We start from the raw sequence: 72089 nt of genomic DNA, 5'->3' as shown, positions 1-72089 counted from the left end.
CGTTTAATGTACGTTAACGAGGAATTATAAAACTAAATGATTACAGTACCGGTAAATTATATTTCACTTGAAATTTTAGTAAGTCACCATGGAAACAAATTGATCTTATGCATGTGAACATTAAGACATCGCCACGACCTTAAAGAAAACCACACAGTTAATAAAATACAAATGTATAAAAAAAAATGATAACAAACAAAATAATTGCCAACAAATCTATGTAAACGATGTCCTCACCGGAAGCAATCGTGTTGTGCCAAAAGACAAAGAGCTAGATGGATGCGCACATACATTCAAGATGTGAAGAACTGCGGGGAGATCCGCCATAATTTGCTTCCATAAAGCACAATAAATTATAACAAACGAGTGGCGCTGCGAGTAACATTCTTCCTGTGTTCGATATTTTACAAGAACGCTACTTTTTCGAAATGGCCGCCAATATCCGGTCGCTTACATCAACAGCCGATTACTCCGTAAATGAAGGTATAGATCAAACAAAGCTTTTAATGGAAGATAAAGGAGGACTTTCAACTATGTGACAAAGGCCGTAGACGGAGTGAGAGAGTGCTCTTCTTGTGGTGGCGCATTTGTTCTTAATGATATTCTATGATTTTATGCGGAACAAAACATTTTGTTTCCAAAATAAAGTATAAAGAAGTGAAACTTCAGCTGCGGAAGCTGTATTGCACTCTTAATATACATAATGTCGAGGTCTTTTATATAAGGCAAGTGACCAATTCCCAAAACAGTACAAAACAGCACAATGCCAAACAACATACACACATAGTAGAATGAAGCTTACGTCACAGCCTGGGAACGGTCAATGCAAAGCACTGCCCCTTGGGGTTTAAACCGGTTTAAGAGCGCTCAACCTCACACTTGGCCCAGCAATATTCATTATACATATGAGTGTAATATATCATTATAATAATACATGTAATATATCATTATAATAATTCACGTTCACAAAACTTAAAATATTCTATTAAGAATAAACAATGAAAACATACATTACAATAACTAGTTTTAAGTATCAATTATCTTTTACATAACATTATTTTATTTTGTGCATTTTTTTCCAAATTTTCAAAGACGTATCATTCATTGAGTTCAGTGCAATAACAATGCATTTACAATTTTCTCTTTAAGAACTTGTGTATTGCCTCCGACAGACGTATATTTATTTCCTAACATGAAAGGGAGTCATTGAGCAGATTGATGGCAGATACGTTATAATTTCACCATCTAACTCAGAATTATGATTCAGCAGCTGATGTATTACATACAAGCAACACGTGTGTATTTGACATGCTGTTTCGGAAGAACGTGAATTGTCCTCGTTATTTTCACAAGAGTTAATATTTGAAATAGCTATGTTGTGCAATGTTACAATATTTGCACAGAAACACGAGGCCATTAGTGACTTGTTTTCAGAAGGAATAATCATGTGGTAATTTTACTGGCAAACGGTGAAGATATATGAAAAACAGCTATAAACTGTCAATGGTTTGAATTCTGACTACTTTCTATTTTAATCTTCTGTCAGCAAAAACTTTTAAATTTTGAGATAATATGTATTTCATAGAAATGTTCCTTTGAAGATTTTGTATTTGTGTTTCTTGCAATTAAGAATAAACAATGAAAACATACATTACAATAACTAGTTATCTATTATCTTCTACAAAAACATTATTTGATTGTGTGCATTTTTTGTCATGTATTTTGTCATGTAAACAATGTCTTTAAAGGGATCTTTTCACGCTTTGGTAAATTGACAAAATTGAAAAAAGTTGTTTCAGATTCGCAAATTTTCGTTTTAGTTATGATATTTGTGAGGAAACAGTAATACTGAACATTTACCATGGTCTAATATAGCCATTATATGCATCTTTTGACGATTTTAAAACCTAAAAATTATAAAGCGTTGCAACGCGAAACGATTGAATAATTTGGAGAGTTCTGTTTTTGTCGTTAAATTTTGTGAAACTACGAAGATTGCTTATATAAGGTATAAAATACGTCAAGTATGTGTACTCGGCGGAATAGCTCAGTAGGCTAAAGCGTTTTTACTTCAGGACTCTGGCAGGACTCCAGGGGTCACTGGTTCGAAACCTGCTCCGGGCAATGTTCTTTTCCTTTTTTTAATTTTATTCTTGATTTTTTACTGGAGCTTTTACGATCCAATGTTTACAATTATCAATATAAAGCATTTAATGAATAAGTTAAAAAATGCCAAAATCTGTGAAAAGGCCCCTTTAAAGTAAATGTTTTAGACCACAGATGTCGCATTAGGCCGGTAAGAAGTAAGAAAAAGTAAGATATATATCATAAGTAGCATGGTGATGGTTAATATAACCCGATTTTCTCGTGGATTGTTGTTCAGTGCATAGGCCAAAGTAATTTTAAAATACGGGTTTGAGTATTTTGGCACGAGGAAATCGATAGTCATTAATACCATCACCTAAATGCTGGTGTGCGGGAGAGATACCGGGAGCTTTTCTTGTTAACGATTGGTCGGAAAGAGGCAGCTATGGTAAAAGTAGAGAATATGCAATTGAAATTATGCATGCATATACAAACACTGAATATGTTATTAGCATGATATGTTAGCGGCGGAAAATGGAAAATATATCTGAGCATTACTATGCTCCCTTCGAAGAAGAGGAGGTATATTGCTGTGCTGGACGTCGGTCGGTCGGTCTGTCGGTCGGTCGGTCTGTAGGTAGACCAGTTCGTTTTCGATCGATAACTCGTCAACGAATTGACCAATTGGCCTGATACTTCACATGTGCATTGGTCTTTGCCAGTAGATGACCCGTATTGAAATTGGGGTCACTAGGTCAAAGGGCAATGTCTATGCCATAATAAGTGTGAAAATCGTTTTCGTTCAATAACTCATTAACAAATAAACCGATTGGCTTGATGCTTCACATGTGCATTGACCTAAAATAAAATAGTAGATGACCCCTATTGAAAAACTGGTCACAAGGTCAAATGTCAAGGTCACTGTCACAATACGTGTAAAAATCGTTTCCGATCAATAACACGTCAACGAATTGACCGATTTGCTTGATACTTCACATGTGCATTAGCCTTTGCCAGTAGAAGGCCCCTATTGAAATCGGGGTTAGTAGGTCAAAGGTCAAGGTCACTGCCACAACAAGTGCGAAAATCGTTTCCGATCAATAACTGATTAACAAATTGACCGATTGGATTGATACTTCACATGTGCATTGGCCGTGGACAGTAGATGACCCCTATTGAAATTGAGTCACTAGTTTTTTTGCCATGTTGTAGTTGTTGTTGTTGTTTGTTGTTGTTGGGTTTTTTGGGGGGAGGGGGGGGGGGCATATGTTTCCAACCGCGGACCACTTGTTCATATGATAATAATATTATTTGCAAAAAACGTTGTCAAACAAATCCGGCTGTCCATAATTTATATAAATCGCATTAGATTCTTCAGGAACAACACCAAATGTATTGCAAAAAGTAGTCCGTGCATTTGCGCATATTTTATACAGAAAATAGAATTCTTTATATGTGAGGTTATAGAAACCAGCTGGTATTAGTGGTTTATGGAATCCATACTCTATTTTCGTCGTGGTACTACAAAATGCAGGTATGTGCGAATTGCATTTAAATTACTAACCGCGGATTGTAATTACCAAAACATGAATAATTAACAGATCGACCCATATATCTGAATAGATATCTGGCCTTGTTCGACAATTCAGTTTACGGATTGAAGCTTGGCAATTCAAACTGAGTAAAATGAAAATAAAAACGTCGAGTGCGTGCTTTAACTCGAGCGGAATATGTCCATGCCATGGAAACTGTAAAACATTCAGCTTAAAGCCTAATGTATGTTGAAATAAATTCTTTAAAAAAAACTCTATATTTTTACATTTTATTTACTTAGTATTGTGTGTATTGTTCTGTATTGTAACAATCAATTAGTCAGTGGTTTTAATAAAAGACAAGCGAATTTCTCTCCGTGATTCGGGACTTCGATTATTCCTGTATTTAGGTAAACTGGTCAACTTTAAGATACTAAAACTTAAAAAAATATGGAAACATATTGTTAAAATTCTTGGATTTGAAAAGTATGCTATCGAAATAAATCATCTAATGCAATTTATTCTTGTCACCATATCTGGTAAACAAAATCAGCCGAAATTATTTAATGTGGCCATGGTGTAAAACTTGATATGTTTTTTGAAGAGTGAGTCAGGTAATCGGTTGCAGTCAAACATGTTCTATACGCACTAGGAACTTTTAATGATCTCATATTTATAACCGTAAACATATGTGTCATGAATTAATTGCTGCTACTTACACAGACTTTGGAGTATCATTTTACATTATTCGCAGGACATTTGATTCTAGACATTTCTCAATGTTTCAATCTGATAACTTTTGCAGTTAATAGCAGCATGCCATACACTATAGCCGTTAACCTGTAAAAAGCCACGTATCATAATACCGTTGTACCAAGAAAAAAAATCACTGTTATCGTTTTCAATCCGCGCAAATGTAGTAACACCGACACGCAATTCCTATACAAAAAAACTCTGTCGACAAAGAACTGAATAATGTCATGTTATTTCAAAGAAGCACATTAAAAACCACCATTAGATTTTTTTTATTTTATGTCTTTTTTGTGCGAATACAAGATTTTGAGCCAACAAGTTTTACTATAGTTAGTACCTGCCAACAAATGTTCGAAGAATCTCCATGGTAAAGTAGAGTATACGTTTATCGGAACAGTTACAAGCAGAGGGCCGGATAAGATGCGTATTTGCGTAAAATACGCATGAAAAAAAAGACAATACGCATGACTTAAAATAATGTTGGGTAAAAAACTCCTGGCTTAATTCGGATTACGCATCGTGTGCAATTTCAATGCGTATTAGCCGTTTATACATGCATATAATTTCATGTAAACATGACTGATTCTCGTAATTCCACACCGGTAATGTAGAAGTGATATCACTATCTATGTATAGAAAGTGGTTCCCGACCTAATTTACATCTCAGTCAGAACGGTATCATTAAATTTTGGCCAACGATAAAGGCCGATGTTGACACAACGGGCTTCCCGCTGCATTGTTGAGAATATATATACGCTTATGGTGAAAACACTTGACATCACATTCGATAAAACCCGAATCGCCCAACTTCAAGCATATAATGTTTGCTATCAGTTCATTTCTCGTGTGGCACAATGGAAAAACCTTTTTCCTTCAAGCACTTTTTAAATGGCAGGTGAAATACATATAAAATAAACAAGTTTTACGGATGTCACCTGCTTACCATTCAGATAACGTGACTAAGCACATGTTTCAACTGTTAGATATATTAAAATCCGGTTTGCAATCAATGAATCCACTAGAATCATTATGTAATGCGACCAATTGCTGCTTGCTTGTTTTTCATATGACTGTCACGATCTGTGCCGTCCTGACCGGAAGACTCTGTCCCGAAAGCGCTTTTCTTTTTGTGACGTATGCCGCAGCATCTTCATGTGTTTGTGTTTTATTATCATGAAAACAGAGGCTTGCCAAATCAAGACGGAAAAAGAGATTAATGGCTGCTTATTAGCCAATGTGAAAAAAAGAAAAACTGTTAAATAAAAAAAAGTGATTGCTTTATTGTATACAAGACTGCTTGTTTTAGCGAGTTAACACTAATGTACAATTTATTATAAATTCTGATCCTTTGAACATTAATACTCCTTCAAATTATCGGATTTTGATTTTTACTCATCAATTAAAAAATTTATGCGTGAAATACCCCTCGTCTGAAAAAATTATCTGGAGCTCTGGTTACAAGCAAGTTTTTTAGAAATTAATGTATGAGAAAACCACAAAACTGTTTGAAGAGCATCGGAAACGAAATGCGTATGTATCAATTACAGCTTGAAACAACACATACAATCAGAAAAAAATGAACACGGATTGTTGGACCCTCCTGAACTAAATCCGCACATGGCCTTTGCCATTAAAATAAATGCATTACTTTTTCCATCAAATATTTTGTTTGATCCATACCTTCATTTTCGGAGTTATCGGTTGTTGATGTAAGCGACCGGATATCGGCGGCCATTTTAAAAACGTGGCGTTCTTGTTAAATATTGAAGACAGGAAGAATGTTACTTGCAGCACCGCTCTGTTGTAATAACTATTTTATTGTCCTTTATGGAAGCTTATTATGGTGGAATTCCCCGCAGTTCTTCACATCTTAAATAAATTTATGTATCCATTGAGCACTTTGTCGTTTGGTAAAAACAAATGCTACTTCCGGTTAGGGTATCGTTTGCATTGATTTTTTTTGCAAGAGAAGTCTAACGTAATAATTTGTTTACTTCTTATGTACCATTTTATTAACTTTTTGATTTCCTTTCAGACAATAACGATGTCATAAGGTTGAAACGTATAGTTAAATATGTTATTATGGTCCTTGCATTTGTAACTTCAAGGTTATTTTTGGGACATTCTATTGAGTTCCAGATGTAGTACATAACAATGCATTGAGCATACAATTATATTGAATTGTTCAAGCCATTGAACAGTTAATTTGACAATACCCTATTTTGAGGACGAAACGTGCGTGTATACATATACACATTTAATATATTGCTATATATCTATGAAAACCGACTTGAACATGTATGATACCCAGGCCTATTTTCACCTAACAATTCTCAGACTTAAGTCTAAGGATAAAGAAAAATCATTAAAAAAATCACTTCAGGTACGAACTTCTATTATTATTCAAAGAATGCTTTAAATATTTATCCTCTTTTTTCTTCTTCTTTTTTTGTTGTTGTTGTTATATTAATTTGTGCTAAAGCCACTTTGTTAGCTAAGTAAATGATTTGTAAATATGTATAGAACTTTATTCCTATCACACTTGACCAAATGTGCTGTTTTCATTATGTGTTGTTGAAGAAATTTAAATTTTCTGTCTGTCGGTCTGCCTGTCTGTCTGTCTGCCTGACATATTTTTCTTGGTTCTTAGTCTATATGTTAATTTAAACTTATTTGTATTTATTCATTTTGAGTTCTTCTCTAGTTTAAAAAGGCGCTTAAACTTATTGTTTTTTAAAGGTCATTTGTCAATCATATGCAATTTTCTCTTTCAAAAACAAAATTCGATTGTCATAAGGTCGGCATTTATTTCATTTGGTGTGTTCTTTTTAAAAACATAATAAAAGAAAATAAAACGCATGAAATGTTCGTGGATGATGCATTATGATTTAAAGGGAAAATGATCCTAGCGCTCACATTGGATGATCAGAGCTACTCTTTATCAGTAAAAATCGGTCGAGGATGTAAGCGACCGGAAATCAGTGGCCATTTTAAAATCGTTTCGTTCATGTTTAGTTTGGCACCAGGAAGTAGTGGGTTAGCAGCGATGCTTTGTTTATAATGTATGGCATTTAATGACCGCTAATTACTGGGGATTTCCCATGAGGTTCGAGTCATCTTTGAAGTGAACATCAATGTAGCGTTTTGTTCTTGGAAAGAATGAAGAGGCGACTTCCGGTAGATACATGTTCGTCTTCTTGTTGTTTTCCCGCGTGCATGTCACCTAGGATTTATTGTGCTTCTTCGTTAGTATTCTCGATCGCAATATATAAATCTAAAATTACTTACATTTTTTCCCTTTTTATTCTCGTTTAAAGTATTTTGCCATGGAAACCAAAAGTGAAGTTGAAAGCAATAAAATTCATTTCCCAGCAATTTAGTATAATTGACATAATTTAAATTACCATTAGTTTCTCGCAAGTTTTGCAAGATTTTGCAGCTTTTAAGAACAACGCGCACACACATATACTTGTAATTTTTTGCGCGCATTATCCACTTAAAAGAGAGTTTAGACTTCTGAAAGCCTTGCTATATAAATTTGAACGTTTCTTATATTGTATTTTGATGATTCGTACTTCAATGTCTTTGCTGATAAGATCGAGTGTGGTTATATACCTATTGAGTAAATGATTGCAACATAAAACAAGAAAAAAAAACAAGAAAAAACGCACACATGCTTTGAGAATTGTGTATGAAACATTTCTAATTTTAAAAGATATAATTTTTAGTGCGTCTGGGATCGGAATTTTAGAAGATTGTGTTGAGGATCCCAGTAGATTGCAGCCGCTGACGCCTGTGGATGCCATGCGTGTATCGCCTGTGGATGCCATGCGTGTATCGCCTGTGGATGCCATGCGTGTATCGCCTGCGTCAAGAACGTAAATCATGCTCACAAGACTATAAAATGCACATAAAAGGTACTATGGGTAATAATATGATCAAAATCCCTGTAATGAGCACCAGTCTGGACTCGCAGAATCGTTTCATGGAGGCGGCGGCCATGTTGATATCAAGGTTGTCATGGAGGCGGCGGCCATGTTGATATCAAGGTTGTCATGGAGGCGCTGGCCATGTTGATATCAAGGTTGTGGGGTAAGAGTGCAGGCTTCGTGAAAATACATGCGTTAGAATTAATAATTAATTTATAATTAAATATGATGAAATAATAAACTACTTGTATATTTATTGAATATAAACGCATAACACGATTTTTTAATCCAAATTATTTTAGAGGTAACGATGCTTTTTTTAAAGTGCTCTCCCAGTGATGCACTGAATCAAGATTCATTAAAATCGTGTTAAGCAAAAAATTCTCAATACACCTACGAAACAATCAAACAGAAACAGAATTTTCCGCGAATCTTTAAGACAAAGCAACCAAATGAACCATTCGCAAGTTTAATTTAGCCTTTCACATCGCCGTGTGTTCGATGTAACAACGGCCTTTTAGCAGTGCTGACCCGGCATGCAATGCCTCGTAGCGCCTGGAATATTACTTGGCCGCTTGCACGCAAGCCCTAATATGCTTATAATAATTTGCAATAAAGTATCATGACAGTGGATTTCTCCCGAGCTTTCTTGGAACGGTCTTAAACTAACACAAAATTACAACAGAAAGGAATCATTAGAATTTTACGGTGCCCATAATTGGCCTCACAATGCCGCTATTCACGACGACATCTTAGCGGTAAATGGGACTGCGGTCTCCCAGTTTCTATACGCGCCCAGTGGGGTACCTTTCATTTTGGAATGGTTTCATTGAGCGACGAGGGTTTGAACAAATTATTTCATCAAAAATCTGGTTAACTAAAGGGAAAAATATGGAAATAAATTCAGCGTTAAATTGACAAAATTGAGCGTAAAGGGATCCCTGTGAAGTTTTGACAAATGTCACAATATTTGCGCAGCGATCGTAGAGCAAGGACGAAGACAGAACACGTCATTTACGATATATGGCTAGTTAGCAGCCCTAGAAATGATGGCAGTTCAAATCGACGTCATGTGGAGGGGTTAAATGAGTTGTATCAAAATAACTGATGTTAGTTTTAACTAAAAATCCTTAAACAAATGTTTTGTCATAATAGGGAGCTACTTAATTTGTTGTCTTTATTAGTCTGCAAAACAGGATTATTTAATATTTATATATGATATTACAAATGAAAACTTACCTAATCGTTCCCACTTACATCACCACCGAAATCGCCACTTTCACTATTAAAAAAGTTTGTATTTGAGGTTAGTTCTGGCACTAGCAACATACGTTTTATATTTGATTTCAGATTAAAAACGGCTCTTCCTATTTTCGATTACGGGTGAAGATGTGAACAAATACATTTTTTTTCAGGCCCATTCCAGTGAGTTAAAAATAATAGAACGGGCATACATGCCAGGCATTAAACGAAACAGGGGATTCGTGTTTTTGAAAAATGGTTAATAATTTCCCACACATTTTACTTGATATATAAGAATCCAAGATATTGAAATATCATGCTTAACAATGAAACGGAGGATTGCATTAAAATAGCAAAACGTCACAGTTGACTGTAAACTCTTCTAAGATCTGACCTTCCACTGGTACCGTCATTCCAACCGAGCGAAGAGTTCGTGACAAACATGCGAACAGCGGCGTTGATTCAGTCACCTAGTAATGAATAGTTCCAAAATGAGGGCTTCATTGTAGAATCAATTTATTTCTACTATCATTGTCAAACTAATTACATTCGGAGGGATCCGATGTAATCTGATACTGTTTTCTATTTCACCAGGATTGGGGTTCACCTCGGTTTGCAATAAATGATAAAAAAGAGGGCGCCATCTTTGTCACGTGACTTTATTTTCCAAGAAAGTAGAAACCATTTTGGGCCATTATGAATTCAAGACATTAATGGAGACAGTTATGATAAATGAAACAATCGATGTCTGGAATAAATTTAAGGAAATGCTGGTAATGTTTCGTAGGTGTTTATTATGATAGTACCAGCATATAGTGGTAAAGAACATTTACGTACGCATTTAAGACGAACGTATGTTTTATTTTGAAGGAATATGAACATATTCAATGGCGGATACGCGTTTTTCAAACATTTTGCTAACGATCGATAAGTGAAAACGACTTAATAAATCAATAAACGAAATTACACATCTGACTAATTCATTCGTTGTTTTTCAAGACCATGTGTGCATAAATATATCTATTGTATACATGTAATTTCGTAGATCTATTATTGAACACATTTTGCAAATATGTTGTATTATTAAGGTAAGATCGCAGACCGGGGTATTGTGCGTTTTTCAATTTTTATTTTAGTTATTTTAGTTGAGTATTTTATTTTTGTAGAACGATTCTCAAAAATAATTATTGTTGGTAAACATCTCCCAAACTGCAGACATACCGATCTAAAGTAAGGTTCCATTTATTACAATATAATGTTCTCCTATTTTCCGGGGCTTTCTTCGCAAAGTTGTTCTGTTTATATGTTTTGACCTGAATTATAAGAGCAACAGTTATTACCACTGCCAATGACGTTTTTTTCTTCAATTAATTAAGTTTCACTTCGAAACTTTGCGCACAGGCACCAGCGAAACGACATGCATGCATTTTAATGGTGGACATGGGAAAATGCAGTCTTGTCACCTCACGGTCAAAGAAGTACTTGGTGGTCAAATGCTTAAGCCTCCAGTTTCGTGCCCGCTCCGAATAACCTATATACTTAGAAGAATTTTCACGATACTTGGCTCAAATGGGAAGTTCTGAAGCGCCGTCTGTATTTATTCAAAGCTACATGTTCATGAAATCCATCACGCGTAATATGTTAACTTTCGTAGTGGCCAGAGAGTATTTTTTAACTAAGCATACTGACCAAAAGACATTGGTGCCCAACATCAAGTTCTGTGTTTCTATAAAATACACTGATTTACTAATATACACTTGTTAACACACTAACGAATGAACACGATTTCAACATTAAAGCGACTATAAACATTTTGAGTTGCACGTAATCAGCAAAAAAAGAGTTTTGCCTAGAAGCAGGACAGTAAATCCGCTGATGTTGGGCAACTGATACAAAGGACCGATGATTATGCTCTTTTTTATCATTCTACCTCGTTAAATTCGGAGTGAGACACACAAATCAAACGGGATGGACGGAAACGGATTGTCCGCTAAAAATATTCTGATAGAAAATAGCGCAATTTGAAGTCACGCTGCCTCAAGGTCACATTCATATTTTAAGGTAAAATGTTTGAGACTCCACTTGCCGCTCAATATCGCTTATAACCTTTTAACATTTGAAGGATTTTCTAAAATATGGCTCAAAATGTGTATGTCATTAAGACAAGGTCCAAAAGGCACGCGTCAGCAGCATTAAGGTAAAAGTCACACTTTCAAATCAAATGTTTGATCCTCTTTTTTGTATTCGCTGCATAATATGTATGTCTTTATAATGATATTCATGTGACTTGGCTGATTCATTTAGGCCCTGAGACCATGCCCAGACGGAGCGAGACTTTCATGCCAGCTCGAGGTGACATCACACTTATAACTTAACCCTTTGCATGGTGGGAAATGTGTCGTCTGCTAAAATGTCTTCTGCTGAATTAGCATTTTCTTCGATTTTTTTCAAAGAATACTATCAGAATAGCAAACAGTTTGGATCCTGATGAGACGCCACGTTCTGTGGCGTCTCACCTGGATCCAAACTGTTTGCAAAGGCCTCCACAATTCGGTTCCAGCACTGAAAGAGTTAAATGTTTGTTCGTCCATGTTTGTATCCGTTTCGGTCTTCATAATATCCTTATATCATTATAATTGTTCAAACGATTTAAAAAAAGATTTCTTAAATGTGCAGAAGGCATAAGGCAGTCACACCAAAACAATGTCACACATACAATTAAAATGTTTAAGCTGTATTTTCACATCCATTCTATATATCATAAGCCATTTGACAGAATTTTATGAAACTGCATCAAACATTTTCTAAGGTCACATTGTTAGGTCAAAGGAACATGGTGTGCGACACAGCTGTCATTTGGACAACATTGCTATGTTATAGAAGCCACTTAAGCAACAAAACGGGCAAACATCCATATGCGTTTATTTTAGCTTTTTCATCCGCAATTTAGTTCGGAATGACATATATTGGAAATATAACAACATGATCTAGGTGTTGTATAAAACATCGTCTTGCAATTCAATAAGAAGTTACAGAAAGGAACATACATGCACAATAGTTAAATTAATAAACTGTAATTTACCATTAGTAAGAAACTGATGGTAATTAAGTTTGTGTATTGGCATCAGCGTTGAAAGAAAAAAAATCAAGAATAAAGAATGGTCATCAAAGATTAAAATGCAAATAAAAGGTGTTCTTTCTTGTTCCTTTTCACATTTCTGATAATCTTACCATATTTTCTCTTCATATGCAAGTCATTTCTCCTGATTCATTTCTTGAAATTGTATCACTATTTAAAATTTAGCACAAGATATTCACTTAGAACACGAATGGTAGAGCAACAAAAGTCATATGTTTGTGTTTGAACGGAAAATTACTTTTTATTGCAAGATAGTAAGAAAGTAAACATATATTTTGTTTAAAAAATTCGTTATTTGTCTGTCTGAAATAATTTTTCAGTTATTTTAACCCTTTAAATAGGTGGCCAATTAATACAAAAAGATGGCAGCCCTTACGATTTCTAGCTGAAATGTCATGAGCTTGCCAATAATAATTGTGCATGTGAGCAGTGCTCTAGGAATAAAGTGTCTGCAGACACAGACTAATTTGGGACAAAAGTTCCACATTGACTGGATTATCTTTAAAAAAAAATCTTAAAAGCAGGAACCAATAGATCCCTGTTTAAAGCAAACATTCGATAAAAACGTAAAGTGTCTTCCTTGATTACCCAGTGGGGACTGAACAGTCTAATGTGGTACTATACTTCATGCACATACATGAAGTGCAGTTGTCCTAGAGTGGTACTCATATATTTTATGCAAGACCAACATCTTATTCTATAAGCACATACATATAAACAATATTGAAAACATATATAGTTAGTTACATACATGGCCACAAATAAGATAATATTCAACAATATTTTGTTAATTTCAAAATATTAATAACATGGCATTTAGAATATTGCACTTGTATCATAGAAATCTCTTACACACAAAAGATACAGAACAAAACTGATCAACTTTAACAAGTGCCGGCATATTTGTCTACCAATATTGTTATATACAGTATAATATGTATCATTAAATATCAATTAATGAACAAAATCTGATTGTTAACATGGATACAAATAGTCATTGCAAGTAATTACCTATTATACATTGCAGATGACATTGTACATAATTTTTGTGTCTCATTAAAAGGAAGTTATTTGCTTTGTAATTTTTGCCATTGAATAAAATGGCAGTATCACATGATTAAATCTACGGCAAGAGTTCCACTCTATGGATGTTGGCATATTCCTTGTTAGAACATTATCAATTTAACACCAACAACAACAGAACATATTAACAAATGGATTGATTCAAGTAAAAACAAGAACATATGCAGACACGGCCTGAGAAAATTACATGACAAAGCATGTGAAATCCTTTGTTCATTAAAATAATGCCAAATGGATGTCAACAAGAAAATCAACTTTTTGCTGAATAATCTGGACAGTTCAATGTTTTTACAGTGTTTTGTTGAAAAGAGTTGTTTCACCTTATTAGTTTGCAAAATCCTTATTAGAATTCCATGCAGTTCAATATTGCAGGAAGGCATAAGTTTTTAATATCACAACATCAGAATAATTTGGTTTTTGACTGACAAATAAAGATAGTGAGACATTATTTTTATTCTTACATGCTTGTATTTATATCTGTAGGCATATATATCACTGCTCAGCACATACTGTCAAACTGTTCTGAGTGAGTCAAAGAATGGCCACTAAAGGTAGTCATTAATAAAATGTTTGGCATGAACGGATATCTGAGACCATCAAGGATGGCTTTTCGTTTATCATCAATGTTCAGCATGGACTGATAACAGTCTGTCAAAAAATGACAAATTTTGGAGCATGGACCACTAATGTTCATACATTCAATTGCTCAGCATGGACTCATATCAGTCCCTATTCAAATGGCTAATTTTGGAGCATGGACCACTGCTTGTTATGCATATCACTGCTCAGTACGGACTGATAGCAGTTCATCAGGGACTGGCTACCAGTATTTGTGGTGAATGGACCACTGATAATCATACATATCATTTCTACCCATGAAGTGATGCAAGTCCATCAACAAATGGCTAATTTAGGAGCATGGACCACTAATATTCAAACATTAAATTGCTCAGCATGGACTCATATCAGTCCCTATTCAAATGGCTAAATTTCGAGTGTGGCCCACTGGTAGGTGTACATATCATTGATTAGAGCATTGACTGATGAATTTGTCCATCACAAAATGGCTACTTTTGCAGCATGGATTGTTCAACATGGACTGATGTATTGGTCCATCACAAAATGGCTACTTTTGCAGTATGGATTGTTCAACATGGACTGATGAATTTGTCCATCACAAAATGGCTACTTTTGCATTATACAAATGTACATTGTTTAACATGGACTGATGAATTTGTCCATCATAAAATGGATCCTTTTGCAGCATGGATTGCTCAGCATGGACTGATGTATTGGTCCATCATAAAATAGCTTGGTTTGCAGCATGGATTGCTCAGCATAGACTAATTTATTGGTCCATCAAAAAATGGCTAATTTTGCAGCATGCATTGCTCAGCATGGACTGATGTATTGGTCCATCATAAAATAGCTTGGTTTGCAGCATGGATTGCTCAGCATAGACTAATTTATTGGTCCATCACAAAATGGCTTGGTTTGCAGCATGGATTGCTCACCTGAAGGACTGATTTGATTGGTCCATCACAAAATGGCTATTTTTGAGGCATGGATTGCTCAGCATGGACTGATGTATTGGTTTATCACAAAATGGCTTGGTTTGCAGCATGGATTGCTCAGCATAGACTAATTTATTGGTCCATCACAAAATGGCTTGGTTTGCAGCATGGATTGCTCACCTGAAGGACTGATTTGATTGGTCCATCACAAAATGGCTACTTTTGCAGCATGGATTGCTCAGCATGGACTGATGTATTGGTCCATCACAAAATGGCTTGGTTTGCAGCATGGATTGCTCACCTAAAGGACTGATTTGATTGATCCATCACAAAATGGCTAATTTTGCAGCATGGATTGCTCAGCATGGACTGATGTATTGGTCCATCACAAAATGGCTTGGTTTGCAGCATGGATTGCTCACCTGAAGGACTGATTTGATTGGTCCATCACAAAATGGCTAATTTTGCAGCATGCATTGCTCAGCATGGATTGATGTATTGGTCCTTTACAATGTGGCTTGGTTTGCAGCATGGATTGCTCACCATGGACTGATTTGATTGGTCCATCACAAAATGGTTTATTTTGCAGCATGGATGGTCAGCGTGGACATATTGGTCCATCACAAAAAGGCTAGTTTTGCAGCATGGATTTCTCAGCATGGACTGATATATTGGTCCAGCACAAAATGGATAGTTTTGCACCATTGATCCCTCACCATTTACTGATTTGATTGGTCCATCATGGAATGGCTATTTTTGGTGCATGAGAGAGTGTGGACCGCTGGTAGGCGTACATATCATTGCTGGGCACAGACCACGAGTCTTTGTATTCTGGGTATGAGTTGTGTGCAGTGGGAAATTGGTGCATCCACGGTGACTTGACAACTGGAACTGGTATACCACCAACAAGGGGTTGCTTGTCACATGACCTGAGGAGAAATTAATAAATGTCTAAATTGTTGAGCAAAATAGTTACCCATTAGGAGAATCTATTGACAGAAACATTCTTATACTTGTTATGACTTACACAAATCATCGGCATTATGCAACATAGATCAATAATGATGTCTTTTGTTTGTTTGAAAATGTTAATAAAAGATTTTCGGAGAGACATGGAAATACTGGTATATTATGTTTACATTAGCTAAAAGGCAATAATTAACAATAATTTGTATGTATTTTTTTGTACAAATTTAAATGACACTTACTAGAAGACACATTAAAAAGATTTTTTCTCAAAAACAAAAAAGCTTCTGCATACAAGAAAAACTCTCCTTAATAATCAACTCATGCATACCTGTCTGTCAAGCTCTTGTATGAAGCAGCTGAATGTATCACCGAGGTCTGAGCACCTCCAGACATTGTGTTCTCCACCCCTAAATGACTCATGTCTCTTTTATCGTTCAAATGGTTTCTATTGATATCCCGTAATCCCAGCTCAATTCCTAGCTTGGGACTGTTTCCACTTTCCGAGTGTGAGTTACTAATAGGGCTCGGGTTCAAAGACTGGCCTGATTTTAAGCACTGTGCCCATGAAGAACTGTTATGAATCACATTTCCGCGATGTTGCTGCTGCTGATGATGATGCTGATAGTTATTCGTGTTTGGACTGTTCAAGTTTTCGACACTAGAGCAACGATTCTGACCTGAAGCTCGGGGACTAGACATATTTTTAATCACAGAGCTGTGATTCACTGATGGCAGACTGGTACCATTTATGTTCTGCAACACTTCTGGCGAGTTCATTCCCTTATTGGAGTCTTTTACCACATAACTCTGGCAAGAATCTGTTTTAAACAACTGGTTTGAATTTAGGGCCGCTGCAGAACCAGTGCAAGGGTCCAAAGCACCACCATACATTGCAGACGACCGCAAGTCGACTGGTTCCATCCCGCCATTCAAACGTTGACTAAACCAGTCTGATCTATAATCGTAGCCATATTTTTTGTACTCATTATCCAGTCTACTCAAATCGTCATTGTAGTGAACTTTTTTGGCTAAATCCAGACTGTAAGTATCGAGACTGTAGCCTGCGTACTTAGAACCTTGAGACACGAGATCGGCGTAACTGTTGCTATGATACGATAAGGTGTGCTGGTACTGTCGATCCAGATAATATCCATTGGCGTATCCATGTTTTTCAACGTCCAGACGGTATGGGTCCGTTGCTGGATACACAGAACTTCCTAGAGCACTATAACCCGGGGCACGATTATATAATAAATCTGACTCCAACCCAGGTATATTGTTTCCGGGATAATGATACAGAAATTCTGGTTTATATTCACTAGCGTCATACCCATTCAATGCTGGGTAAGCACCATAGATACCGTTTACACCGTCTTTGCCAGGCTTTCTTTTCTTATTATTCTGGAGAAAGTCTCTGACTTGTGTCTTCTGCTTTTTGTTTCGGTTTCCCTTCATTTTGGGTACGAGGTCCTCACTAGGAAAATCGAAGCCTGTGCACATGTCAAGGTCTAGCAGAGGGTAGGGCAGTTTGAACTCGTTGCCACGTTTATGGAACAGATCTTGACCCTCATCCTCCCTGGAATTGATAGAGGGTGTTTGCTTGTTTTAGGTTTGACTACATATTATATCATCAGTGCAAAGCGACACAATAAATATATACACTAGCATTTTTCTTTTTATTAAAAATTCTTAACATATTATTGGGATATATCACAGGACTCATCAGGTTGTGATTGTAAAAATAAAATGATATCTTTCACAGTTTTGAGTTTGGCATCAGTCAGGGTCTGTTTAGTTTATTGCCTCATAAAAATCTGGAACCAAACTCCAGTGCATTACCAATTTTAATTTGATTAAGATTTTTCAATTATTTATTAAATTAACAAAAAATTAGAAATATGCAATAAACACTGCAGATGCCCCCACAAGATATGTTTGGACATGGCCAAATACACAATAGATTTTACAATTGATAAAAAGACAAAGGGCCATAATTCAGGCAAAGCTGGTAACAGTCAAAACTCATTTCTTTAAGACCATTTACACATTAAGGTCATAAAACTGTGAAAGTTTTAGCCAGACCAACACAGTAGTTAACCGTTTCCCACTCAGAAGCAAATTAAAAAAGGCTATGTGCAAACAGCATAAAACTAGAACAGCCTGCAAGTAACTCGCAGTCTGTTCAGGTTTTATGCTGTTTGCTGCTCATCAGTATCTAAATTTGGAGATGAAGCCTTAAAAACTTGAATCTAGTAAGAAAGGTCTTAAATTAAATATAACTTTCTAAGGGACTACAAATGCGTGAAAATACGTATCTAAGTGGTAAAGGGGTAATCAAAGTACAAACAGGCAAGTGCTTTTTTAGGTTTTTGATGAATGCCACCCACTCTGTGTGGGGAAAAAATAAAAGCATTAAATATGTAAGAAGATTTATAAATAAAGTAAGTCACTTTATTACTAAAGCAATTTACAAACTATTATTACACAGTTAAACAATTACAACAATTGTGTATAAACCAGTGTGATATTGTACACAAGAAATGCTAAGTAGATTACATACGTGAGTTGTCGATGCGTTGCTATGACGAAGTCAGGCTTGCTATTCTTGTAGATGACCTTGCAGCTTGACTGCAGCCACAACCACTGGTAGTCCTTCGTCAGCCATCGGTAGGCAATCAGCCCTGCACTGCCAGTCTTGATCACTGGAAATCATACATTGTGGGAAATAAGTTTTTGAAGCCTTTATGACTCATATTAAGTTTAAAACTATTCATTTGAGCTCAATTGCATGCAATGTCTAAGAATTATTTTAATGGACTTGAGTCCATTCCCTGAGTAGAACCAGTACTTGGTGCCTATGGGGGAGATCTCAAGAACACTTGGACTTGAACCGGTGACCTCCCTGTTGCTAGACGAACACCATAAGCATTACTCCATGGCTTATGACTAATATTTGCTTTGGTAATTGTAGAAATTCTTTCTTTTTTTTTGCAATTTACAACTTGTTTTTTTTTATTAATCCTTTCAACTGGCCTTTTCAGATACATGTTGTTAAAAGAGTGAAAATCACAATTTATTGTAACAAACTTATATTAAATTTTTCTAGAATGGAAAAGCATTTAGCCTACAGTAACTTTTTAATACATATGGATTCAAAGAAAGCTGGGAAAAAAATAGCCGTGTCATGCAAAAATGGGTCTTCAGTCATATATAGCAAGTGTAGCTACAGACCAGCGTGGGCAGTCATGTATTCTGGTCAGGAGAAAGCATATCCGCTATATTGTCAAGAAAGGTTTTTCAGTCTCATAAGCGCATAATTTAGCTCCTAACCAGTCTGTGCAAATTCTACGGTGGCCACATATGGCATAAGACACATTTTAGCATGACATGGGTTAAATATAAAAACAAGCTCACATTCCCCGTGCGCTGCAGCGAAGTAGTTGAGATCGTCCGGATGAATGAGGTCATACCCAGACAGCATTGCGAGGTCACGGTCCCCGTAACCAAACATCATGCGGCCCCTAAAAAGATGGATAAAAATCTGTGTTTTAGTTTTTTAAACCGTGATTTTCTGCTTATTTTAATGACACCCACTCAGAATAAAACTATACATGAGCTATACTCTGAAAACGGGACATACTAAATGTCTGCCACAAGCTGTATCATGCTAATATTTAGGGATTGACCTTGAAGTATGATCTTGACCTTTGAGCTCACATCACAGGCCTTGCATGCAAAACATAGTTACTGATCATTAAAAATGTGTATTGATTCATGAATGATGAAAGAGCAGTGTGCAAAAGCTACAGGAGGCACATATTTGAGCATTAACCTTACAGTGTGACCTTGAACTTTGAGCTTGGTTCAAGGGTCTGTTTTTGGCAAAACATTTTAAAATTAATAATTAACTTCTGTCAGGTTAAGCGGCATCATGTCCAAGTCTAGTCACTGTATTATATCATGCACAGATATAAATAATCCAAATAATAACATAAGTTAAAGTGATGAATATTGACAATGTAATTCTCCCAATATTTGCAAAATTTCTAAATGTATGATGCAACCATTTATTGATGGGTGCTTAGAACATCTAACACTTGTACACAAACTAAATACTACAAATAATGTATCAAGTTAAAGATACTGTCAACCAACACTTGAAAGTTAGGCTAAGTGCATATGTAACTGAGTCTTGTGAAAATGTCTCCATTACACACAATAATCATGACTGCACCAAAATGTGGGAATTCATCTGAAATGAGGATCTCTTTTTTTGTATTTCTTAAAATGACAAGGAGTCTTGGATATGTGTATCACAATCTTGTGGTTAATGAATCTCTGCATGCTTCAATTCCCGATTTATCTTTTTTATATCTGCATATACATACAAGTTATTGCATTTAATAAAGAAGTGAAATCGTGCTAGCTTTGTGCTGCAACACAATCTGTCTAGTTTGCATGTCCTTTTATTGCGGAACAACATTAATTTATTTACTTAAACCAGAAACATATTAATTGATTATAGATAATTATTATCTATAGATTCTTTGCCATTTTAAGAACTTGTACTGTTAATTACGCTGAACTTGTACTGTTAATTACGCTGTAAAATTTATTTCAGTGATTTTATGGTACAGGAGATATGAAACGGACATTAAAATACAGGTTCAAACTTTAACCTTAAACTGTGGCCTTGAACTTGTACGCATGACTGAGTCATCTATTCACTTTCTTAATGATCAAGTTTCATGAAAGCTTTTAAAGAGTATACAATTATGGAAAGAATACAAACATGCTCTTGGCATACAGGGGGGACAAAAGAAGGGCATCCCATATACCACGTAGCATAACAAGAGAAGATTAACAAATAAATATACTTTAATTTGAAATTTCATTTAATTCTATTTACCATAGAAACAATTATTGTATTTAAGAAAAATGCCATAGGTAACAGATGCTTAAATATTTCTCCTCACTTTTTTGAATCATTATGTCTCATTTGAACATACGCAGATATATGACAATATGACAACATTTTTTTGTAGCCGCCTGACGCCTTGAGATTGTCGACAAAATCTCAGTCAACAAACCCGCTGAAAGCAAAAAGATCACCATACTGAAAGGAAGCCAGGAAAGATCCTTCGATATTGAAATAAAGATATGATAGGTCAGTTACGATGGACCAGGGTTGAGGTATACAGTGACTAACAAGGGATTGTGTGACACACAGTGGCGCCACATTGACTGCCTGTAAGCAGCCTACTTTGAAAAAATCTGTTTCATTGAGCGTATGTTTATAGGATGGAAGTATCATTCATGAAACTCAATATGCCATGTCAAATTTAGCGTAAAAAACCTGTGTCATGAGTTGGTAGGTGTTTACAATGCATTAAATATATGATGTATTTTATATTGAACATTATTTAGTTGTTTAAAATGTTCATACTCATAGCCTAGCCTGGAAAAAAATATGTTTAATGTTATGACCTTGTTTTTAAAAGAAAACAAATCTACATATTTGATTAGCCTTTTCATTGCAAATACATCTGCATTAAGATTGTTTTAGTTTATATAAATATATAAATGACAAAAAAGCTACTTCATGATGCTGATTTACCTTTCTGATTATCAGACAGTCTTACAAACCGTCCAATGCACACAAACACACAAGACCCATTTTTTCTAAATGTGTTGCAATTTGTGAAATACAATCCAATGAACGTATTTGGCAGGCGGATTGTGCCTTTTAATAGCGAAGTCAGGACCTTTTACCAGCAGTTATAAAAAGTCTAATTTGTCAAATTAAAAACAGATTATGTGCACCCAAAGCGAAAATCCTTATGTTACATGACACCATTAGAAGTGCTGCAGTTAAAAAGGCCTCAGTGTAACTAACAGACAGAATCAATCACAAACTGTCTGCAATTAAAATGCAATAGTGCCTCTTCTGTCGAAGGCTTCCAAAGTGCTAGAAACTGTATTCAAAAGGTCAGTGTGCATGAAATGATTATATGGGTCAGAAGGTAGTAACTTCATCACCGACAGGATTATTTGCAACAAAAATGATGAACAATTCATCAACATGTCAGACAAGTGAAATAATCGACGTTAAAGAATGTGCAACTTTTGTCATTTTACTTAATTTGACAGCAATTATCAACAAGCACAGCATAGAGGTTACTTCAACCAGTCATTAGGACTTAATAGTTTTGGTTGTTTAACATAAAGTTCAAACAATTTTGTAGGCTAAGTTTTGCAATATCATACAATCAAACTGGAGCAGCAAACTGATGTAAATTTGTCTACCATAAAAGCACTGAACCAACAAACGGTTCAGTGTAAAAAAATACAGAAGGCTTCCACAAAAGTGTTGCTTCAAATCATTCGCACACAAAACACCATTTCATCGGTGTGGTCCAAACAGATGATAAAATCGCATGTTACAAGGCATTACGGAACTCCTTTGACATTTTGAATTCACCTATTGTGTGTCACAGCCTAATCTGAACTCAACAATCCATACAGTAAAGGCAAAGTTTTTGTGGAAATTAATGCAATCAGAAATTATTTGCTTCAGGATGAGGATTATTTTTTTCTGACTTTTGCTAAATAACGCATTCAGAGAGATAATGTAAAAGAAAAAATATCTGATGTAAAAAAAGTCAAATCTCCTGAGCTGAATTGCACAGGAAAAATAAATAAAATACATATTTGTCTAACAGAGCATTTCAGATTCCTTGCACGCTTTTGTCACGAACATCAGAAAAATGAAAGTTTATGATATCTCACATGCAACAAAATTACACTGTTAACAGAAGGTTAATTACGAGTGCTGATTATTACCTATAATATTTATGATTGATCTCCCATGTTAAAGCCGAGTAAAGGACGTCTTTTAACTTCTTTGATTTTTATTAAAATAGCAAGTTTTTTTTTACATTAATCATCAATGCATTATTATGTGATAAAATTTAATTTTAAGTGTTTTGTTACAGACTGTGTTTTGTAAAAAAAAATTCTTATAAATAACCGCATAAACAGATCTTGATGAAAACCGATAATTGTGCCAGCTTTTCTCTTACAAGAAAAAATATTTTCTTTATTTGTGACATGGACACAGAATTTATAAGTATGCCATAAACTTAAGATATTACAGTATTTAGTACCAAGAACTCGAGTATAAAACAAGAAAGATTAAAGGAAAATCACAAACTCTCCTCCCTCCAATTCAAACCTTGAGAGTTAATCTGCAACAAGTCCCTTAACCCTTTCCCATTCGGACACAAATTGAAAATGGTAATATGCAACCAGTATTATAAAACCAGAACAGCCTGCCAGTAACTCACAGACTGTTTTGTTTTTTTACTGTTTGCTGCTCATCAGTATCAATGGGATGAAAATATAGCCTGTAAAACTTGAATCATATAAGAAAGGTCCTAATTTAATTTGCTTTTCTAAGGGACTACAAACTTGTTAAAATGCCTTACTGAGTGGTAAAGGGTACAAGCATTAAGTTTCCCTACCTGATGTCTATTGCCAAGGGAGCGAAGTAAAATAACATATAGGATTTAGGGAAATAGCAAACACTTCTCAGACCTGTTTAAACCTTTACCCTTAACTCTTTCAGTGCTGGAACCGAATTTTGAAGGCCTTTGCAAACAGTTTGGATCCTGATGAGACGCCACAGAATGTGGCGTCTCATCAGGATCCAAACTGTTTGCTATGCTGATAGTATTATTTGAATTCTTTTTGAAGAAAATGCTTATTTTAGAAATTTAGCAGACGACATTTAAGCAGACAACAAATTTCCCAGCATGCAAAGTGTTAAACTGCGAAAAAAAAGTTTCCCCACCTGTTGTCCATTGACAAGGGAGCGAAGTCCATCTTGTGCTTTGACTTGAAGGTTAGCTCCCTTGAGGGCAGGTCCATGAGTGAGAGGGGCCCAAAGGGGCAGCAAGTTGCAAACAGGGCCAGCTGAGGCTCATCGCTGTGATTGGGCTGGCCGTGCATGACTCGGATCCAGCCGCTGATTTCCAGGGTCTGAAACCAAGTCATATAAGTCTCGGTCTAAGAAAACATGGAATAATGCATGTGTGTTGAGTATCATCACAGATTAGCCTGTGCAGTCCCCACAAGTGCTAATCAGGGACAACACTTTCAGCTTAATTTGGAGTTTTCCTAAGAAAAGACCATAAAAGCAGAATGTGTTGTACCTGATTAGCCTGTGTGGACTGCACAGGCTAATCTGGGATGACACTTTACACATGTGCATCTACCCCAGTCTTCCCAGAACAAGGTTCATATAGAAATCAGGGGGAAATACATGTATACTAAAACAATCTAAAGTTGATCTTTAAATATTTAAATTATTTTAGTGTCTTAAATCATATCAATTGCATATTATTAATAGGTCATATATAATGCTTCTACTGTGTGATAAAAGAGGAACATGATTGGTTGATCATGTTGTTGAGATAACAGTTATTCAGTTACACTGCAGCAATCAGTCTTAATTTTTATTAACACTTCACACTTTTCAAGTCAGTCTAAACATCTCCAATTTTCAATGTTTTCAATTTAATTAAATTTATTTAATTATTGATTTGTGTTATAGTTTGCTAATGTAATGACAATAATGTATCAAAATCTATTTAAATTATTGACAAAGCAGCTGCCATTTTCTATTAATTTAATGCAGAACTATGGATATTAAACATATGCATTTGTTGTCCATATATATAAAGCCGTCATGCTGATTGAGCAAATCGTGAATTGAATCCTCAGATGACAATTATAGACAAAACTGCTAAAACAGATGTAATAATAATCTCTAAGACAATTTAAGGCAAAGTTTAAATCATCCATTCATATCCACTTACGATGAAGCCAGAGGTGTTGTCAAGGAGACAACGGAAACGAACAGTGAAGGACCGATGTAAGTAGTGGTAGTTCTCTGGCATCATGACCTCATGAAGGGTCAAGGTCGCCTTGTCAGCGGGAAGCATGGAGTTCCAGGTGAGCTGACGCTTGAACTCATCGCGATCCTCTGAGTGTATCAGCTCCATCACGCTCTGGTGGATGATGTCCGACTGCAAAGTACAGGCATAGAGAACATTAGAGCCTGGTCAGACTGCAAAGTACAGGCATAGAGAACATTAGAGCCTGGTCAGACTGCAAAGTACAGGCATAGAGAACATAAGAGCCTGGTCAGACTGCAAAGTACAGGCATAGAGAACATTAGAGCCTGGTCAGACTGCAAAGTACAGGCATAGAGAACATAAGAGCCTGGTCAGACTGCAAAGTACAGGCAGAGAGAACATTAGAGCCTGGTCAGACTGCAAAGTACAGGCATAGAGAACATTAGAGCCTGGTCAGACTGCAAAGTACAGGCATAGAGAACATAAGAGCCTGGTCTGACTGCAAAATACAGGCATAGAGAACATTAGAGCCTGGTCAGACTGCAAAGTACAGGCATAGAGAACATAAGAGCCTGGTCAGACTGCAAAATACAGGCAAAGAGAACATAAGAGCCTGGTCAGACTGCAAAGTACAGGCATAGAGAACATTAGAGCCTGGTCAGACTGCAAAGTACAGGCAAAGAGAACATTAGAGCCTGGTCAGACTGCAAAGTACAGGCATAGAGAACATAAGGTTTTTGGAAAACTCGGTTCATGCTTGTCTGCAGTGTCATTCTAGATTAGCTTAAGCAATCCACATAGTTGTTAAAGAAGATTTGAGATTTAAAAACGCAAGCTTGATCAGAATGTAAGTGTATGAAGCCGGCTTGATGGACAAGTGCAATCTTTAATGCCTCCCACTTAATACTCTATGGGGTATGAAAAAGTATAATAAGTTGTTAATCGATGGAAATTTTTACAGCATATATTGAAGAGCATTACAGAAAAAGTATTTTATCTTAACATGTGAATGAGAGCAATCATAAAAAATGACTCAAACTGAGCATTTCTACATGCTGTTGAACTATATTTCATGCATTACTTAACTTTGTGATGTTGCTATTACAATGAGGAGCAGTAATGTAACTCAAGCACTCTGAATATATGGCTATCTGTATTAGAAATGCAGATTTGTTCTTAAATTGCAAGTTGCATTGCTTGCGTGTCTGGTTCAATTTGCTATCATTTCAAAGGGCAAATATGGAAAGTCAAACAACCCCTCTTGCGCACATGATAGTTTTTAGGTGGCAATTTTTTTGCCAATCTGCATTATCTGTGCTTCAAATTTTTTTTAACAAATGCTTGTTGCATGTTATCTTATGTTAGTGGCTTGAAATGTAATGTTAAAATGCATTCAAGAAATTGGTTTTACAGGAAACATACCCAACAAAAATGTGATGTTATTGCCACGAAAAATTATTATCATGAGTATTGAGTTTCAAAATATATTCAGCTTTAATTCTTCCACACTTAACAATTCTTTTTATGTAAATTTTCTTTTGAAGACTACTACAACTATGCCTTTATTTTAAAATTCTTGTTATTATGCATCGTTCAACATGGTTGTCCGCTAAATTTCACAGTTTACGTCTGCCAAAATGTACCATAAAGTTTAGTTGTTGAATTTCATGTACCGGTATTCCAAAGTATGCAAAAATATTCCATTTAGTTGAGCATTTGAAATTTAACTTGTGTTTTTATGTCTGTGTCCAATCTGTTTAGGATTAAGAAGGAATGAACAATTTAATTCTCAACAATTAAAATCAAATCCATTAAAACTATAAAATGTATGGAATATAATATGTCATCATTTTAAGTATAAGATACTAACTAAAGGTTAAGTTGTTGTTTGGTTTCTCATGACAAGCCAGCCTGTTAATTTTTTTTACATTAAAACAAAATCTGCGTCAATGGTCAAAACTTTAGAAAAATGGGAGGTCAGTAAAATAAATTTATTGCAAATCAAAAGCATTATTTCTAGTGCAATAAAACTTTAGAAACTTTTTCAATACAAGAAAGAGATGTTTTTCTTTCCGTCTTTTTTAATTTTCATTACCAGCTCTATTTTCTATGGCAAGACCCCCAAAACGTATAACCAATAATTTCAGAAGATAAAACCGCTGTAAAATGACAACAGTAAAAGGAAAATTGAATGTTACGGGCCAAATAATAATAGCATTAAAGATTTTTACATGAAATTTGGTCTCCCTTAATCCAATGCTTTTAAGAAAAAACGAAAATGCATTGCATTAAGAGAGTCAAGGGTTAAAGATGGATGGACGCCTTATCATTAAATGCCGGAAAAATTCAGACGGAAAAAATATGGTTCAAGATTATAATGATGAGCTGCATTGAAGAACCAGAGCATAAATAGTCTTATTATTTTTTAATAAAATTGCAGCTGTGTGTATTTGACATTTGTTAAGGAGTCATTTTTTGTTAAATCTGTTTTTGATGTAGTATAAGGCAGCATTCACTATTTTGGTTTTTTGTAGTTTATATTGACAGTGCAAGCCTACTTTACAGAAGGGATAGTAAACAATGAAAAGTTTTGAATTACATATGATCAGTTACATGCAAAAATGATTTTCACATGACCCATGCAGGTCATGTGTATTTATGTATAGCATATTCACATTTAAATGCCCATAGTTAAAATTCAAATGTCCAGTTAAAATGCTGTCATTTTTTTCCAGCCAAATTACAAGAAGTATTGTAATAAAAGGTTATGGATAAATGAAATCAAGCAAATCATGGATTGATATATAAGACATTTCTTGTGACAATATTTGTAAATAACCTTCAAAGAAATGTTAAAATATAATATGAAGAACTAGTCATATAGGCTTTTAAGGAAAAGTAAATAATCGTAATAAATTATAAGTAGGATGTAACCTGATGGAATCCAAGGTACTGTTCGACGGTTCGGGAGGCATAGAACACTTCGCTATCACACGTGACAACAAAAAGAAACCCGTACAGTGCCTGAAATTAACAAAGACAAAAAAATGAAACATTGCAATGAAGGCCCAGCTCTTGATTCCCAATTTGGGCAGCCTTCAGTTGCCAATTGTAAAAATACAGACTACTTTAGCTAATCCAAAAGATATATTTTATTTGGATAAAGATAACCAAAGTCAAATACCTTGGCTAAATACCTTGGCTAAATATTATTTAAAATTTTACCAAAACGTATATTATATATTATATTATTTGGATTTTTTTTTTTCATGTACAACCACTAATAACAAAAAGATACACAAATTGAAGATAACCAAAATGAATTTGCTGGATAAGAGTTATCCAGATTTATACAATTGGCGACTGAAGATTTTGAAGGAGAAACCGTTTCCTTGTTCACTCCAGGATTTACTAAAGAGTGTCGGTATAAACTCAAGGCTTAATATTTAAGTAAGAAAGAAATATATTGTAATGTTTTGTTTTAGCACATCTTATTGCAATATGAAAACAGTCAGGGCCCCCTTCCCACTCAAAAAGCAAAGTGATAATGGATGTGTGCAAACAGCATAAAACCAGAACAGCCTGTGAGTAAATTTGTCGTCTGTTCAGGTTTTATGCTGTTTGCTCCTCATCAGTATGTAAGAGTTGGAAATGAAGCCTTTAAAACTTGAATTTACTAAGAAAGGTCATAAATTAAATTTACCTTTCTAAGGCACTACAAATGTGTCAACATGCGTATTTAAGTGGTATAAAGGGTTAATTTGACTTTCTGAGGTACTACAAATGGGTCAAAGTGTGTGTCTGAGCAGGAAATGTTTCAGAAAGACTGTTTAAAAACCAGTGTTTTTTTCACCATTTTGGGAATGCAGCCGGGTCCCTTTGGATTGGGAAAATTTTGTGGCGTTTTGACTAAAATGGGAAAATTAGTGTTGTTGTTGTTTAGCTAAAAAACGATTCAAAATCGAGAATACAAGAGTTAGTATTTTCAGTATTATATTTAGTAAGGTTGAACTTATATGGATGGAAGGTGACCAAAATATTGAGATTTATTGTTGAAACCTTTGATTGGAAATTTTTAGCTCCCTGATTTGGGAAAAATATATACAATTACCAGACCCGATTTTGAATGAAAATATACACACTAAAAAAAAAACCCTTAAAAAACAACATTTTTTGTAAGAAAACTGAAACTGATCTTCATAGAACCATAGATCACCTACCACAATTCAACTGGATGACTACAGAGTAAGTCAGCTCAATCATGAAAGCTGATTAGCAGTGGTTGGTGAAAAATTACCATGGAAACTATAACAATGGATGACAGGTACACACTGGGATATATTTTGTTACCCTTGTCACCAATGGTTTATGATGACAGGCTACCACTGAAAGCTCTGGGTTTTTATGAAATGGAAACCAATCTAGGTACCCTTATTAACCGGTCAAAATGGCAGGATAGGTACTCGATGTGTCAAAACATTATAAAGTCATCATCGGCAACAGGTTTGGTATCAAATTATTATTTTTCGTAGCGAAAGGATTTAAGTAGGTAACTAAATACATACAGTGGGAGTCAGTTTTTCTTCTCACTCAATGGCCTTACTTGAGTTCAGATGCTTTTCTTACAAGATATCAGTGAGAAATATTATAAGATTTTAATAAAAATATTAATTAGGCTGGATATATTTAAATGAAGAGGACATTCATTCCATAGTTTAGCATTAACATAGACAAAATTATATTCACCTATATATCAAGATATTTTTATTTAATGATTTTTGTTACAATAATATGAGCCCTGCTCTGTGAAAAGGGGGTTTAATGCATGCACTTAAAGGGTCGTCCCACATCAGCCTGCACAGGATAATCAGGGATGACACTTTCTGCCGAAACTGGATTTTTGCTAAGTAGCGACTTTCGTGAAAAGAACAATAGCATAAAGGCGGAAAGTGTCGTCCCTGATTAGCCTGTGGGGACTGCACAGTCTAATCTGGGACGACACTTAACGCACATGCATTAAACCCCTTTTTCACAGAGTACGGCTCATATCCAATTCAAGGGTGGAAGGATCCACTGAAAGACTCAAACCTACATTAAACAAATGTTTAAGATTTATAATTGCAGTGCATTTGTCATGTCAACATTTGATATCCTTTTGCAAATTTACAATATACGTATAAGTTAGCTACATTTGAATTTATTTCATCGGGGAGTGTATTTCTATATTTGTGTCTTGTTCTGAGAAAACTGGGCTTAATTCATGTGCGTAAAGTGTCGTCTCAGATTAGCCTGTGCAGTCGGCACAGGCTAATCAGGGACGACACTTTCCGCTTTTATGGTATTTTTAGTTTCAAGGAAGTCCCTCCTTACAGAAAATCAAGTTTAGGCGGAAATTGTCGTCCCTGATTAGCCTGTGCGGACTGCACAGGCTAATCTGGGACGAAACTTTACCCACATGAATTAAGCCCAGTTTCCTCAGAACACCACACATTTGATTTCAATGTGATTGAGACAAAATGACTAATAGTACCAATAACATCCTAAAGAATAAACTTGTGTGCCATTTGTTAGCCGATGATAATTTTCTGAAAAAGTTGGTTGAAATTTGATACATTAAAACCCATTTTTGTTTTTCATAGATGTGTGGTTACCTAACAATCTGTAAACGATTAGCAAATAAAACCAAAATACAAATGGACCAAGATGTATCAAATTTCTGTTTTGAAACACACAAAAATTCTCTAAAAAAATAGCTTATTGAAAAGAACACAACTTGCAATCAACAATTTACTGTGAAAATAATGGCCCAAATAAATGCATGAACAAGAATAGTTTTTATGCTCAAAGACAATCCCCATTTGAAGGCAAGTTTAATGCATTGCCATAATTATGTTAGATGCTTGACTACTGAAATGTATGCATAAAGGAGTTTTTTATTACATCTAAAGGGCTTATGATACATTATTATAACACTGGCTATTAGTTTGCTAGTGATGTCATACAACTTATTTTGTTTTATTATATGCATATTTTTAAAAATATATTTGTGGGTGCCTGAAAAGCCCAAAGTGATGACACTGACATTTGTGCCTGAAACCAGGTACATGTATGGGTGTAAAATTGCACATTTACCATGGAAGGATAAATCAATCAATTAAGTGTTGTTCTGTTGGTACCTGAAGTATGCTTTCCCCTTCCGAGAAGCCCGGGTCTGAGAAGAGGTGACTTCGCCCCAGCAGGTGGTGCCCATCCAGGCTATAGCGACCCACTGGAAGCACCGCTGCAAAGTATCAGTCATCCCTTTACCACTCAGAAGCAAAGTGAAAATGGCTACATGCAAACAGCATAAAACATGAACAGCCTGTTAGTATCTTGAGTATCTCGCAGTCTGTTCAGGTTTTATGATGTTTGCTGCTCATCAGTATCATAGGGTTGGAAATGGAAACCCATTTCATCTTTAAACATTCATAGGTAGACCTGAATTTCAATTTGAGGGACAGTTCTTGTTCTCCATACAAATTGTCAATGCTTTATCACTCAGATATGCACATAAGATGTGTTTGAAGTCAGTTAGAAAATCAAATTAAATTAAGACCTTTCGCACTTTATAATATTCAAGTTTTAAAGTCTTCATTTCCAATCCTAAGGTACGGATGAGCAGCATCACTCGACATGTAGATATGGTTTGTTAATAGGGGGCAATAAAGGGATTAGCGATGGTTACAGTTAAAGCCAGACGTAGCTTGAATAGGGAATTTTATTGTGAACTTATAGAGCGTATATCGTTTTGTACGAATGTCGGGACAAATAGTGTCACATCGGGACACCGGGACAAACACCCCAAAAGCAGGACTGTCCCGCCAAGAATGGGACGTCTGGCATGTATGGTTACAACACATTAATGCTTCTTATCACTTTCACTGAAAGAATGGGTCATTTGTTAGAAAACCCGCGTGCAACTTTCCAATGACATGATAGGAAATAAATGCTGGTGCCAATAATTCTTATTTTTGTGTTTCATATGTTAATGTCGGACCCAAACTATTATGGCTTTGCCTATGAAAATATGACAAGCTTTTTTTGTAAACTTATTATTCCGGCTATATGCATTTATCTGTTTGTCTATGCATACATGTATTCATATAGTATTCTAATTAAAATTATTGTTTAACAATCCATGACTCTTATCAATTAACAAGACTATTGTCAAGCAATATAAGTCCCCTACCGGCTCCACCATTGTCAGAAATTCCAGATTTTTTTTTATATATATATTTGTTGCCATAGCAACCAGAATCTTTTATTTAGGAACAAAATGAAATTACGTGCATAATATCCATATTGCCATCTATCCATGTTTGAAGTTTCATGAAAAAATATTAAGAACTTTAAAAGTTATTGCAGGATCCAGAAAACCACCATTTTCAGCAGTATTTCTAGTCTATTTGTTGCCATAGCAACCAGAATTTTTGACTTCGGAACGAAATGAAATAACATGCATAATGTCCATATTGCCATCTATCCATGTTCCAAGTTTCATGAAAAAATATTAAGAACTTCAAAAGTTATCGCAGGATCCAGAAAAACCACCATTTTCAGCAGAATTTCTAGTTTATTTGTTGCCATAGCAACCATAATTTTTTATGTAGGAACGAAATGAAATGATGTGCATAATGTCCATACTGCCATCTATCCATGTTCCAAGTTTCATGAAAAAATATTAAGAACTTATCGCAGGATCCAGAAAAGTGTGACGGACGGACGGAGACAAAACCATAAGTGCCCTGCGGTGAAACAGGTAGGGGACTAATAATGTGCAAACACATTGCGTGCCTTAAGAGTTGTGTCAATAATCAGCCATCAGAAAAGCAAATTTGAAATCAGAGCCAATGCTGAGTTAGTCAGAATGCACATTTTCGGTATTAACTTACCATCAGATCATAAAAATTGACAGGACTCTGATCAAGGACAGTAAGTGCATTGTAAGCTTATGGACCACCAGGATTTGAGACAGAAGCTTGTATATGAACAAAATTGAAAGCTTCCAGACCACCAGAACTCCTGGAGTTTTCAGAGTACTTTTAAAAGGATGCAAGCTTTTGGCCAACTGGCATTGACATAAGTATGCATTGGGATCTTAAGTATTTTATGTTCATAGACAACTTTGGGCTTTTGGGCCTTCATTTCTTATTAAAGAATGAAGACAAAGTCACTGTCGTCTTACATTTTTTGTTCTTTAAGGTATATGCACTATTTTGGTCAGACTAGCATTTGTTGAATCGAGCTCACCTGATGACATCGATCACTCACCATGGCAAGTGGTTAACTGGAATGTTACACCCATTTGTACATGAAACACAAAAACAGCCATTTGGACTCAACTGTACAACTAAGGAAGAATATGCAAGAATTTGTATTTGAACTGCATAAGAAGCTGTTTGGCCACCATAAATTGCCAAAAGCTTGCATTTAGACAAGATTGATACCTTCTGGCAAACTATGATTTTGCAGAAGTTTGCATGACTTTATATGGACAACCAATGATTGTGCTTCTGGACAAGCAAATGTTGACAGAAGTTTGCGATTGGAAAGATTATGATGCATCGAGACATAATTTCACTATTAAGTTAACAAATGGTAATATAAGCCAAAGAAGAAGTCAAAAGCACAAGCAATATATTACAACACCTACATAGATGATGAAATGAGAGCTAAGCAAAACAAATAATTTTAGCAACATTTTTAAGCAGTTACGTATGATCACTTATACAAATGTTCATTTTTTTGCCACAATAACTGTTTTATCACCAACTTTAAGGTAAATAATTGTTTTAAACTTCAGGGAAATCTGGAAATAATCAGGGAAGTAGGATAAAAAAGAAAATTCTGGTTTGACCTTTAAACTGTCAGAAGATAATCAACAAAGTGCTTGCGATGAGCTTTCATCAAGGTAACATCTGTACCCACTTCCTGTTTTGCTCACAGCCACCATTATTGAGTCCATTAGAGAAACTATTTCCCATTACCAGCAAAACAAACAGCACCAATTAATTGGGGTAACTACCTGTGTTTTAGGTTAAAAAGCACCAATAATTGTGGACTATTAACCCAACAAAATGGATTTTTTCATGGCCCTTCAGGGCTCAACATTAACCTAAAGACCAACTTGCCCTGCTGGGCAAGTACTTAGAAAATCTAGTTGCCCTTAACATAAAGCCACTTGCACAAACATGAAATATCACATTAACTGTAAACCCTTATATTTTTAAATAAAAATCAAAATGATATACCACAAAACCTTTTTAATTTTTGCACATTTTACAAAATGATTACAGCAATTAAAGTCTTATAAAAGTCTTAATTTAATGCTTTTTGTTCTTTTTTGCCATTGCCTGGGCGGACAACTAGATTATAAAATAACTTGCCCGGACCCAACTTTTACTTGCCAGGGGCAATATGACAACTGTTTATGTTGAGCCCAGCCCTTCTTCTGGATTTTAAAGAGTTTCTAAACTTTGCACACAGAAAAATTACACAGTTTATTACAGTATTTTAGTTACCTTACAAATATTCAATTGTTCATTCCAAGTATTTATTTTACACATACAATAATAAAATAATCATAAAGCAAACACCCATAAATGCACAACAAACAAGGATATCAGGAAAACTGATGGATGCTCCCCAATTATGTTTTGGCGATATATGGGTTAATTGTGTGGAAAAAAGTGAAGCCTTGAGAAAATCTAATATTAGCCTGAGTGACCTTGACCACAGTGTCTAAAATGTCATCTAAAGGTAGAGGTCCATGCAAGGTACCTACATGCCAAATATATAAGAGATCGGTCAAATATTGAAGGCGCTATGAGAAACTGTAACCAAAGTGTGACCTTGAGAAAATCTATTATTTGCCTTGGTGACCTTGACCCCAGTGACTAAAAATCTCATCAAAAGGTAGAGGTCCATTCAAGGTACCTACATGCCACATATGAAAGAGATCGGTAAAGAATTGAAGGTGCTATGAGAAACTGTAACAAAAGTGCGATGGAAAAATCTATTATTAGCCTTGGTGACCTTGACCCCAGTGACCTCAAACATGATCAAAAGGTAGAGGTCCATGCAAGGTATCTAAATGCCAAATATGAAAGAGATCTGTAAAGTATTGAAGGTGCTATGAGAAACTGTAACAAAAGTGTGATGGGAAAATCTATTATTAGCCTTGTTGATCTTGACCCTGACCCCAGTGACCTCAAACGTCATCAAAAGGTAGAGGTCCATGCAAGGTATCTACATGCCAAATATGAAAGAGATCGGTAAAGTATTGAAGGTGCTATGAGAAACTGTAACAAAAGTCTATTATTAGCCTTGGTGACCTTGACCTTGACCCCAGTGACCTCAAACATCATCAAAAGGTAGAGGTCCATGCAAGGTATCTACATGCCAAATATGAAAGAGATCGGTAAAGTATTGAAGGTGCTATGAGAAACTGTAACAAAAGTGTGACCGTACGGAAGTACAGAAGTGCGGAAGGGCAAACTGGCAACTATATGCTCCCCTTGGGGAGCATAAAAATGCTAAACTACAAAAAAATGCTAAACATGCTAAAAATGATAGAGTTATCAAAAAAGCTTACATTGAGCATGATGTGCTCGGGTTACAAAGCTTATAGCAATCAAATTAATGCACTTCTTACCATATTTAATTTATTTTTCTACTTAGAAAGTATTTCGTATATTAAAACAGAAAAAAATATTATTGGCGTTTGACCTTTTTAGGCTTGGAAAATAGATTTTTCAATTTTAATTGCTTATTGATGCCATATTATTAAGTTCTAATATAGAAAAACATATTTGTTTTATGCAGATTTTATGGGATGATGATTATTCATCACATTTGTATCCTTCCTTTCTTTATAAACAATTAACTTAAACTTGTTTTTTAAAGGAATGCTTTTAATAATTTGTGTTATTGCAAAAGTCTTCTATAAGCAAAGAAAATGATTGAGAAATATTTCTTGATACTTAAGCATCATTCAATTGGATTTATATTGTCATCTGTTAATTTCCAATCATTTTGTTGTATATAACTGCAAAAATGAAAAGCACACATTTTATTATAATAAAATATCTTTTTTAAGCAAAATTAAGCAAGCGGATCACAAATATCAGACATCTTCAAAAGCCAATAATAACAATTATTAGTTTATATTTTCAATAAATTTTTATCTGTTTGTGTGACGTTTGATGTTACGACCTCCAGGCACTTTGTAGACACTGAAATTCTGACCCTCAACAATTCGCTATCAAACGAGACAATCAGCAAAGAGCGGTTGTGCTGCTATCATTGGAGTTATTGGCATCATAATTCCGCGATGTCAACTGTGTTATAATTTAATCGACACCTGGGGCCATGTTTCTAATTTTCATGTAAAAGTCAATTAATGCACTCATTTACAAAGCAACAGTAATAATTAGAAGTGAGATCAAGGATAAACAAGGCAGTCTCAGTTCATTTCCTAATTGAGTATGGATACCTGGTTACGGATGGCTGATTAACCAATCATGATGGAAAAAGGTGAAAAAAGGCTAGAAATTAGATGCTGGCAGATTACAAAAATCCAGCTTTACCTCTTTGTGGAATGTTTGGAACACAAAAAAAATAATATACAGAGTCATAAAGAAATTTCATGTTAAACTTTATTTGAATGATACAGAGAAGCATTTTCAGTGGACCCACAATTAAATTTTTATCAGAAAAATTATGTAATTAAATATGTTGATTTTGATTAATGTCTTCATGTTCAAGAATTCTTAAATGCTTTAAATGAGGAATTTAAAAAGTTTTATTAAGAAAAAAAACAACAACGAAAAATCAATCAGTCATTTTTTTTTGTTCGGAATACCAAACGCATATCTGTCATACCTATTTGTCTCTTTACTTTTTATTTTTTCCTTATTTCTGTACACTGATCTTTTTTACAAACATGCGTCTTTGTTTTTAAGCCTTGTATTCAGAAATTATTTTAAATGATTAATTGAGTTCCTTCTAATTGATCAAATAAACACCTTATTTCAACACACAATTCCAATAAATAATTTCAGACTCACAGGCATTAAATGAAGTGAAACAATGTCACAGAACTCTGGATTTCAACTTGTAATTCCTCAGGGGCCCATAAGACCTGTCCAATTAACACCAATTTGTCAATCAGAATATGAAATTAAGCATATTAAATTCAGTACAATCTAATGCACCGCTACATGTCTTATACTGCATGTATAAACACAATTACTCAGTTATTGACAGAAATTAATGTCTTTTATGAAAATAATTTTCAAGAGGCTCCCACGTTTTTCTCCCGGCTTAATCCGTCGATCCGGACTAATCTTCGGCAATGTCAGAGCATGTTTCCAAGGGACTTTCAAATATTCTGACATGTCATTATGGAGTATTTCCCTTCGAGTAATTGAAATATAATAAGACACTGATCCATACGTAGCTTCTGTGACGTTTGTAAAAGGTGTTGACCTCATGTGCAGCAGAAGAAAGGTGCCTAGGAAAAGCAGTAACTGTTGTACTCTTTAGTCAAGATGGAGAGCTTTATCCAACAAATGTCTTAAAATTATTGCTCCATGCAACCAAAGACAGAATATAAAATTGCAATATTATTCCAAAACAATTACATGTCATTAAAAGAAACTACGAAAATGAAAATTTATTTTTATAGAAATACTGATAAATTATTTTTGTTGAAATTAAAAGACAACAATATCATAATGTCTTGATCATTTAAAGATGCCATTTAATTCTGTTACCTGACTAAAGCCATCCTTTGTCAAAATACAAGATAATCTATAATTGTAAAAGGCAGTCATAGAGAAGGCATGCAGTCAAAGAGACAGCTATTTTCCCAAGCACGATTCTTTTGACCTTGAATTTGTCGCATAGTTCGTTGTGACACAATAAACGTAAACAGAGTCCAATTCTGATTTCTTTACGTTTTATTTCTGCTTATTAGCATAACACAACGTTTTCAGAATGTTTGTCAAATACAAGAAACATGCGAAGCCCGCAAAGGGCCCAGCCCGCGAAAGCAAGCAACGATGCACTTCTATCAAATCTAACCGCGGAATTTTTTTGCTACATAAAACATCTCGTTTTATACTAAAATACACATCAACATAAAATAGTAATGTTCCTTATAATATATTTCATTGGTCAAAGCGTTTTACTGAATACTCCTTAATTTCTGATTGGTTTGGTCAAAGAGTTCCCTTCCACAATGACACGCTCCGGGAATGGTGCACGTGTTTACCCACTTATCCGTTCAGGTGATTATAGTAATACATCATTGCAATCCTCTTACCAATGGATGTAAGAGATAATTCACTAGGGTTAACATCCCTGCTGCAGTATCTTGTGTGTCTAGTGATAATAAGTCGCATAGTTCAATGGATGTAAGAAATAATTTAATCAGATTAGAATTCCTGTGGCTTTAGTTTTTACTAGTTTATCAATTGGATACCTTGTTAAATACAATCGTTCAGTAACAACTTGGCTTATCTTTGACCTTTAAAATTGTTGATTTAGCCTACTTTAACAATGAATGTAGGGTATGTCATGTTCTCACTTGCTGAACTTTAACATTTTCTTATATTACTAAAACATCTATTGAATTTCTGAAAATGCACATATGATTTTGTTATACTATAACAAGAGGGCCATGATGGCCCTGAATCGCTCACCTGACTAACCAAATACAATCCCAACCCAGATTTCATCAAGATAAACATAGTGACCAAATTTCATAAAGATTAAATGAAAACTGTGACCTCTATTGTCTACACAAGGTTTTTCTATTATTTGACCTAGTGACCTAGTTTTTGACCCCAGGTGACCCAAATACAATCCCAACCCAGATTTCATCAAGATAAACATTCTGATCAAATTTTATAAAGATAGGATGAAAACTGTGACCTATATTGTCTACACAAGGTTTTTCTATTATTTGACCTAGTGACCTAGTTTTTGACCTAGCGACCTAGTTTTTGACCCCAGATGACCCAAATACAATCCCAACCCTGACTTCATCAAGATAAACATTCTGACCAAATTTCATAAAGATTGGATGAAAACTGTCACCTCTACTGTCTACACAAACAAATTGTTGATGGTTTTTTATTGTTTGACCTTGTGACCTAGTTTTTGACCTCAGATGACCCAAATACAATCCCAACCCAGATTTCACCAAGATAAACATTCTGACCAAATTTCATAAAGATTGGATGAAATCTGCGACCTCTATTGTCTACACAAGGTTTTTCTATTATTTGACCTAGTTTTTGACCTAGTGACCTAGTTTTTGACCCCAGATGACCCAAATTCAATCCCAACCCAGATTTTATTAAGATAAACATTCTGACCAAATTTCATAAAGATTGGATGAAAATTGTGACCTCTACTGTCTACACAAGGTTTTTCTACTTTTTGACCTAGTTTTTTACCAAGAGACCTAGTTTTTGACCCCAGATGACCCAAATACAATCCCAACCCAGATTTCATCAAGATAAACATTCTGACCAAATTTCATAAAGATTGGATGAAAACTGTGACCTCTACTAGCTACACAAGGTTTTTCTATTATTTGACCTAGTTTTTGACCTTGTGACCTATTTTTTTACCCCAGATGACCCAAATACAATCCCAACCCAGATTTCATCAAGATAAACATTCTGACCAAATTTTATAAAGATTGGATGAAAACTGCAACCTCTATTGTCTACACAAGGTTTTTCTATTATTTGACCTATTATGTGACCTAGTTTTTGACCTAGTGACCTAGTTTTTGATCCCAGATAACCCAAATACAATCCCAACCCCGATTTCATCAAGATAAACATTCTAACCAAATTTCATAAAGATTGGATGAAAACTGTGACCTCTACTGTCTACACAAACAAATTGTTGACGGACACACGCACACACCCACACACACACATACGGACGCCGGACATCACACGGTCACATAAGCTCACCATGTCACTTCGTGACAGGTCAGGTAAAAACTTCTCTTGATAATTTTTGAAATACAATTATGATAATTAAATTTACTTATAAATTCCTATCACATTATTAATATTTTGTGTAACTAAATTTATATCATATTGTTATATTTTATAACATAATATTTATGTTATATATGGATACATAACTAATTAATTTATTTATCTCTACAGGGCTGTTACTTAACAAATTGTAGACCTTCATTTTGAAGCAGGGACTGACTGACGGACAGACAAAGGGCTTTCTTAAATCTCCCTCCATCTTTGCAGCAACGGGTTGAAACAACAACCGAATAAAATGCTGAGAATGTACAGTCTTAAGTTCTATAATATGCCATGATGCATAATTGTGAAACTTCTTTGAGAATTGCGATTATCCTTGCCTCCCTACCCTATTCATCATCATTTCCCGAGACCTCTAAGTAGTTCTTCGGAAAGTGGCATCGCAGTCCATCAAGGAATGCATTTGCAATTTACTCTTCGAGAGCTAGATACGTTTTCCATGACAAAATATTTTCATTTTCCTAACAGAATATCAATATGTGAACAATTTGCTGTAATTTAAGATGTTCATAACTAGGACAATGTTGGGCTTTCATTTCATTTTGTATTGATTGCCATTAGGAGAAAAATATATCTTTCTTCACGACAGAGAGCGCAAAGTATGATTTAAAAGAAAAGCACCAGCAATATTATTGTGTACAGTTATTTTACAGATTTTTTTTTTTTTTCGTCTCTCTCTTTTTAAATACGATTTTGTTACAAAGGAAGCATTTTCTTGTAAATAGAGTCCATCAAATCACTCCCATAAAATATGATAAAAGCAAAAAATGTAAAAAAAAGTGCACAAAGCAAAAAATGGGACATACAAAAGTGCACAAAGGGTATACAAATATAGCAGACTGCCTGGGACTATGATGCCTATCTCCAAACATTTAAGGTGAAAGAAAAATGCATGCAGTCCTCATCAACAAGATTTTATTAAACCAACACAAAAAATGAGATAAAAAATATATTGACATCATAACAAACAATTCAAGATTAAGTTTTAAACTTTTTCTGACACACAAAAATACTAATTGGCAACTCAGGGACATTGAATTTTGTGCATTTAGTTTCACTAGTACATGTGCCTCCCTCTATCAAAGCAATCTCCAGGCCTGCTGTAGTCATAAAAAGCGAACATAAAATGAGAGCTAATAATAATGAATAGCTCTTCAATATGGAGATAAAGACAGAAAGCTCTTCAAATGGAGGATCAAAAATGACAAAGTCCCAGAAAGTGTGCTGCATGATATGGAATTACAGAAGAAGTGTCAAAATCAATAGCGGTATGATGAAGTGATACAATGAAAGAAGGATATAAAACAAATAAAATGATGGCAAGTGTAATTAAAGAAGCATAAGCTGCTGTCGCTTGCAAAGCTGTGGTAACACAGGTAGCACTAGGATGGGGATAGGCAGTGGCCATTGACATATGTCATGTTCAGAATGCATTGAACACCATCTTTGAAATTTTAATTCTGTGACCACGCATAAAGGTTTAACATGAAGCAATTTCATTGTTTTGTTAACAGATTTGCAATGAAAGCACAATATTTAGAGTCAATAATTATAATGTATTTTACCTTTTCGATCAAACTTAAAACATTTTGGTCTGTATCATGTTTACTGCAAAATCTCTCAACTTAATTATATAAATCTTTGCCACATGGTTGAAATATAAGAAATTCATGCTATTGCAGCAAACCAAAGAAGAATTGTGGACAGACTGGATAGAGAAAAAAGCAATCATCAAGTGGGAAAAGCTATAACTAGCTTTTGACATTCAAAAGGTTCCAATTCTTACTTCTGGTAATGGAATTTCCGACAGCCTAGCATTATGTTATTTTTTCCTCTGACTATGTTGGAGAAAATGCATTAACAGGATATGAATTTGAACATGTGCATACAAATATTACCAGAATCTTAGAATGAGGTGCTTCTTAGGCAATAGCAAGTATAGGTCAAGATTTGTGTTTATTTTCAGTTTTAATGAATGTACAAAATCAAATATTATTAATACATTTATGTGAGGAGTATTAAACTCTCTGTAAAATTTGAAATGTCTTCATAACAGTATTATATTGCGAATTTACTTACATAATTATACAACATGCACAACTACATGCAGCCTAGTTACCTTGTAAGAAATGTTTAGTTTATTGATGAAAAAAGCATTCCAGTATTGAAAACAAAACAAATTTATACTTTGAATTTTATAGTTGAAAAATGTCTTTTAGACAATATTCCTAATTCTAAATGATTGATTACAATTTAAAGATTCCAATAATATTTTAACTTAGAGATTCAAAGACTAGTCATGCAGTTAAGTTGTAAGTATAGAACTTCTCTGTAAAAGCATCACAGGCAAGTTTTCCTTTACGATTTTCTATGATTCACATGGAAATTAAAAACAAAAACAAATTCTTTTAGAGAATATCTAATCAATAAGTTGTTCGTTAGTATTGAGCTTCATTCAACATCAAAAGACGCCTGCGCACAGTGACTCTCAGTCAGAAGTTACATAAATCAATCATATTTATTTGAAAGAAAACAGGACGGCTGCAAGTCTGGCATGTTTCTATGTTTCTGGTTGGGGCATTTTCAATTAATTAGGCTTGCCCGTTCTGCCAATGATCCCAGATCTAGTCTGCCGTTGTGTTGTCGGGGTAACATCGTCAACATATTAGCTTTTAATCAACAGTCTAATCCAATCAGGAACACCCATAATGGATGACTGGAGCATTACGGGAGGATGTGTGTGTGCCTGAGTGAGGTACCGTGCATGGTGGCCTTGGCTATAGGTATGATGCAACACAGATGACACTTGGTCTTACTGCATGGTTTGGTGGTCAACGCAATCCATAATGGAATAAGTTAACATTGTAGTGAATGAAATTGATGTTCAACTAATCTTTAAGTAAATTGTCAGAGTTAAGCATTCATTCTTTATAAAGAAATCAAACTTAAAACATAGATAATTTTTATAGGATTCAGCATGATGCTGAATTAATTATTATATTGTGTATTAAATTATTACTAAATTATATCATTTACAACTGTTTCACAATCAACTGATGCCATATTATTTTGCAAAATATAAGAAAATGATTAAACTTTGCACTCCATAATGGAATTACAACATAATGACCCATGAAATTGGGATATTATAGAACAGTTACACAATTTATCCTATGAATAAAAAAATAATATTTTTACTTGTAAAAAAAACTTGACTGCTTAAAGAAGAGGCAAGCTATCCTAACTTTCCCCGGCATCACCGTCAGCGTCTGAACTAAGTTTTGGGGTACATTAGTTTCTCAGGAATGACCAGAGGGATTTGAAATGACCCATAGGCTAAATTTAAAGACAAACTTTTATCAACCTTCATTAAAAAAATATAATTTATCTTATTTACATGCAAACAAAACATACACATGATATGTAAGAGAATATTTGTACATACTTAATTTGTCACATACACAAACAATTAAGTTTTTAATGTCAAATGTTTATGTCCAGCTATTTTTTTACATACAATTGTAAGATAATATAATTTATTTAACACAACATTTAATTGGTGTTTGCCAATGAATGTGTTAGGTCAGGACATGCCTAAAGAAATAGAACATCTCAGATCAGAAATTTTAAGCACCACAGCTCATCTAGTTCTGGTTACCATAACTTTAAATGTCGCTTTTTATGATTTTTGACTGGCGCGACTTTATAGTTATGGACAAACCCCATTAGGAAAGTCAACCAGAAATTCCCGAAAAGTTGACAGTTAACAAAGACCGGTCCAAAACAGCTTTTAAATGCAGTTATTGGCCCAAATCAACCACTTGATCGGGAAGATTGACATTTTTCACATTTAACTGATATATTCTTTCACAAAATACTATCTTAAACATTTAAAATTTATCTATTCTGCTCTTACATATCGAGATTAACAGCGATGTGACAGACTTACTTGAAATGCGAATCTCCCGAGATTTCACGGTCAAAAGACGTTATTTCTATTTTTAGTAACATACCATGTGCTCAAGTGTTTTCAAATTCAGAATGCCATTTCCCGGTATTTTAGATTATTCTGGCTTGTTTTGTAAACAAATTGTAGTGTAAATACAAACTCAAAGTAAATATTATTTAAAACTACCTGATTCACACTGAAACCAGTCTTATAATCCACCAGACGTAAGTTGTTAATCACAAATAATAGATTTCAGAAAATGAAAGTAATGTTTACAATTTCAGTATAAAATGTCAAGGTCGATCAGAAAGCATCCAAATGAAAACTCGTCACGTGACAAAGCGACAATGGCGTCAAAATTGTGAATTTCAGACTGCTGAGAGTTATTTTCATCTATTGTAAGATGCATTTGAAACATTTGAACCTTAAAATATTTCCTGATGAAGTTAATTATATTCATTTACCAATATATGTAGAAATATGTCCAAGAAAATAAGCTTTCTTTGATTTATAGCATGACATAAATATGTTACGACTCTGGTTGACTTTCGATATGGGGTTGGCTTCAGCGTACAGGTCTGTCAATACTATATAAACTGTACGCTGAAGTTTCTTTAGCTACAGCTCATCTAGTATTCAATTGATTCTCAATTAAATTTATACATTTGCCAATATTTAATCCAATATTTATGTTTTACCTTTTATCTCACTATCAATTCTTCTTTTATGTCCCTCTTCCCTTTTTTCACTAATTAACTGGCTGATATAATATGGAAAGAATGTATTCTTCATTTTATCGCAAATAGTATCCCGCACTATCTGAGAAAATGTATCTGGATAGTTATAAGGCTGAATAATTGATAGTTGTATCAAGTAATTTCCAAATACAGTATGAAAAGCGCCTGGGGATGTTATGTATCGTAATTCCCAAACATTTCATTAAATAGATTAATGTACGGAGATGCTTTAATTGAATGGAATAATCATCGTTGTGAAAGAAATATTCAACTTTGCTTAACAAACATTGTTCAAACGGCCGTCTTTACACAAAATATTTAAGCAGATCTAATGTGTTTTGTTTTTATAATTATCTTTGAGGTACATTATTTTATTAAAATGACACATTTGTACATAAGCGTACATTGAACAGATTAATTTATAAATAATAACGGTTGGCCCACAATAGAATTATTATAAATCATCTTGAATTAGCCAAACAGTGGAAAGAGTATGCAAATTACAGGTTTCATTAAAAAAAACAAAAACAAATTTGTACAACAAAAACTGGTTTGTTTCCCTAAACAAAAACTTGGTAAACAAACAGTTGCATTATGTGGTTATAAAAAAACAGAACAAGAAGACTAAAGGAAAGGAGCTAAATAAAGTTGTGGTGTGGTCAAGTTTTCTTATCACTGCAAAATGATACAAATCATTGAACAGATAAGAATGAGCTTAAAACATTCAACTATCAGCCACTTACCACACATTTCATCAAACTTGAATGTTTCATTAACATGTGGTAGTGGCTTTTAACCTCACATATTCAAAAATCTAAGAACTTAATATCTTATGTCCTTATAATAATGTTATCCTTTAATAAACTGTTTTATGTACACAACTTAAGCATTAAAGGTCACCATTAATTTCCACCTGTCATATTCTTTTTTGACAGAGCCGGTATCAAATTTAAATCAAATTGTAAACAAAACCCCCATATTAAACCTTATAAAACAATGTCGGTAGAAACTTGGTCGATGCATTGTCCAGGAGTAATGGAGCCCATCCTGGTTTTGTAAAGTGCTGGATTCTGGCGTTACAACCTGAACAATGGTGTCTACGTATAATTTAGTTCAAATCGTTCATGTGAAATCTGTCCCCGCATTTGCGGTATGCGAAGATTGGTCATCAAAAAATGCCACATGTTCAGGGTAGGTATATCCAATCACTGATGAATTTGCAATGTGGGCAATGTATTAAATGGCTGCTTTATTTTGACCAATGAACTGTTTGTTTTTCTGTTTTAAGATTAAAAGGAATATTGTGGAAAGAGAACTGATGATGAAAGGCAATATCTCCAGGGCGTGAGTCCGTTCACGTGTGATGGAAAAAAAATAATAACAATTTAATGCAGTTAAAATTACTCCAATAATTATTTTAAAATGTTTTTGGAAATTGAGCATTTAAATTTTATTAATAGTATATTTGATACTTATGTCGTTATATAGTGAACATCATGTTGTGTATACATTGCAAAAGACATTTTCACATGTCACAGACTAAGAAAACATTTGTGTTATTAATAAATCATAAATTATACAAAAAAAATAAACAAAACCATTTTAAAGCATCAATTTACCATTATTAGCTTTTTTCCAAATCAAAAACATGAAACATATGACGTTCAAGATTTCAACACAATAACATGAGAAGCAGTCCTACCAGTCTATATTTATGAGGACAGCCCATTCATGAAAGCTATTAATAAAACTACACATCTTTCGTGCCTCACTTAATTTTTACCATTCAACTGCTCCCGACATAGTTCGAATGGGACATTTTCATGCAATGTTTATTTTGACGGCAAGCTGGAGGTCTAAAATTCTGAACTTGTCACGAAAATGTGTGTGTGACCTACATGCTAAAAACCTTCCCTGATTAGGAGGGCATGCGTTGTGTGAGGTGTTATTTTACGGTCAACTAACGGATCTATTGCATGTCACATGCGATGTAATGAATGTTATGTTATTTCCAGACGTGACTCCTACAAATACTCCAGAGCATTAGATATTTCCTACATAGAAAATGACAGTAATTATCATTAGATATTTGATGTCATTATTATAGTATTAATTACTTTAATGGAATTAATGAGGAAGATATAGACTACCAGTATATACATTATTAACTTCAGACAGAATATTTTAAAACAATCAGACCTTGATATGGTGTAAAAAGTCAAAGTCCCTACCTTTCTTTGCATAGGAATGCACATTTGTCATAAAAATTTCTGCACTTGTTTTATCATGTACTTGTGATAATGATTATAGAAAAATATCACATACATTATGTTTTTTATGAGAACACAAAAGAGCAAAAACAATCTTTAAAAAATCTGATTAAATAAAATAAGAAGCAAACCATATCAAATTATGTATAGTCCTGAAACATAATTAAATGATTTTTATATGGACTTGCATTTCATTTGGATTAATATTCTCAAACCTTTATTTTGTGACATTTAGGCTTTGTAAAACAGAAGAGATTAACTATAAATACATTTCTACCTTTTTATCATTATTAGATACAGCAATTAAGAATATAATTTCAATTAAACAAAATAACACGTAATTTCTTCAATGTGGAAGCCAGGCTGAGCGCTATTTCAGTGTAAAGTAAAAAATTAAGTGACAAGAAATCTACAAAAACAAAACCTCAAATTCCTGGCAAAAATCTAACAATAGTTTTTCATGTATTTCTATTTGAAACAATTGTCAAACAAAAAAATATCAGGTTAAGGCAATTTGAAAGCAAACGGAAGCAATTTCACGACTAATATTATCATTATCAATGACTGTAAGTCCGACTGAATGAGACGATGTGTGTCTCAATAGGGGAGCATTGTGCAGCTTGATGATTTTGTAATCAAATATGGCCTGACCCTGCTATGACAGAGTGTTGAACGGGGATCCATGTGTGTTTAGGGCATGCTGCAGCTATAATTAATAGACTCCATTTCTGGCAGTTATATGATGGTTAGTTATTTAAACAGAAAATAAGTTTGGTCAATAACTGGCATAGCTGTGTCTTCTTTCTTTCAAAATTCAACAAATAAAATAAAGGTTTTTATTAAATGGTTTTTCAAACATTTTCACTAAAACTTTTGGCTTAGCAGTTAAGGGAAAAAGACAACTAACATTTTTAATGGTTGAAATTTTCTTTTGATTTCCCTTGCAAAGCATTTATGTTCCTATGTATGAATATCAGAAATGTTCATTGACATTGTGTTCCATTTCATGATTTTTTGGCTGGGCAATTTTGTAAAACATTAAGCATATATTGGATTGTATGTTAAATTACTTGGATATGATTATTATATATTACTCAAATTGGGATTATTTCTGGATTGAACTATTTTTTGCATATGGATCTTAATCTTTAGAACATATAAACAAATTTCGCCAAATTTAATATAATTTTATTATTTTTTGTTCAAAACTGTATTTTTTTTATAGATTTTTTTAAACCTATCACCCCCCCCCCCCCCAAAAAAAAAAAGGTGGTTTTCTGGATCCTGCGATAACTTTTAAAGTTCTTAATATTTTTTCATGTAACTTGAAACATGGATAGATGGCAATATGGACATTATGCACGTCATTTCATTTCGTTCCGACGTCAAAAATTCTGGTTGCTATGGCAACAAATAGACTAGAAATACTGCTGAAAATGGTGGTTTTCTGGATCCTGTGATAACTTTAAAAGTTCTTAATATTTTTTCATGAAACTTGCAACATGGATAGATGGCAATATGGGCATTATGCACGTCATTTCATTTTGTTCCGACGTCAAAAATTCTGGTTGCTATGGCAACAAATAGACTAGAAATACTGCTGAAAATGGTGGTTTTCTGGATCCTGTTAGAACTTTTAAAGTTCTTAATATTTTTTCATGAAACTTGAAACATGGATAGATGGCAATATGGACATTATGCACGTCATTTCATTTTGTTCCTAAATAAAACAAGTCATGATCAATGTACCCAGTGCTCCAGATAACATGCGTAAAGGCGTAAAAACGAATTAAATTTCTTAAATAACGATTTAGATTTAAAATCTTTGCGTAAAGTTACGCATTGAAAAAATAAAACACAAATTCGAAATTTTTTAACGTGCATAAAACTTGCAGTAGCAAATTATATATCCTCCAATTACCTTGAGTCGAGCGGTTAAGGAAACAACTAAAATAATTTCTGAATTAATTCAAACAATGCCGCAATAAACGATGTACCTTTAAAGATTTATTTCATTCCTGTTCAACCAATGTCAAAATTGTTTATTTACAGCGTGTTTAACCACGCAAAGCCGATAGTTTCATACACAACCGCAAATGACATACACTACGCGCGTTGTTTACCTTGAGTCGAGAGGTCACATCCGAAAAGCGAGAGAACTCGTTTGCAATAGGCAGGAGGTCAACAAAACTTCGAAAAGTCGATTCACTTTACAAATTTAGAGAAACTGAAAGATTAATTTAACTTTTTTCATATCTTCTATTTACCATTTAACAAGTTTCTGTTTTATCGGTCGATCTTCTTTTGGGCAACATTGACACGAAAAAGTGCTCAATAGTTCAAAAAGAAATAACGTTCGCAATTTGTTCAAATAAAATTTTGGCATATATATGTTACTATTAAGATTTGGTAAAATTATCACCCAATCGGGACAGGGCTTACCCACTGAATGTGTGTATATCGTCATGTAACCTATTTTCGCGATGTGCGTTCATGCAACATTTTCTGGGAATCGTGAAAAAAGAAAAAAAATTTCATTCAAATAAATCAAATACATGAATTTATTGTGTTTAAACCAGGGTAGTGGTCTGCAATTTATACGCCAGTTTAATGAATAGTACCGAAAAAAATGCAAGAAATGGGCATGCATTTGGACTATTTTAGTTGAAGTAAGATTTTTAAATACAATTAATTTGTGTTTTTCCTTATATAATTCGTGTCTGTAATTATTTTCAAGCGTAGTAATATTAGTACAACAAAATACTCGGAGCGCATGCGTGTGACGCCATCACGAGAGCCTCGTTCTTAATGTAAACAGAGTGATCGACATTGGGTCATGCTCGACTTAAGGTAATTGGAGGATACGGTAAACATTTCATCCTGGTTCTGACTCGTCTAGGCGCTCAATTAAAACTACATCTTAAAGTCAACGTCACTCAAGCGTTTGCTGTGAGGAAGAGCCACACCTAAGAACGGTCGAAAGGCCAAACGGTCTCGATTCTGTTCTCCTAGTATTGCAGGCGAGTCATTACTGTACCTTTTTAATTACACTTATCGTAATTTTATACACAAGTAATATACTGTATACCTTTTCAAAATGTCATTAAAATTAAATGTTAAATATAGTTTTTGATATGACTTTAAGGGCGACCAAAAGGCCATTATGACCTAAGCCGAAGTGTCAGTGACTGTTTTACATAAAAATAAAAATGACCGAAGCAGTGTATCGAAGCGTGGAAGGCAAAAAAAGCCATTTCCATTACTACTAACCAAAATGTTGAATTGTTGATGTGTCAAAAACAATGAATACAAAATTATTTGGTAATATATTGTTAAGAATTAATTTTATAAATAGGGGGTAAAATAAGAATTAATTTTTAAAATAGGGCGTAAATAAGAATTTGACCAAATTTTTATCTGGAGCTCTGAATGTACCTATGAAGTTTCATGATCCTAGCCATAAGCGTTCTTGAGTTATCATCCGGACACCATTTTACTATTTCGGGTCACCGTGACCTTGACCTTTGACCTAGTGACCTGAAAATCAATAGGGGTCATCTGCGAGTCATGATCAATCTACCTATCAAGTTTCATGATCCCTAAGGAATAAGCGTTCTTCAGTTATCATCCAGAAACCATTTTACTATTTCTGGTCATCGTGACCTTGACCTTTGACCTTGTGACCTGAAAATCAATAGGGGTCATCTGCGAGTCATGATCAATCTACCTATCAAGTTTCATGATCCTAGGCCTAAGCGTTCTTGAGTTATCATCCAGAAACCATTTTACTATTTCGGGTCACCGTGACCTTGACCTTTGACCCAGTGACCTCAAAATCAATAGGGGTCATCTGCGAGTCATGATCAATGTACCTATCAAGTTTCATGATCCTAGCTAGGCCTAAGGGTTCTTGAGTTATCATCAGGAAACCATTTTACTATTTCGGGTCACTGTGACCTTGACCTTTGACCTAGTGACCTGAAAATCAATAGGGGTCATCTGCGAGTCATGATCAATCTATCTATCAAGTTTCATGATCCTAGGCCTAAGCGTTCTTGAGTTATCATCCAGAAACCATTTTACTATTTCGGGTCACCGTGACCTTGACCTTTGACCCAGTGACCTCAAAATCAATAGGGGTCATCTGCGAGTCATGATCAATGTACCTATGAAGTTTCATGATTCTAGGCCCAAGCGTTCTTGAGTTATCGTCTGACAACCACCTGGTGGACGGACCGACAGACCGACCGACCGACATGAGCAAAGCAATATACCCCTCTTTTTCGAAGGGGGGCATAAAAATTTGGTTGCTATGGCAACAAATATATATATATAAAAATCTGGAATTTCTGACAATGGTGGAGCCGGTAGGGGACTTATATTGCTAGACAATAGTCTTGTTAAAAATAGCGCCATAAATTTGAGACATATCAGATATTTGAGACACTGTCCACTGTTGTGATGTCTTAATAAACAAAATAATATTTTGTCTCATGATTATTTAAATATTCAGCACCGTTAACCAGTCTAATATCAGATTTGTCAACAGATATACACATGCCTGCCATTTGCATTTTCCTTTAGAAGATTCTTTGGTTACTTGACGTGGATTCTGTTAACAGATGTCTGAGCAATTTATTGTCATCAACAGTCAATTAACGACAAAACATGGTAAATTATTTACACAAAAATGTGTTCACATCTGATTGAGATACATCAAGGGCTAAATTATTGAATTCTTTTGATATAAATTTTATTTTCAACAATGTGGTTCAGTGTTATTTGGTTAACTCAAAATGACCAAATAAAAGACAACCACTGTGCTGACCAGATTGAAAGATTTCAAGGTCGTTCATTAAAATGAATTCAAATTACATTATTTAAAATAGTAAATACAACATCAGAGAATGCTTTAGTTAAAAACGTCCAACAATTGATTTGGAATAAATGATTGATATAGATTACCAAAATTTACAACTTTCAGAAATAACTAATGAATGCAATTTAAGTGTAAGATCAAAATACATATTTTTTTAAACATATTTGGGGTTATTTGTAATGTTTTTAGATTTGTCATATTAAGTTTCTGATAATATTTTTTACAAACCCCAAGTTAGCATTACAATAAGCTTAAACAATAATCTTACTATTACACTTTTTTTGCACCAGCAATTAAAGTGTTAAAATCACAAATGACATTAAATTGAGCAAAATTTATTGTATATTTAAAATTCATAGGAAAATAATTATAGGTTATTAGACGTTTCACTGTACAATAAGGAGATATATTTGGACGAGCACACAGTTTGAAGTCTTTAAAATGTGTGGGAGTCCAAATATATCACGTATTGTACAGTTTAAACGTCTAATAAGCTTTTTATTATATATCCCTTTCTTAAGCTCTTTGTTTAATGTTAATTTTAATTTTGAGCTTAAAATGCTTTAATTGCATCTTTGCTATATTCAAGACTAGCCCCCGTTTGAATCGATTATTGTACATTTGGATACTTTTTACGGTAACGGCTTTTATCATTATAAAACAATTGCTTAGTGCACTTGTACTTGACTGTCCAATATGGAAAAAATACAGACTTTTTGGATCCAATAACGGAATATATTGGACGGTCACGTGGTACATATTAAGAATGCTCATTGGATGAATTTATTGGATATATAATAATTTACCCTAATATAGAATAAAAATATATTTAAAATAAATGTTTTTAATGTTATATTATGTTTCATATTACACCTTCATTTTGGCAAAATATAGCAAAAATTATACATTCAGTATTTTTACATTTAAAAACTGGTCTTCTCATAATGTTAACTTTTTTATATTAATCCGTACAAACTTGTTTTAAAATAAGATACAAACGTACAGATCCTAATAAGATGTAATTAAAACAATTAGGGCAATTACAACTCAGTGATTATTAATGTGTTAGTTCACACTCAAAACAAAGGGATTTTCAAATCTTTAATTAGCCATAATAGAAGAGTATCAAGTGTTTACGTTTTTCTGTGGCATCACAACTCCAGCAATTTTCAAGCAATTTTCGTATCAATGTTTTAATCGCTGGGAGAAATAACATATGCTTTGGAGCACAAAAGAATTTGATGTTCACTGAAGAGCGAAGTAAAATTGAGGGGTTTCAATTTTACATTAAGTTCAGAGCATTGATTGAGGTTTTAACTGAAATCATTTAATATTGATATAAATCCACCTTAACAAGGAATTTAAATGATTTTAAATGATCATGTTTTTTTTAGATTGACAGTGTAAAGAACAAAAAGTGCTTCATTGTAAAAAACCCAAATGCATTGTATTGGAGTTTACTTGGGAAAATCATTCATTGATATTTCTCATAATTATAGACCAAATGAAAAAAGGAACATAAGTACATGTAAGAACATATAAGTACATAACTTTATCATCCAAGTTTCCAACAGACAAATGGACAGATACCGAAGTTACAAATCCAGTATAATCTCCTTGGATGTAGGTCTTGGCCGAGATGGGGATATAGGGGTAGGAGTTATAACTAATATAACATTATTCATGTTCTCTTCCTAACGTAAAAGAAGTGGGGTGGGGGGTATTGAAACTATAACATAATCCACATACTGGTTCTACCTTAAAAGTAGTGGGACAGGGTATAGATTATATAACATAATCCACATAACCTTCCTATCTCAAAAGTAGTGGGCCCAGGTATAGATTATATAACATAATCCACATACCCTTCCTACCTATAAAATAATGAGGCGGAGGTATAGATAATATAACATAATCCACGTACCCTTCCTACCTTGAAAGTAGCTCTTCGCCCTCAGATAGCTGACTCCAAGGCGGAGAATGGAGAGCTTGTCGAGCTTCGAGATGACGCTCTGCTCGAATGGAAGCAGGGAGGCGAGATGGTCGAGCTCACCGTTGAGGCGTTCGCGGTGGCGCTTGCTTGGGTTGCTCTTTGGAGGTTCCTTGGCAGGAGTCTTCACACTGGAGGTAGAAAGACTGCAGTGGGATCAATAAAATTTAGCCTTTCTCTGGGAAAATGGGGCTTAATGCTGGTCTTGAAATTATTGCTACAGCCATTCTTTTCATACCTCTGAAATATTCAAGTTACCAAGGGTAGTTGGCAGTAAATAATGTGTGCCAGTGCTACTAAACCACTTTGCTATTATCTTATGCATAAAGTGTCATCCCAGATTAGCCTGTGCAGTCTGCACAGGCTAATAAGGGATGAAACTTTACGCTTTCCGAGTTTTAATTAAAATTAAGTCTCTTTTCATAACAAATTCAGTTCTGGCAGATGTGTTGTCTCTGATGAGCCTGTGCAGTCCAGCTTCATTGAATTTATTTCATTTGCTTAATTTATTTCGGAACCAACTGATATTAAGATTAAACCAAAAGCTTTCGTATCTTTATAGCAAAGTAGACAAAGCTTTGTTTTGACAAGAGGGCCAAGATGACCCTAGTTCGCTCACCTAAGAGTAGTCAGTTTATTCAATCTTTACCAAATGTCAAACTTGACCTAGATATTGTCCAGACAAAAATCCTGGTAAAGTTTCATCATTATTTCATCTGCGAGTCATGATCAATGTACCTATGAAGTTTCATGATCCTAGGCGTAAGCATTCTTGAGTTATCATCTGGAAACCATTTTTCTAAGTTGAGTCACCGTGACCTTGACAGCCATTGTGTGAATACGTTTTTTGGCACTGTGACCTTGACCTTTGACCTAGTGACCTGATAATCAATAGGGGTCATCTGCGAGTCATGATCATTATACCTATGAAGTTTCATGAACCTAGGCATAAGCATTCCTGTGTTATCCTCCAGAAACCATTTTACTATTACGAAAATCAATAGGGGTCATCTGCGAGTCATGAACATCGTACCTATGAAGTTTCATGATCCTAGGCATAAGCGTTCTTGATTTATCAGCCAGAAACCATTTTACTATTTCAGGTCACCATGACCTTGACCTTTGACCTAGTGACCTGAAAATCAATAGGGGTCATCTTCGACCCATGATCAATGTACCTGTGAAGTTTCATGATCCTAGGCATAAGCGTTCTTGAGTTATCATCTGGAAACCATTTTACTATTTCAGGTCACCGTGACCTTGATCTTTGACCTAGTGACCTGAAAATCAATAGGGGTCATCTACGAGCCATGATCAATGTTCCTATGAAGTTTCATGATCCTAGACCTAAGCATTCTTGAGTTACCATCCGGAAACCATTTTATTATTTCAGGTCATTGTTACCTTGACCTTTGACCTAGTGACCTGAAAATCAATAGGGATCATCTACAAGTTATGATCAATGTATCTATGAAGTTTTATGATCCTAGGCCTAAGCGTTCTTGAGTTATCATCCGGAAACCATTTTACTATTTTGGTTCATCAAGACCTTGACCTTTGACCAAGTGACCTGAAAATCAATAGAGGTTGTCTGAGAGTCATGATTAATGTATCTATGAAGTTTCATGATCCTATGCATAAGTGTTCTTGAGTTATCATCCGGAAACCATTTTACTATTTCGGGTCATCGTGACCTTGACCTTTGACCTAGTGACCTGAAAATCATTAGGAGTCATCTGCGATTCATGATCAATGTACCTATGAAGTTTCATGATCCTTGGCATAAGCGCTCTTGAGTTATCATCCGGAAACCGTCTGGTGGATGGACGGACCGACATGAGCAAAACAATATACCCCCTCTTCTTCGAAAAGGTGGGGGAGCATAATGAGAAAACTGCCCCCCTCCCAGCAGCCATGTTATTCAACTGACCGGAACCATTTTTGAACTCAACTCTCGTTTCAAGGAAACAAATGTTCTGAGCAAATTTCAAGAAAATTGGGCCAAAAATGTGACTTCTACTGTGTTCACATGTTTTCACTATATACATATAGAGAAAAATGCCCCGCCCACTGGCGGCCATGTTTTTTCACCGATCCCGACCATTTTCAAACTCGTCCGAGATATCAATTAAACCAATGTTTTAACCAACTTATATGACGATTGGGCAAAAATTGTGACTTCTAGAGTGTTTACAAGGTTTCTCTATAGCCAAATAGGCAAAACTGCCACTAAATACATATAGAGAAAAATGCCTTGCCCACTGGCGGCCATGTTTTTTCACTGATCTCGACCATTTTCGATCTCATCCGAGACATCAATTGAACCAATGTTTTGACCAACTTTCATGATGATTGGGCAAAAATTGTGACTTCTAGAGTGTTTACAAGGTTTCTCTAAAGCCAAAAAAGGAAAACTGCCCCGCCCACTGGCGGCCATGTTTTTCAACGGATCGGAACCACTTTTGAACTCAACCAAGATATCATTAAGACAAACATTTTGACAAAGTTACATGAAGATTGGGCATGAAATGTGACTTCTACAGTGTTTACAAGGTTTTTCTTTTTTTTGACCTTGAGACCTAGTTTTTAACCCGGCACAACCCAGTTTCGAACTCGGCCGAGATTTCATTGGGACAAAGCTTCCGACCAAGTTTCATGAAGTTGGGACAAGAAATGTGGCCTCTAGAGTGTTTACGAGCAAATGTTGACAGACTGACGGACAGAGGGACGGACATACGACGGACAAAGACCGGTCACAAAAGCTCACCTGAGCAATCAGGTGAGCTAATAAAAAATGCAGAACCTTTTCGAAAACCTGATTATCACATACGGTATATTAAACAACACTGTATTTAATATGAACAGATTGCATGAAGGAGAAATTAACTGTCTCTATCATTCAACCTAACAAGATTATCAAAAGAGCTCTCCTCTACATTGCATCAAGTACCCTCCACTGTGAAGAGCAAACAGCTCTTGAAAACATGTAAGTGGTAACCGATAGTAACGCAATTAAGGGGACATTTTGTGCTCGGAAAACATAAAGAAGTCCTTGAGGTAACAACAGTGGGTGGAGAGTTTGATAAGAATACTTGAAATCTGGATTCAAGTTGCAAGAGAATTACTAAAAATTAGTTACACATTTTTGTGTGATTTGTTTTGAAATTCGACAGCCTGACTATTACCCAAGAACGATTGCTTGTCTGTCTTAACATGCAAATAATTACTGAAAATACAATACTGTTGATTTTTATACTCTTTAAATATATTCTTCAAATATATCAAATTACAAGTATGAAGTCAGACAATTTCATTATGTTTTATGTTCAAATACGTAAATAAAAGATTTTATTTAAATATCAAATGTTCCCATTAAGTACAGAGTGTTGTATTAAAATCAATACAGCTCTTCCACATTAAACCCAACTAACACAAACATAGCAGTAATTAAATAGAATAATTACAGGCACCCTCATTTAATGTAACTGTCACATTGTAATTGAACGTGTTAATTGTTACAACTGTCGACTGGCTTTGAAATCGCCAGTTGAGGAAATGACACGTCGTTCGAACCATCTGCAGGACAAAATGTGCATATTGTGGTGATGAACTAATTTTACTATCTCAAAGAGTCACTTTTTGGTGTGATAACTTTGAGGCCCCTAATGTCAGAACTCAATCTTAAATTGGCGTGCTAACAGCCAGTCCAATTAATTTTATGACAAATATTTAATGGCTCAAATTATTATTTAAACGCATGGGTCGTGACACAGCGCTGGATGCTGATAAACAATTTGAACTTGTGACTATAACGATCATCATTACATATTTTTGTTTGATAGCCAATGGAATCATTTTATTTTCAATTCTTTTATTTATCCCTTAAATCACTCCCAAAATATAATACTTAATCTAATAAATGAGTACTTATGACATGGTGCACTTTACATGTAAAATATTGCACTTATATAATGTAAAATATTAAGTAACAGCAGTATGCATATAAAATGTTGAGTAAGCGCACTAAACTTATAAAATGGTAAGTTTATATAGCTATACATCAAAATCTTAAGATGAATGAAACCTTAGTTCTTCTTGAATGCTCTGAGCTTTTATGAGTACATACGTACAGGACCCGGAGGGTCAATAGCTGGGAGATGGATTATTGCAACTAAATGAAACCTTTGCTTTTATTTCATCATGAAGATCAAGAAATACTATGCTATTACAATATGCTTTACAACTGTGATTTCATGCATTTTTTCAAATCCGTGTCACTAAAGAAAATGACAATGAATTCTTCTAAAAGTGCTTTAAAATTCAATGATATCCTGTGACTGGTTACTTTTATAAAGCATAAAAAACTTGTCATGCACTCCAGGTCAATAGGTGCTTGTTATTTTTGTGTTCTGAAGTCTTCTGAGTGACACAGGGTACTTGCTGATGCACAGTCTATAATTATTTGAAAATAAAACACCAAAGAGGGAGGACCTATTGGTTTGCAAAAAGTTACAACTATGGCACGCGTGAGAGTACAAAGGTATCACATTCTTGCTTTTTTGCTATTTTACAACATGAATGCAGTAGGAATGATCAGCAAAAAGTCACACTTGTATGCAGCATCTATGCTCTATAGTGAGACTATGTCAAATGCAGCTACAATCATTCACATTGAGATTATTTCAAATGCATTATCAATAATCATACAGAGAATAATGTCAATGCACCATCAAATATCAATACTCTATATATTACGTATAATGCATCATCAAGGATCTGTAGTAAGAATATGTCAAATGCATATTCAATGATCTGTACTGAAGGATATGCAAACTTATTAGCATCAACAAATAGCCAGAATATATATCAAATGCACTATCAATGATTTATAGTCAGAATATGTCATATGGACCATCAATGATCATTATAGTTCAAATGTCTGAGGCTGTATTAATGATCATATTGAGAATATTTAAAATACATCACCAATAATCATAGCATACATATCTTAAATTCATCAATAATCATCATAGTATTTGTCATATATGTTCATATATACGAATATGTCAAAAGTTTCATTATTAAAGAGAAATGTAAAATGCATCTTCAATAATCATCTTGAGATTTTGTCAAATGAAAGACCAATCATCATAATGCATTTGTCAAATGAAAGACCAATCATCATAATGCATTTGTCAAATGAAAGACCAATCATCATAATGCATTTGTCAAATGAAAGACCAATCATCATAATGCATATGTCAAATGAAAGACCAATCATCATAATGCATTTGTCAAATGAAAGACCAATCATCATAATGCATTTGTCAAATGAAAGACCAATCATCATAATGCATTTGTCAAATGAAAGACCAATCATCATAATGCATTTGTCAAATGAAAGACCAATCATCATAATGCATTTGTCAAATGAAAGACCAATCATCATAATGCATTTGTCAAATGAAAGACCAATCATCATAATGCATTTGTCAAATGAAAGACCAATCATCATAATGCATTTGTCAAATGAAAGACCAATCATCATAATGCATTTGTCAAATGAAAGACCAATCATCACAATGCATTTGTCAAATGAAAGACCAATCATCATAATGCATTTGTCAAATGAAACATCAATGATCATTGTATTTATCAAATGAAACTTCAATGATCATTGTATTTATCAAATGAAACATCAATGATGATTGTATTGATCAATTGAAACATCAATGATCAATGTATTTGTTAAATGAAACATCAATTATCTTTGTATTTGTCAAATGAAACATTAATGATAATTGTGAGTATTTATAAAATAAAACATTAATGATCATAGAGAGAATATGTCAAATACATCATCCATGATCATAGAAGTGTAATCATTAATTATCAAATAGAGAATACGAGTAAACGCATCATCAGTGATCATTGAGAGAATTTGTCAAATGCATCATTCATGATCATAGTGTGATATTGTCAAAGGTACAGACTCTAAGGGTTTAAGTGGTTGAATTATTTGGTTAGAACTCGGTCATAAATTACAATTTTATAGGAAGTGGTATGTAAAAGATTCTTTTTGTTTGGTTTTTTAAATAAAAAATCAGTTTTGTCACACAAACCTGATCTTTAAACATAATCCCTGTAATTGTAAAAGTCATTGCATACTTCGGCCAATTTCAGGTGATTTATGTATTGTGGTCAACCAAGATCATTAATATCATGCTCCGTGGTAAAAGTAACCTATCAGCCATTTCTTGTTACAAAATTGATCTTGGCATATGTAGCCAGTGGTTTCATGCAAAGTGTGAGAAATCAAAAAAATGAATTGTTATATGCTAGCCAACATATCGATCAAGTGAACTTGACGATTCTTTTTACTCTTTACCCCTTATATACGTATTTTGAAACATTTGCAGTCCCTTAAAAAATTGTTTTTAATTAAAGGCCTTTCTACCTAGATTCAAGTTTTAAAGGCTCCTTTTGAAACCTTAGATACTGATGCACAGCAAACAGCATAAAACCTGAACAGACTGCAAGTTACTCGCAGGCTGTTCTGGTTTTATGCTGTTTGTACATTGCACTTTGCTTCTGAGATGCAAATGGTTAAAGAAAAAAAGCATATTACTAGTACAATTAAAGTTAGACTAAGATTGACACATTTATATGACTTATTTTACTTGAGTTTTTTATGTTCTTGTTTAAAATTAAGTGTTCAATCTTATTTGACTCTATTCTTTATTTCATAGCATTTGTTGTACATATTTTAACTAACAAAAACCTCATAATATTATGTATATTGCAGAATCACAACTTTTTATCCATGAGCTATTCAATGGAATAAATCCTGGAAATGATTGTCTGTAAAAGTTTTTTTTAATCAATACTGGTAAATAGAAAGATATTAAAATATATTTAACCGATGAAAACATTGGCCACAGTAATATTATATTTACCAAACTTTTACAGACATATTGATTCAGACCTCAATGTCTTTGCCTATAATAAGTCTTTTATGAATGTGTGCCTTGCTGTACAAAACCCCAAGGATTCTTATATAAAATAGCCTGATACAATATGATACACGCGACAATATACCTAATAAATCTTTATAACAGAACTATTTTTTGTGTGAAATAAGTCAATTTTCAATTTATCATCCATGTTTCTGTATTATAATACAGTCATTTTGCTGATTAAATAGTACATTGCAGCACTCTCTATGCTCTATAATATCTCTATAGACTAAAACTTAATAAATGTAACAATATCAATTAACCAATCATTTCATGTACTTGATCATCTGAACTTAAAGTACATGCATAAACATAATCAACATTATTTTTTTTTATAATTGATTGTAAAGATGAAAAAGACATCATGTGATACATGTCAGTTATAAGGTGACAAACCAAATAAAAGTTTGTATTTAATGTCTACATTAATACAGTTATAATTTAAAGGGACCTAAATTTCACAGATTTTGGCTTGTATTGAAGTTTGTCATTAAATGCTTTATATTGATAATTGTAATCAGTTAATCTAAAAAGCTTCAGTAAAAAAACAAGAATGAAATTAAAAACAAGAAAAAAAAAATCCTCAACGAGTGGGCTCGAACTACTGACCCCTTGAGGAAAAGTCTATCGCTTAGACCATGCACTCTGCCATCCATGCTCCTACATTGAGTGATGTATTTTTAATGTTAATAAGCAATCCTCGTAATATCACAAAATATAACAACAACAACAACAGAACTCTCCATATTATTCAATCGTTTCGCATTGCAACGCTTTATAATTGTCAGGTTTTTGAATCGTCAAAAGATGCATATAATGGATATTTCACAGCATGGTTAATGTTCATTATTACTGTTTCCTCTCAAATGTTATAACTACAAAAAGATTTGCGAATCCGAAACATTTTTTTTATGTTGTCAATTTACCAAAACGTTAAAAGGCCCCTTTAAGGCATGTTGTTCCATCGTGTTCGGTTTGAAGTACAGATATTTCCATAAAAAATATAATGTGAGGTTGAACACTTCTATTTCTAAATTGTTTGGACTGTCCAATTTTAACAGTTAGAAATAATAATTGTTTAATATCTTTTGTAATTTGTAATATTCCAAATAGGGATGTTCTATAATGGTCTAAGGAAGTTTATAGCAAAAATCTGTGTGAAGTAATTTTACGTTCTCTGCAAGTTAAAATTTTACTGATGTCGAAACCTACAGCCAACTACTTGATTAATATACTGGTTTAAACCTTTCCCACTTAGATACAGATTTTTCCACATTTGTAGTCCCATAGAAAGTTAAATTTGATTAAATACCTTTATTATTAAATTCAAGTTTTAAAGACTTCATTTCCAATCCTTAAATACTGATGAGCAGCAAACAGCATAAAACCTGAACAGACAGCGAGTGACTTGCAGGCTGTTCTGGTTGTATGCTGTTTAGACAGAGCCATTTTTACTTTGCTTCTGAGAGGGAAAGGGTTAAAGGAAAAATTGTATTCCCTATTATCAAGCCCAAAGTGAAATCATTCTTAAATTGTAACTTAAAAAAACTGGCATATAATGCCGGCGTAAATGGATCACATTAAACAAACAACAACACAATAATTGATTATCCCATATTCCCTAAAGGTACCCAATTGGTCACGGGTTCCATCCTCACTGTTGGAGCGTTCTTTAAGGTCTCCCCCAAACAACACCAAGTACTGGTTCTAGGCCAAGGAAATGGACTCGAGTGAGTTTCTATTAAGTAGTACGTACTTTAAATGCCATACAGCTAAAATAAATAGGTTTACAGCCAATCTGTTCATTGAGTGTGTCAGAGTTTTCTTTACCGTTTCTAACAATATAAGAGTTTGAGTTTCAGAATTTTTCAAGTTGACAATTTACTAAACACAACAACCATGGAAATTAAATGCCTACTACTTATTATTTTTGAGGTCACATGGCCTTAAGGGGTGTTTCTGCAGTTTTGATGATTTTTTTCCATCTAATAACTTTTGCTCAAAATTTTTATTCAAGTACTACATACAAATACTAAATGAAAAATGCAATAAAAACATAGGGTCACCGGCTTTGTTTGGATTTTATTCACCATAATATACACTGTAACTCCAATATAGTGCGGTCCGTTATAACGCTGTGTCCAATATAACGCGGGGGGGTCCTTGGATCCCGTTTTTTCTCCAACCTTCCATTTCTGATTCAAATCTATGTTATGCAACTTCATGTATTTTCATAAATTCAAAGAAGCCGGCGATCACAGCTTGATTGCTTTATCCGTCCGTTTAACTGATTTTAATCGATTAGAGGTTAAACGACACTTGACAGCTAATTGGCGTTAATCTGTTGTGTAATGTCAATAAAGGTGTGAAAACTCGAGAGTCGGTGTTTATTACATGTATTCCCTATCAGAGCGGTTCGATGCGCTAATTTCAATAAGGCAAGTGCAAGCAGAATAATTATCAAATTAAAGTTATTTAAAACGATTACCTGTTTATGTTTTGTATTTATCGTGTATTGTATTTCATTGTATAAACTATGGCTGTGTAAGTGTGTTATCGTTTATTATATGCTACACATGCTTGATAAATAAAAATATCTTTGTGTGTGTTTAATGTTTCAGTACGTATACGAAAAATTAATTTAAAAATCCTGACGATTTATTTACATTCTTACGCAGTGTAATACGGTAGTTAACACTTACATTTTTGCCCTTTATCAGCAAGTCCACGGAAAGCACATTTTTAACATGCTGCATATGACGCAATAAAACATTTCTTTGTTCATGTATCGTATTGCATTCAATCTAAATTTAAATTCGCTCGTCCAATGAAAGCTGTGTTCCATAATGCACCGTACTAATTTTTGAAAAATGGCGTAGGCATATGAATTTGTTTACAAAGTTCGTAAACATATTTCTTGTCATAAATGTTTAACATTATTTTTTCGTTAGTGATGTAATTATATTGGATTATCGGATAAATGTGCACATTAGAAAAGCGGTAGTTATACTGTTATTGTTCGATTCGGTTTACATGCATGTATTTGCGGATGACAACACAGCATGACGATACACAGAACCTATATTATAGGCTATACTTTACCTGTTTTTATAGCCCCTTAAATAAATAAGCTCAAACTTATAACGCTGTCCGTTTATAACGCTGTTGCGTGGCTTGGACCCCGTCATCCGCGTTATATTGGAGTTACAGTGTAATATGTACTTTTTCATTAAAACTGAAAAATCTCTAATTGCATAATAATGATTATTAACCTATGAAATTGGAAACATGTAGAGATTATATAAGCTAATATATATCATATACCATTTAAGTAAACCACAAACAACCAAAAAAATGGAGAACACAAGTTAAATTTTAAGAAATTTAATTTTTATAATTTTTATGTCACCCAAAAAACTTCATTTTTTTACTATTTTTACCACAAAAATGGAATTTAAAAAAGTTCTATCTAATAACTTTTTGCGAAACTTCTCAAATATGTTCATCTATGTATAGTTATCATGAAACAAAAATAAAACTGAGGAGCTGCGCCATGAGCGCATGATACGCCCGTCGTTCGCCAATGAAGTAGTAAGGTAATAAATAACCCTTTGAATCATTTTTTTACTTCAGTTTATTTGTATTTGAATACATGGTTTATTTTATAAGTACATGAGCATGGAGCGCCGTCTCCTTGACATTCATACCATATATTTTTTTGAGTATATGTATGCATTTCTTTAGAGGATATGGAGTTGAAGTAAACCTGTTATAGATATTTTGACCAATAATAAAAGAGAAATGTAGATGGGTAAGTGGTAGTGTACAATCGGAATAGAAAAAAGCTCACCTTGTTCAATTTTTCAGGGATACTAAAAAAAAAAAAAAAAAAATCCATCGAAGGATATTTGAGCTACAGTAGGACATTCAATGAAATCACGAAATTTTGACGAACAAAGTCCCATAACTCTGGAACGACAATTCAGAATTCCGTCAAAAACGAAAGGGGATCAGGGTTTATCAATATTAAGATTGTGTTAAAATTTGAAGAAAATCTGTCAAAGGATATTTGACGTAGCGTACGACATTAACAGACGGACGGACGGACGGCTACGGTAGGACATTCAATGAAATCACGAAATTTTGACGAACAAAGTCCCATAACTCTGGAACGACAATTCAGAATTCCGTCAAAAACGAAAGGGGATCAGGGTTTATCAATATTAAGATTGTGTTGAAATTTGAAAAAAATCCATCGCAGGATATTTGAGCTACAGTAGGACATTCAATGAAATCACGAAATTTTGACGAACAAAGTCCCATAACTCTGGAACGACAATTCAGAATTCCGTCAAAAACGAAAGGGGATCAGGGTTTATCAATATTAAGATTGTGTTAAAATTTGAAGAAAATCTGTCAAAGGATATTTGACGTAGCGTACGACATTAACAGACGGACGGACGGACGGACAGACGGACGGACGGACAGACGGACGGACGGACGGACGGACAGACGCGGGGGTATACCATAATACGTCCCGTCATAGACGGGCGTATAAAAAGGGGGTCACCGCACTTTTAACAGAGATTTTTTGTTTTAATTATCCCTACCGTCTACGTCAAATTTTATAAAAATACATCAATTAGGCAAAACCCAAGTACCGGTACATAGATTGTAAGAAATATGCATAAACATTATAAATTGTTTTGAATCTTAACTGGGATCACATCAGCTTACCAAAAGACATAAATAAACAAGAGCACCGCCTTGCGGGTGCAGACCGCTCATCTATTTTCTTTTAAAGGTGAAGGGACTCTCATTTTCAATCACAAAGGAGGGAGGAGTGGAGTGAAGAGGGGTGTATAGTGTGGGGTTGTGGACATTTATTACATTATCTTCCAAAAAAGCGAAAAAAAAAAAAAAAAAAAAAAAAAAAATCGGGGGGGGGGGGGGGGGTATAGTGTGAGGGTGTGGTGATAATTTGTGAGATGATCTTAAAAAAAAAAAAAAAAAAAAAAAAAAAATCAAAAAAAAAATTTGGGGGGGGGGTGGGGGGGGGGTGGGGTGGGGGTATAGTGTGAGGGTGTGGTGGTCATTTGTGAGATGATCTTATAAAAAAAAAAAAAAAAAAATTAGGGGGGGGGGGGGGGAGGGGGGGAGGGGGGGGGAGGGCACGGGGGATGGTTTGGGTGAAGTCTATTGTGGTATGTCAGGTAAGAGTAGTTTCATCAAAGTATCAATCAAATCTAATCATAAATAAAGAAGTTATGGCAATTTTAGCAAAATTTAATAATTTGACCTTGAGAGTCAAGGTCATTCAAAGGTCAAAGTAAAATTCAAGTTGCCAGGTACAGTAACCTCATGATAGCATGTAAGTATTTGAAGTTTGAAAGCAATAGCCTTGATACTTCGAGTGGATCGAAACACAAAATTTAACCATATATTAAAAGTTACTAAGTCAAAAAAGGGCCATAATTCCGTAACAATGACAACCAGAGTTATGCAACTTGTCCTTTTACTGTACCCTTATGATAGTTTGTGAGTGTTCCAAGTATGAAAGCAATATCTATGATACTTTAGGGGTAAAGTGACCAAAACATAAATCTTAACCAAATTTTCAATTTTCTAAGTATAAAGGGCCCATAATTCCGTCCAAATGCCAGTCAGAGTTACATAACTTTGCCTGCACCGTCCCCTTATGATAGTTCATAAATCTTGCAAGTATGAAAGCAATAGCTTTGATACTGTAGGAATAAAGTGGACCTAAACACAAAACTTAATCAAATTTTCAATTTTCTAATATAAAAAGGGCACATAATTCTGTCAAAATGCCAGTCAGAGTTACATTACTTTGCCTGCACAGTCCCCTTATGATAGTTAGTAAGTGTTGCAAGTATGAAAGCAATAGCTTTGATGCTTAAGGAATAAAATGGACCTAAACACAAAACTTAACCAAAATTGTCAATTTTCTAAGTATAAAAAGGGCACATAATTCTGTCAAAATGCATGCCAGAGTTATCTAACTTTGCCTGCCCAGTCCCCTCATGATAGTAAGTAAGTGTACCAAGTTTGAATGCAATAGCATTGATACTTACTGAGAAAAGTGGAACTAAACGCAAAACTTAACCAAAATTTGCAATTTTTTAAGTATAAAAAGGGCACATAATTCTGTCAAAATGCACGCCAGAGTTATCTAACTTTGCCTGCCTAGTCCCCTCATGATAGTAAGTAAGTGTACCAAGTTTGAATGCAATAGCATTGATACTTTCTGAGAAAAGTGGACCTAAACGCAAAACTTAACCGGACGCCGACGCCAACGCCAACGCCGACGCCGACGCCAAGGTGATAACAATAGCTCATAATTTTTTTTCAAAAAATAGATGAGCTAAAAACAATATTTAATCACAAACATAATACCATACAGTATCAAACTCGACCTTAATCATTAATAACTTACATGTACTTGTTCACAGATTTCGGCTTGTTTTGAAGTTTGTGATTAAATGCTTTAAATTGAAAAATTTAAACGACATGACTAAAAAGCTCCAGTATAAAACAAGAATGAAATTAAAGAAATAAAAAAGAAGTAAAAAAAAGTTAACCCTACCTGGGATCGAACCACTGACAATTGAATTATAAACCAATTCGGTCATTTCTGATGATGCTGATAACAAAATTATTGAGTTGTGATAATAGCACCATCGGTGTTGCTATAAATATATTCTCCGTTAAATAAACTGCCGCAACACCCCTTAAGCACAACAGTACTTACTGTGTACCACTTAATCTTGCCTTCCTTTCAAGTAAGTAAATCATAAGATTGATATAATTAATAGCCCAAGCTCAAGGCTACATAATACTAAATGTAACTGGCTAATAAACACTAATAATAAACAAAAATACTGCAAAAAAAGTTTTTTTTATAGAAAAAATATAAAAAGACATAAGAATGTATAATTAAGGAAAGTTACACTGGACTTGGAATTGTTACAATCAAACCAAGACATTACTACAGAAGCAATGCCACATCCATACTTCTACATCGCTATACTTGCGAGGAAAGACAGAATGACTGTTCGACATGCAATGTCTCCATTTATCACAGAAACAGAATGTTCTCCACTCTACAAGGGGAGAATACAGGCAACCATGATGAATATGCTGTCCAGGAAATAGTTTCAGCAGAGACTGGAAGGGCCAGGGACACTCTGATGAAAAAAAGGAATTCGCCATCTCTCATAAAAAATTATTAAAACACACAATTGAGATTTTGTAAAAATAAAGAAAAAAGACGCAAACGAAATATCTAGTGATTCTCTTATTGTATATTTCAAACAACCTGGCAAAGTTTGGGTAATTTATTAAGGTTATAATACAGGATTGCTTACCAAATTTTGAATCCTGATCTTAGAGTTAACCATTTAAAGTTTGACAAACATTGTCAAGCAGTTACACTTGTTAATAAAGTGTCCATCAATTTCTTACATGTAACCTTTGACCTTGAATTTTAAACTTGGCTAATGGACCACTGTTATTGTGCATGTCAGACCATCTCAGTTAACATCAAGTTATGTAAAATTTTTTAGTAACTTCTGGGGCCGTATTCCAGTAGCTTTTTAACTTGAAATATTGCACAATATTTTATCCTATCTCCGCCATTTTTTTTTAAAACATAAGATATCACTTAAGTTAAATTCTGGTAGCTTCATAAACTTAATAAATTTCTTTACTCTGTGTATTTTTTCTCATATATTTAAAATTAAGTTAACTTCCCTTTACTCTTAAAGGAATTTCTCAAAGAGAAATACTAAGCGCCTCATATTTTGTTTTTTACATTTTAAATTTAACTTAAGTAATTTATTTAAGAAATTTCTTAATTTAAGTGAAAACTTAAGAAGCTACTGGAATACAGCCCCTGGTCTACTGAAGACTATGTTTTTATCTTTGACCTTGAATTATAACCTTGACTTTGGCTTTAAGTGTGATTGTATGTAAAGAGTTATTATATCTGGTGAAACCTTATTTGAAAATCCATCAAAAGCTGTTCAAAGTTAGACTCAGGAAAAAGTGTAAACATCTTAGTGTGACCTTGACATTGAACACAAGGACCTCAATTCTGTGAAATGCTGTCACATAATGTTCATCACTTTTGCCAATTAAAAGTCCATACTATGTTATTTTCAAGCCAAAGAGAAGTTTTTTTTAGACCATTGACATTGAATTCTGACCCTTGACCTAGAAACATGGGAGCTGTTGTTAGCCACATATTTTTTCAAGAGAAAAAGAGTAATTTTTATTAATTAAATGCATAAGTTATTCAATTGTATGCAGATTTCATATAATAATAAAACCTAGACAAATGTATTTGAAATGATGAATGAGCAAGGTGTAAAACATTTTCTAAATACAAAACATACAATTTATTAAAAACCGTGTAATTTTTATTAATTAAATGCATAAGTTATTCAATTTCATGCAGATCTCATATAATAAAACCTAGACAAATGTATTGGACATGATAAATGAGCCAAAAGGTAAAACACTTGCTAAATACAAAACATACAATTCATTAAAATAGTTTAATTCTTATTAATTTAATGCATAAGTTATTCAAATGAACAAATTCATTAAAAATAGTGTGATTCTTATTAATTAAATGCAAAGTTATTTAATTCTATGCATGTTTCATAACATATAAGCTAGCCAATGTATTTGACATGATAACTCAGAGCAAAGGGGTAAAACACTTGCTTAATGCAATAAATGGATCTCTTATTTATTTTCCACTCTACTAGGAAAAAGGCCTTATTCAAAGTAAAAGCCCATTTAAAAATAAACAATTAAACCAAACAAAACACATTCAATCTATTTGGCCAGTCAGTAAAACTTCAAATTTTCCTTGATACATTCCTCTGCCTCCAAGCCGCAAAAGAAGAGGGATGGCAATCTATACAATTACGTCTTTATTTACGCCGAAGTAACTCAATGAAAACATGACAGACTGTCAGAGCATAGTTTTGCGATCAGAATAAATGTATCCATTCTCTTTGACAGTGCAGGGACAATGGTCGCCGAGCAAAGGTCTCCATCCATGCTGGGTTTAGGGGCTCAAGTGTCACACGTAACAAAATGATGTCGTGCTTCGCTGGGCATGAGGAAATATACACCGATTTTGTCAGGGGTCCACTTCCTGTGGTGAGATACCGGTTAACGCACCCAGGAAAAAAGAGAAACAAATTTCATATGTCAAAACACTGTCATGTTTAGTCTCTCTTGTACAGATAATTAATCTGAATACATTGTCCTTTTGTTCTTTTTGAAAACTTTTAATAAGAGACTGATTTATTTAGTTACTTCTTTGTAAGGGCAAATAAGCATGTCACTTTAAAACACACTTTTTATTCAGAGCTTTTCCATAATCAGAGCTTTTCCTATCTATTTCCAAATAAAGTATATTCAAGCTAATTTTGATATTTTCATCCAAATTATTTATCTTATTTCATTTAATTCTTGGTGCAACTTAAATGTATATTTACAATAAACTTTGAATGAAACATGTACTTTATTGATATAGGCAATATACATTGCACCACTGTCTACCAGGGCTATAATAATAGTCCAATCATGAATAATCACCCAAATCTGTATTAATTGCCAATTGTTATGACTTTTTGTATTTAAGTCAGTAAAGTGTCTTGATATTCGACTCAAATTCTGCATAATATTTCTTTTTAATGTAAGTGGACAAGTACTTTAAAACAGTTGGTTATGAATGCTGGAATCTTTAAGAATCCAAATATCTGCAAAACAGACAAACTGATAACCATACCAACAGAAGGAAAACAAACAAACGGATTTATAACCCATCGCCAAATCTCCTCATTAATTTATTTACATCCACGAAGTTTCATGTTGAAATCTTATATAATTTCTGAGATTTAGCCCTGAAAAGTTTGTGAAAGGAGGACGGACTTACCGAACGCTCATTCTTTATTTCTCCGCCTTTGGGGGAGGGGAGATAATTAAGTAAGAAACTGAAGTAAACAAGAGCCATATGCTTTGGAAAAAACAGGTTTAATGCATGTAATGCACACAGACTGCACGGGCTATCTACGACGACACTTTACGCACATGCATTTAGCCCAGTTTTCCCATATTGAGGCACATATAATTGGGCCATTGGAATACCACCCAAGGTGGCTGGCTAGCCCATGATTCATTGCCTCATTATCAAGTGACATTGGAAGGGATGGGACATCAAACTACTGTATCTTAGACAGAAGTGGTAAGAAGATACCACAGTTTAACATCCATGCCTTGATTGATCAGATAGATCTCCATATAAAGTGAATACCTGTACCAGACCAAATGATGTCATTTGTATTGGAAACATAGTGCAATGGCACCGAAAATAAAAAAGATGTGAATATAAGGTCACAATCTGTACTGTGCCTGCCACATTGACTGCATAGTGTGATACTTTATCATTTTGTATGGTTTATTTCACACAAGAGTCCACTAAAAGACTTTTAAAACGGGTCTCCTGTGATTTGAATGTTTATTTTATTTTCAATTCTTTCCTTTTTTCGCTACAGCCTTCAGACATAAATCTACAGCCCATAGACTGATTATCTTGATTGTCTGTCAGATCAGAAGGATTTACAAACTTTACAGAGCATGGCTCGGCAATCATTATATAAATGAAATCATTTAGACGAATTTAAGATTTTATCTAGGCCTTTTTCGCGCAGGAATTATGAGTTATATGATGGGTGAGTTATTTCCCCTAGGTGTTAAACAGTCTTGTACTTTTATGCCAAAGACGGGACTGATTTGTTAACTATGTCTTAAATATCAGATGTTCATAATGCAGATGAATGATAAAAGCCATAAATTAATAACAGGTTCAGCAAAATTAATCAAGTGAAGTGAAAATCAGTCCCTGCTTGATGATATTGC

General features: G+C 34.3%; 1 protein-coding gene across 1 annotated transcript; it reads right to left on the bottom strand.

Moving 5' to 3' along the window:
• Positions 1-12356: 12356 nt before the first annotated feature.
• On the bottom strand, positions 12357-54597 carry LOC127852423 (uncharacterized). The gene is made up of 10 exons (XM_052386378.1): positions 54542-54597; positions 54049-54260; positions 31341-31444; positions 28099-28188; positions 25126-25335; positions 24099-24286; positions 19661-19767; positions 18807-18948; positions 16575-17822; positions 12357-16206 (listed from the first exon to the last, which is right to left on the bottom strand). Exons 1-10 carry the CDS (start codon positions 54595-54597, stop codon positions 16017-16019), a joined length of 2547 nt encoding a protein of 848 aa, XP_052242338.1. The 3' UTR covers positions 12357-16016.
• Between the last annotated feature and the right edge of the window lie 17492 nt (positions 54598-72089).

This window comes from Dreissena polymorpha, chromosome 12 (genome assembly GCF_020536995.1).
Source record: "Dreissena polymorpha isolate Duluth1 chromosome 12, UMN_Dpol_1.0, whole genome shotgun sequence".
Taxonomy (NCBI): domain Eukaryota; kingdom Metazoa; phylum Mollusca; class Bivalvia; order Myida; family Dreissenidae; genus Dreissena; species Dreissena polymorpha.
Note: the sequence above shows the minus strand (reverse complement) of the source record. Positions and strands in the feature narration are given on the sequence as shown.

What these genes read in the sequence shown, in the direction of transcription:
- LOC127852423 (XM_052386378.1), bottom strand. Translation starts at nt 54,597, where the DNA reads ATGAAGCTGGACTGCACAGGCTCATCAGAGACAACACATCTGCCAGAA. An exon ending in GCAACGCATCGACAACTCAC is followed by an intron (nt 17,823 to 18,806) that starts GTATGTAATCTA and finishes TATCAATTCCAG; the next exon opens with GGAGGATGAGGGTCAAGATC. An exon ending in TACAAGAGCTTGACAGACAG is followed by an intron (nt 16,207 to 16,574) that starts GTATGCATGAGT and finishes ATTTCTCCTCAG; the next exon opens with GTCATGTGACAAGCAACCCC.